Source organism: Nicotiana tabacum, chromosome 19 (genome assembly GCF_000715075.1).
Source record: "Nicotiana tabacum cultivar K326 chromosome 19, ASM71507v2, whole genome shotgun sequence".
In the NCBI taxonomy this organism is placed as follows: domain Eukaryota; kingdom Viridiplantae; phylum Streptophyta; class Magnoliopsida; order Solanales; family Solanaceae; genus Nicotiana; species Nicotiana tabacum.
The window spans coordinates 120,501,466-120,563,599 of NC_134098.1; the positions used below are offsets into that span (position 1 = coordinate 120,501,466).

Sequence of the window (62,134 nt, forward strand, 5' to 3'; positions counted from 1 at the left end):
CCAAAATCGCCCCAACCAAGTGAAAAATGAAAGAAAATGGGCCAAATCCTATTTTTATAAAACCTTACTGCCCAGTATCCTTTCGCTTCTGCGACCACATAAGCCGCTTCTGCGGTACCGCATTTGCGATCCGCCCTTCGCATATGTGGAGGCCACTAAGCCGCCCAACCACTTCTGTGGTCATGTTCCCGCTTATGCAGGCGCGCATCTGCGCGAACGAACCCGCTTCTGCGGACCAGCCTCATCACCCCTGCTTCCACTTCTGCGACCCAACAAGTGCAGGTGTGAGTCCGCACCTGCGGAGTTCCTGTTGCATCTGCGCTCCACAGTCCGCCAGTCCATTCCTCCGCATCTACGCAACACATGCCGCACATGCGATCAAAGCTCTGCAGGTGCAGTTACACCAGCAGAGCCCAGTCTTCAGCAATCTCACAACTTCAACTTGATCAGTTAACCATCCGGAATTCAACCCGAGGCCCAAGGGACCTTAATCAATTATACCAACGCGTCCCAAAATATATTACGAACTTAGTCGAAGCCTTAAACCACGCCAAACAACCTCAAAATCATGAATCATACCCCAATTAAAGCTTAATGAACTTTAAAACTTCAAACTTCTACATTCGACGCCGAAACCTATCAAATCAAGTCAGATTGACCTAGAATTTTGCACACAAATCGTAATTGACATTACGGACCTACTCCCACTTCCGAAATCGGAATATGACTCCGAAATCAAAAAGTCCACTCCCGGTCAAACTTCTCAAAAATCATCCATTTTCCAACTTTTGCCAATTGACGCCGAAATAACCTACGGACCTCCAAATCAACATCCACACATGCTCCTAAGACCAAAATCATCATACGAACCTTTTGAAACCTTCAAATCCCGATTCTGAGGTCGTTTATTCAAAAATCAAACCTTAGTCAATTCTTCCAACTTAAAACTTTCAAAATTAGAATTCTCTTTCCAAATCAATCCCGAACTTTCCGAAATTTATTTCCGGCCATACGTACAAGTCATAATACCTGAAGTGAAGCTACTCAAAACCTCAAACAACTGAACGATGCACTAGAGCTCAAAACGACCGATCGGGTCGTTACAGATGGTACTTTTGTAATCAAGGTATCCGTTGAATCATTGGAAATGGTAAAAGCATTAATTTTTGGCATACCCAATGGTTACCCAATACTCCTAGTCTTAGAGCTACTAGAGAGGGTCCTTTATCTGCTACTGAACATGCTCTCAATATTGCGGACCTTAATGAAAATGTATCTTGGAACCTCAAAAATATCTCTTTTGACCTACCATCCTAGTTACTTAACACTATTAATAGTGTTCAACTACCATTATTCCATGAACATGAAGATAGGCCAATTTGGAAACTAATAAACACCGGTTTTTTCAGCTCAAAAACTGCTATGACACTTATCAAATCTAGCCACCCAAACACTCTTAACTTCTCGTGGATTTGGAAGCTCAAGACACCAAATAAAATAAAATTCTTCATTTGGTTATGTTATACCAACCGAGTCTACTTAAACTCAATAGGCATTAATATTGATAGATAATGCTCCACATGTAGATCTTGTGAAGAAACCCTTAATCATATTTTAATTGACTGCGAGGTTGTTAAATTTACTTGGCAAAGACTTGGTCTTACTAGTATTTACACTCTTGGCAATCACCAACACTAGTTGGACAATATTGCAAACCTCCCTCTTACATTACCAAATGCGATCTACACATGGAAAGAACTGTTTTCCTTTTGTCTTTGGCATATTTGGATCAACGGAAATAGCAACCTATACAATAACCACACAAACTCTGCTTATTTTAATCAGGTACATATGCAAGCTACAGAGTATGTTGCTCTAGCAAGAAATGACAGCAGCACCAAACCACCTCTAGCTCTCCACGTCAAATGACATCCTCCTAAACAAAATCACTTCAAACTCAATATTGATGGAACATTTAAAGATGGAGCAGGAGGTATTGGCGGAGTTTTCCGAAATAGCAAAGGGAATTGGGTGCTAGGATACTACATGCAGATTCCTCAATCTGAGCATACATATGGCGAGCTCATATCACTTCTGCATGGTCTAAAATTAGCGTATGTTCATGGCCTTCATCCTCTGGTAGTCGATATAGACTCAATAGAGATTATTAACATGTTCACAACTAACCCCCCACAATATACATCTATCTTACTTGATTGTAGGATACTAAGGCAACAACTAGGAGATCCGGAATTAAAATACTATTTTCGGGAGCAAAACAAAGTGGATGACTTGCTAGCTAAGGAATGATTGAAAATTGGAAAATTGGTGGTCCTACTATTTTAGTACTACCACCATCTGCTATTTTGCCTAGGCTTATGTTGGATATTTCTGGAGCTACATATCGTAGATCTATCTCTAGTGATGTCTCTAATGTTTTGGCCAACCTTGGAAACTTTGATGCTCAGAGGAGCATGTCTAGTTGTACGAACAATATTTAAATTTATATATTAGCTTCTCTTTTGACCAAAAAAAAAAAAAACTTAGTTAGAGGGATAAATTTGTAATGACTCAACCGGTCATTTTGACTTTAGAACCCCGTTCTCCTAAATAAAACTCCCCGTATATACTTTTATTAATTTATGACTTACGGGGATGGTTGGTTTGGGATTTGGAAGTGTTCACTACTAGAAATAAGGCCTATGGCAACCCTTCTAAAACCGTTGCAGTAAATACACTAACCGACCCTATAGCGCTACTGGGACGGTTTAGCACTCATTTCCGGAGTTGGTGTTACCATAGGTCTATTAGAACGGTTATGTGGAACGGTTACAAAACCGTCCCCATATATAAATATTGTAACGATTATGAAACCGTTACATCAATCTGTGGAACGGTTTTTTATTCTGTTAGGACGGTTATAAACCACAGTATTTTAAAGCTATCGCAACAGGTTTTATAATATATTGTAACGGTTTTTGTGATTTATTGAAACAGTTATCTATAGTCTATTGCAACAGTTATTAGGGGCTGCTATTATTGTTTGATAGGTTTACTGTAACGGTTATATTGTCTATTGCAACGGCTCTTCCTAGTAATTTCATATATATATATATAGCTCCAGAATGAGGAATATTTCCCATGCAACAAAATTTTATACACCATAACTTATATAAACTACAAAATAACATTGAAATATCAAACTAGCATTATCCATATATAAAAACAAAATATGAAATAGATGAGTTTGCATACAAAACGTTCTAAACTAGAATATCCCGGAACATAATGAGAAAGTCTAGCAACGATCAACAACACTCAAGAAAGATCTTCATCACTGCTTTCATCTGCAATCGCTGCACCTACAAATGACGATCAATAAATGATTAAACAAAAAAAAATTTAAGATGTTTGAATCACAAAGTAATTGATTCGTTATCGATGTTTTACCTAACAAAGTTGAACTCTATTTTACTGTCACAGTTCCTTATGTAAGAGCAACAAGAAGCTAAAATACAAGCAACCCATTTGGAGAGTAAAGAGGCTAACAACACATGAATACATCATCTTGGTACATCTTCTTGATAGAAAATCTGTCCATATTCAGTACATCGTCTTGAGTGAAAACAGCTTCCTCATAGTATTCTTGGGCCTTCAATACCTTTCTAATCATATAAGATACTTGGGGTGGATTTACTTCCTACACTGACTTTCATTTTATATTTATATAATAGATGTGGATCTATTGGACCGTAGTTTGCCCTTTTTTATTACAAAGATTTTAGTAGTGCACTAGTGTTTGCTAATTGCAGCTTTATTCTAAATAAGCTTTTCTAACTTCTAATGACATTAGTATTCAAAGCCTGAATGTCAAACAAGAAGCTAAATATTTTCTCACTTCCAATTCAAATCACGCTTCAACGCCAAGTTAATTGGACACCACAACATAGAAGGAATGCCAGTTTAGCTAGTCAAGCAAAGACTAGCCCTTGCATCACTGGAAAACCAACTGTGCTTCGTAAATGGGACCATTCCAAAAGGTATATCAGTCATCAAATAGAACCAATGGATACCCTTACACCAAACTGGGATAGATATTTCAAGATGAAATCATACCGAGTTTTAACAGATTCTTTTTTTAAAATCAAAAGTATACCAAGTTTTAACAGATTCTTACACACACTTGCCGGATTATGGATCGATTTTGAACAACCCTAGTCATACTAATGAATGTATTTTAGATTATTATTACTATGTCTCGTCGTCAATGTTATATTAATTGCAAAGAAGCCCCTAGATTCTTGGTAATCTGTCTTGCAGGTAGTCCAGCATGTTCCTCATGTCTATGATCCAGAAATAAGGCAGAAGAAAGGCTGAAAATTTTCTGGGGAAAAATTGAAAACTCCAAAGTATACTCCACGAGCCATTGCATCAATAGCATTTGTCGATAAAATTTACTCCATGCATACCCACTGTATAATACAGAATAACGATTTTCAGAATAACGAACAAGACAACGAACATCGAACATCGATAGCAAACATCCAACAAGGGGAAATCTCATGGTTTCTAACACAAAATTAAAACCTAACAAATAAATCCCCCAATTTCGCAAACTAAAAATCACAAAATATATCGTATAATACAAACAAAACAGAAGCAAAATAATGGGTTTATCAGAAATATTATCAAAGAAAGAAAATAGAAGGAGCAATGAAATAATTTTTCAGACTAGGGAAGAAGAAAGCGAAAATCGAACAGTAATAGCAAACATCGAACAGGGTAAAAAACCGAAAGCCTACCTCGGAGATTATGGTATGTTAGCCGATAATGGTCGTCCTTCACCGGAAGTTATCGTCCTTCACCGGAGCAGGTCGACAAAGTTCGTCGGTGTGTTCTAGGTTGATGAACAGAGAGAGACGGGTGTTTGAGATTTTGGGGGAGTCGCTAGATGATGAAGTCGATGTGTTCTAGGTTAGTTTTATATTTTAGAGTTATTAAAATATTAGTGGGGTCCTCTATTTTTGTTTTTTAATAAATACCTAGGAGGGAAAGTAAAGAGGGAAAATTAAACCGACCTGATAGCTTTTTATTTCACAAAACCGTTCCCACAAACAACCCTATTGTATCGCATATCAAAATCGTCTCTATATCTGTACTCATGGTGACAGTTACTACACTATTGAGATGGTTATTCTTAGGAAGTGTGCCAGAAGACTTTTGACTCTATTGGGACGGTTAAAACCATTCCAAAATATGATCTACTGTAACAGTTACAGAACCGTTGCCCAAAAATCATTCCAATAAATTCATTTTCTAGTAGTAGTTCGGGTTGAAATCGGAACACTTGGTTCCTTGAGTTGGCCTTAAAATGCTAAGTTTGACTTCGGTCAACATTTTGAGAAAACGACATCAGAATAGAATTTTGATGATTTCAATAGCTCCGCAGGGTGATTTTGGACTTAGGAGCGCTCCGAAAAATTATTTGGAGGCCCGTAATTAAATTAGGCTTGAAATGGCTAAAATAGAAATTTAAGTTTGGAAGTTTGACCGTGGAGTTGACTTTTGTCACGACCCCAAATTCCCTCCATAGGATGTCGTGATGGCACCTAGTCTCTAAGACTAGGTAAGCCTATCAATGCGGAATAATAATAAATATCTAAAATAAATAAACTACAATTCAAAAAATTTCAACTCCCAAAACCCGGTAGAAATAAGTCACAAGCTTCTAAGAATTTATTCTCAATGTCTCTATATGTCAAGGTCTAAATAAAATATAAGAAATCAACATAAAATGATAGAAGGGGACTCCGGAGTCTGCGGACGCTGGCAGATATACCTCGAAGTCTCTGTGCGCAGGTAACTCACTGACGTCTAGGCTGGTAAAATGTACCTGGATCTGCACAAAAAGATATGCAGAAGCGTAGTATGAGTACATCACAGCGGTACCCAGTAAGTGCCAAGTCTAACCTCGGTAGAGTAGTGACGAGGTCAGGTAAGGCCCTACTGGAATATAATAATGGCATGGTAAAATGTTTATCAATGTAGTAAAATAAAATGACATTGGAAATGAATCAAATAGTATGTCACATTTAATGACACCAAATAATTGCAAATAATATCTCGTGGAATCAAAACAAAATTTCCTTCTACTTTATGAAAATCACAACAATTAATCGAAAGCAACTATGGCCATAAATCAATATCAACAAGGGAACTACCGAGGTATCGCCTCGTAGTCCCAAGTTATAAATAATTTCACAATATCTCATTTCCTTATATCACCGCGGGAGCCTTCACAATTTATTTAAAGAAAATATTTTTTCCCGAAATAGCATCCCGCGTTTTAGCCACCCTTATCATACCGCATGACTTCTAGTAGTCACCCCTACTAGCCACGCGTATCAAGCCACCCTTATCTCACCGCATGCGTTTCAATACCCAGACATTATACCACCGCATGCGTATCAATGTCACAATATATCATAATTTGCATCTCAAGTGCTCAAATAATTTAACTTGCCAAAATAATTCAACAACAATATTTTTCCACAATAAAGAGCTCACGGCTCATGCCAAAATAAATCATCAATAATAGTTTGCCACAATAAAGAGCTCATGGCTCATGTCAAAATAATTCATCAATAATATTTTTCCACAATAAAGAGCTCACGGCTCATGTCAAAATAATTCAACAATAATATTTTTCCACAATAAAGAGCTCACGGCTCATGTCAAAATAATTCAACAATAATATTCTTCCAAAATAAAGAGCTCATGGCTCCCTCACAATGAGTATAAAAATATTCAGGAGTAAATAATTTAGAAAAATAATATTTCAAAATCTTTACTACGTTGCTTCAATATCAAGTTTTAAAATGTCAAATACTTCATATTAATAATATTTAATTTAAAGAAAATCAACCTTCAAATAATGCACAGAATAAAAGAAACCAAGTTTCAACTAAACAGGTAAAACAGTTAGTAAGAAAAGATCAAACAAATTTGAAGTATATATCTCAGATCAATGATGAAGAATATAACTAGATAAAATAATTTAATAAATGCGCAACAGTGATCTACACAATTTTAAAATATAATCTTTCGTAATTTAGCCTGTGTACACACTCGTCACCTCGTGCACACGACTTTCAACACATTTCAATAATCACATCAATATCAATCCTAGGGAAAATTTCCCCCACATAAGGTTAGACAAGTCACTTACCTCGACTTGCTCCAATTTAATCAAGTATTGTGTTTTTTTCTCGATTTTCTGACTCCGATCGACTCGTATCTAGTCATAATTAATTCGATACAGTCAACAAAAATTATAGTAATCAATTTCATAATAAAATATTATATTTTCATTAAAATCCGAAATTAGCTTAAAATTTGTCTGTGGGGCCCATATCTCTGAATCCGGCAAAACTTATAAAATCCGACAACCCATTCAATTACGAGTCCACCCATACCAATTTTACCAAAATTCGATAACAACTCGACCTCCAAATCTTAAATTTTCGTTTTTGGAAGATTTTGCAAAAATCTTGATTTTTCTTCCATAAATTTACGGATTCATGATGTAAATGAGTATGGAATCATGAAATATAATCAAAATAGGATAAGGAACACTTACCCTAATATTTTCCCATGAAAATCGCCCAAAAATCGCCCATGAACCGTGCTCCAAAAATCCAAAACGAAATGAATGAAATGACCATTTTTGGTCCTTAAGTTTCTGTCAATCCGTCACTAAAAGTCCATTTTTCGTCACTAAAAGTCCACCAGAAATAGCTCTACCAGTCTTACTACAATTGATCATAACTTTATGTACAAATATCCAAATGATAAATGGTTTAACTTTATGAAAACTAGAATCCACCGACTACAACATTCATGTTTTGCAATTGTTCGGATTCCTTATGAATTGCGAGATATAAGCTTTTAAAGTCGGCTCCACGCATCAGAAATTTCTGGCGAAACTGCTCTACCAGCCTTTATTCAATCCGTCATAACTTTGTGTACAAATGTCCAAATAATGAATGGTTTAACTTTATGGAAACTATAATCAAACAACTACAACTTTCTTGTTTTGAAAATGTTATGATTCCTTATGAATTGCGAGATATAAGCTTCCCAAGTTGGCTCCATGCACGAAATTTCTGCAACAGAAATTTCCAGCACTCTTTGTCCGAAATCCATTCCGTTTACCTTTCGAAATCCACCTGAGACCCTTGAGACCTTAACCAATTATTCCAACATGTCCCAAAATACCATACGAACTTAGTCGAGGCTTCAAACTACATCAAACAACATCAAAACGACGAATCGCACCTCAAATCAAAATCAATGAACTTTGAACTTTCAAATTCTATATCTTGTGTCGAAACACATCAAATCAATTCGGAATGACTTCAAATTTTGCACACAAGTCATAAATGATATAACTGAGCTATGACAAGTTTCAGAATCGAATTTTGACCCCGATATCAAAAAGTCAACCCCTCGGTCAAATTTTCCAAAAATTCAACTTTTCGGCATTTCAAGCCTAATTCCACTACGGACTTCCAAATAAAATTCCGATCATACTCCTAAGTCTAAAATTACCATACGGAGTTGTTGGAATCATCAAAATTCTATTCCGGGGTCGTTTGTACATAATTTGACATATCCGGTCACTATTTGAACTTAAACTTTTAATTTTTCATCAAAATTCCATATCTCGGGCTAGGGACTTCAGAATTTGATTCCGGGCATACGTCTAAGTCCCAAATCACGATATAGACCTACCAAAACTGTCAAAATACTGATCCGAGTCTGTTTGCTCAAAATGTTGACCAAAGTCAACTCAATTGAGTTTTAAAACTCTAATTCACATTTTAATTCATTTTTCACCTGAAAACTTTCCGAAAATATTTTACGGACTGCACACGCAAGTCGAGTAATGGTAAATAGTGCTTAGATCACATAATTAATCATTAAATTTAAAGATGACATTTTGGGTCATCACAACTTTTTGATACCAGAGTCGGAATCCAGCTCCGAAAATTTTCATAGCTCTATTATGTCAATTATGACTTGAATGCAAAATTTGAGGTCAATCGGACTTGATTTAAGAGCCCAAATCACTTCATTAATTTAAAACAAATAACCTTCCAAATAATGAATTTATACCAATTATAAAAGGTAATTCCAGTTCTATTACCACACACAAAATTCCACCGAGGACGTTCGGCCCGATCCAACATAAATATAAATTGTGTACTGTCAAGGATCGAACAACACGAACCATAGATGCATCTATTAACCTGTCGAGACGAACGACCCGCTCCCATGAGAGTAGTAGAAAGAATTACCCCGCTCGCGGAATATACTTGCGACGCGGTCAAATATAAATTATCAATAGATCATAACTCTTTCTTGATTCTTTTCAAAATAAAGACAATCCAACTTGAAGCTTTTAAATCCTTAAAATCCTTGACTTAGTTTCATTTGATACAATTAACAAATATAATCAATTAACGGTGTCCACAAAGCATGATGTAAACCTAAAACTATCCGGACATAAACATGAATAGTAGATATGTACAGACTCTCTTTACTTCGTACGTACGTAGCCCTCCACAAATAACAACACATATTAATTAAGTTCACCTATAGGGTAATTTCCCTCTTACAAGGTTAGAAAAGAGATTTACCTCGTCTTAAAGCCTACTTCCCAATTCAAGAATGCGCTCAAACCTCCAAATTTAATGCCAAACGACTCGAAACTAGTCAAACATTACATAAATCAATCACTTTATGCTCAAAAGTTCATATCTCCACTATTAGAGTGATTACCGAACCCAAATTGCAAGATTCCTAAAATTCACCCCAAGCCCACATACCCGGATTCCGGAATGTTTTGAAGAAAGTTGTTACCCATAACCTTAGGAACATAAATATATGATTTTCACTAAGTTTCATGATCATTTTCATGGTAAAATCTCATTTTTATTAAAGCCTAGGTTTTTCATCTAAAACCATGATTTCTATCAATTTTTATGTTGAAATCTACCCATAATCTATGTATTAAACTTACATTAAAGTAGTAAATACTTACCCTCAATAGCTAGGTTGAAGTCTCCCTTTTTAAAGCTCTAAAATCGCCCAAATGTGTGAAGAATGGGAGAAAAATGCCTAAGTCCCGTATTAAATGAAGTTCACTGCCTTTAGCGATTTCTGCACCTACACTCATAGGGCCACACCTACGCCCTCACTTCTGCGGACAAAAATATGTTTCTGCGAAACTCCCCTGGGCTGGCTAGCGTCGCTTCTACGGACGGGTTTCCGCTTCTGCGGTCCCGCATCTGAGGAGGATGGGCCGCACCTGCGGAACTTGGGTTGCCCTTCCTTGGCCTCTTCTACGAGTCTTGGCTCGCACCTGCGGCTGGCCAAGCGCAGGTGCGATTATGGCAGACTTGGTGCTTCAGCTGTTGTTCCAAATTTTCATCTCGGTCCGAGCCTCGTCCGATTGACACTCGAGGCCCCCAGGGCCCCGCCCGAACATACCAACAAGTTTGGAATCATAAAACAGACTCGCTCGAACTCTTGGAACGCCCTAAATGGCATCAAAACTAAGAATCGCACCCCAAAACCAATTGAACCAAACTTAATAACTTCAAGTTCTTCAATTCACTTCCAATACGCTGAAACGTACTTAAACTACTCGGAATGATACCAAATTTTGCGTACAAGTCTTAAATAACATTACGGAACTATTCCCGATCTTGGAATTCCATTTGGACCTCAATATCACCAAAACCCGCTCCCAACCAAATTTATAGAACTTCTAAAACCTTCAAGAACCAACTCTCACTATTATGCGCCAAAACGCTCCCGGGTCATCCAAAACCCGATCCGAACATATGCCCATGTCTGAAATCATCATACGAACCTATTGGAACCGTCAAATTCCGATTCCGAGGTTGTCTACTCAAAATGTTGACCGAAGTCAAACTTGGTCTTTTAAGCCAACCTTAAGGAACCAAGTGTTGCGATTTCAATCCGAACCCTTCCAAATCCCGAACTAATCATCCCCGCAAGTCATAAAACAGTAAAAGCATGTAGGAGAAATATTATTTAGGGAAACGGGGTTCTAGAAATCAAAACGACAGGTCGGATCGTTACATTCTCCACCTCTTAAACAAACGTTCGTCCTCGAACGGGTTTTGATTCATACTTGAGGTGCTGAATAAGTGTGGATAACTGCTCCGCATGTCCTCCTCGGACTCCCAGGTTGCCTCCTCGACTGGTTGGCCCCTCCACTGAACCTTTACCGCAGAAATCCTCTTGGATCTCAACTGGTGATCCTGTCTAGCAACAATGGCAACTAGCTCCTCCTCATAACCCAAACTCTCATCTAGATAAATAGTACTGAAGTATAACACATGTGAAAAGTCGGCGTGATACCTCCGGAGCATAGATACGTGAAAAACCGGATGAACCCCTGATAGGCTGGGAGGTAAAACAAGCTCATTAGCAACCTCCCCAACCAGCCTCAACACCTCAAATAGGCCTATCAACCTTGGGCTCAACTTGCCCTTCTTCCCGAATCTCATAATGCCCTTCATCGGCGAGACTTTCAAGAGAACCTTCTCGCTTACCTTAAATGATACATCACACACCTTATGATCTGCGTAACTCTTCTGTCTGGACTGTTCTGTGCGATGTCGCTCCTGAATCAACTTTACCTTTTTCAGGGCATCCCTCACCAAATCAGTACCATATAAGTTAGTCTCGCCCGGCTCAAACTACCCGATGCGAGAACGACATCGCCGACCATATAAAGCCTCAAATGGAGCCATCTCGATGCTGGACTGATAATTGTTGTTGTAAGCAAACTTGGCCAAAGGAAAGAACTGATCCCACTGTCCCCCAAAGTCAATTACACATGCTCTGAGCATGTCCTCCAAGATCTGAACTATTTGATCTGACTGCCCGTCGGTTTGTGGATGAAACGCAGTACTGAGCTCTACACGGGTACCCAACTCACTCTGTACCGCTCTTCAGAAATGCGAAGTGAACTGAGGGCCTCTGTCTGATATGATGCTAGCAGGAACACCATGCAACTGAACTATCTTCCTAATATAAATCTGGGCCAACCTCTCTGAAGTATAAGTAGTTGCAACTGGAATAAAGTATGCTGACTTGGTCAACCTGTCAATAATGACCCAAACTGCATCAAACTTCCGCAAGGTCCGCGGCAACCCAACTACGAAGTCCATAGTAATGTGTTCCCATTTCCACTCTGGTATAGTCATCTGTTGGAGTAAGACAACTGGCCTCTAGTGCTCATACTTAACCTGCTTGCAATTTAGGCACCTAGCTAAATACTCAACTATGTCTTTCTTCATTCGCCACCACCAATAATGTTGTCTCGGGACCTGATACATCTTCGTAGCACCTAGATGAATGAAATACCGAGAACTGTGTGCCTCATCTAGAATCCTCTCCCTCAAGCCATCGACATTAGGAACACATAAACGACCCTAGAGTCGTAGGACACCATCCTCGCCAATAGAAACCTCATTGGCAACACCTTGTAGGACCGTTTCTCTTAGAACTACCAAGTACGAATCATCAAATTGTCGAGCCTTGATCTGCTCCAATAGTGAAGACTGGGAAACAACACATGCAAGGACTTGGCTAGGCTCTGAAATGTCCAACCTCACAAGTCTGTTAGCCAAGGACCGAATGTCCAAAGCTAGTGGCGTCTCTTCTGCTGAAATAAATGCCAAGCTACCCATACTCTCTATCTTCCTGCTCAAGGCATCTGCAATCACGTTCGCCTTGCCCGTATGATGAATAATGGTAATGTCATAGTCCTTCAATACTCAAGCCATATGCGCTGCCTCAAATTGAGATCCCTTTGCTTAAACAAGTGTTGCAAATTACGGTGATCAGTGTAAAGCTCACAAGGCACACCATATAGATAATGCCTCCAGATCTTAAGAGCATGAACAATCATGGCCAACTCCAAATTGTGCACAGGATAATTTTTCACATGGGGCTTCAGCTGACGTGAAGCATATGTAATAAATCGCCCATCATGCATCAATACACAAACCAAACCAACGCGTGAAGCGTCGCAATACACCGTATACATCCCCGAACCTAAAGGCAACACTAGAACTGGTTTTGTAGTCAAGTCCATCTTGAGATTCTGAAAGCTCACCTCACAATCATCAGACCAACGGAACGGAGCACCCTTCTGGGTCAATCTAGTTAAAGGTGTTGCAATGGATGAAAAGCCCTCTACAAACCGGCAATAATAACCTGCTAACTCCAGGAAACTCCTGATCTCAGCCTCTGAAGTGGGACGAGGCCAACTCTGAACTGACTCAATCTTCTTGGGGTCCACCTTAATACCCTCGCCTAATATGACATGCCCCAAGAATGTCACAGAATCTAACCAAAACTCACACTTGGAGAACTTAGCATACAACTTTTATTCCCGCAAAGTCTAGAGCACTACTCTCAAATGTTGCTCATGCTCCCCCAGGCTACGTGAGTAGATCAAGATGTCATCAATGAAGACAATGACGAATAAATCAATATAAGGCATGGACACCCTGGTCATCAAATCCATAAACACCGCTGGGGCATTAGTCAAGCCGAAGGACATCACTAGAAACTCATAATGACCATATCTAGTACGGAAAGCAGTCTTCGGAACGTCTGAGTCCCGAATCTTCAACTGATGATACCCTAACCTCAAGTCGATCTTAGAGAACACCCTAGCACCCTGCAACTGGTCAAACAAATCATCGATACGCGGCAACAGGTACTTGTTCTTGATGGCAACTTTGTTCACCTGGCGGTAGTCAATGCACATCCGCATAGTTCCATCTTTCTTCTTCACAAATAATACTGGTGCACCCCAAGGTGATACACTTGGTCTGACAAACCCCTTTGCTAATAACTCTTCAAGCTACTCCTTCAACTCATTCAAATCTTTCGGAGCCATACGGTACAGTGGGATAGATATAGGCTGGGTACCCGGAGCCAAGTTAATACAGAAATCAATATCATGATCTGGTGGCATGCTTGGAAGGTCAGAAGGAAACACATCAGCGAACTCTCGGACTACTGGAACTGAATCAATTGTCGGAGACTCTTCGGTGGTATCCCAAACATAGGGTAGATAAGCCAAACAACCCTTCTCGACCATATGTCAAGCCTTCAGAAAAGAGATAACCCGACTAGATGTACTGACAGATGAACCCTTCCACTCCAATCTAGGCAACTCTGGCATTGCTAAGGTAACAGTCTTGGCATGGCAATCAAGGATGGTGTGATATGGGGACAACCGGTCCATGCCCAAGATGACCTCAAAGTCGGTCATATAAAGTAACAGAAGGTCCGCTCTAGTCTCGTAACCATAGAATGTGACCACACATGACCGATAGATCCAATCCACAACCACAGAATCGACGGCAAAGGATATCAACGGCGCCGCCGGAGGAGGAGTGATGCGAAGGAAATGAGCAAACAGAGATGATACATATGAATAGGTAGATCCTGGATCAAATAACACTGAAGCATCACTATCGCAGACAGAAATAATACCTGTGATCACGGCATCTGAGGCCACTGTATCTGGTCTGGCCAGAAAAGCATAGAATCTATCTAGGGTGTCGGCTGGCTAGCCTTCACCTCTAGTACAGCCCCTACTTTTCTGTCCCCCACCTTTAGGTGCTCGGACGGCTGTTGCTGCAATCATGGGCTAATAGCCCTGCTGTACTGCCTTTCCCCGAAGTCCGAGATAAAATCTCTTCATGTGACCTGGATCTCCACACTTGTAAAAACCTCTCGGTACCATAGACTGCTTCCCCGAAGTCTAACCCTAATGGCTTGAATACCCACTAGAAGGACCCTAGATGGCCGGTGGGTGCTATGAACTCTCTAGCATGGCAATGAAATAGGCACTGGAAAAAACCTGATGAGCTGGTGGGAGATAAGAACTCTCTGGAATATCACTAAAATAAGGTTGTGATGGAGCACCCCGAGGAGGTGGTGGTACTGAATATGTGGGCCTGCTCGGCTGACACCTCCCAAACTGACCTCTGCCCCTAGCCGGGGCACCTCTAAATGCTCCATAGAAACGAGTTCTCTTGTCCTACTGTATCCGCTCTCTACCCCTCTGGCGGTAGCCCTTAATCCTCTGAGCAATCTCCACTACTAGCTGATAATCAGTACCCATCTCAACCTCCCGGGCCATACTAGCCCGAATACCGGGATGCAACCTCGCAACAAATCTCCTCACTCTCTCTGTGTCGGTAGAAAGTATCATAAGTATGTGGCGAGACAACTCGGTGAATCTTACCTCATAATTGGTCACTGACATCTGATCCTGCTCGAGATACTCTAACTGACCTCGCAACTCTTCCCTCTGAGAGGGTGGAATATACTTGTCCAAGAAAAGCTGTGTAAACTGGTCCCAAGTCATGGGAGGATAACTCGCTGGTCTGCCAAGAAGATAAGACTGCCACCATCTACGAGCCCAGCATCCAACTGGAAGGTAGTGAAATCCACCCCATGGGACTCCAATATCCTCATGTTGTGCAGTATGTCCCTCCGCCGATCAATGAAGTCCTAGGGATCCTCATGCGGCTCACCCCCGAAGATAGGAGGTTGTAGCCTAGTCCATCTGTCCAATAGCTTCTGCGGATCACCGTCCGTAACTGGTCTAGGCTCATGTGCAACCGCTGCAACTGGCTAGGCTCCGACTATGGGTAGTGTACCCAGAGTCTGATATACTTCAGCTGCATGCCCCGGAGCCTGGGTAGTAGGGGTTTGTACTCCCCCTCCCACCTGAGATGTGGATGGGTCTGCTAGAAATAAATCAGTATGAGTCATAGTGTCCATGAACCGCAACATAAGACCTATGACCTCCTGAAAACCCGGTGCTGACATGAAATCTATCGAGGTTGGCTCTGCGGTGGGCACCTCGCCCTGCTCCTCAATGATGGGATCCTCCATTGGATCCGCTGGTGGTGATACTGGGGTAGCTCTGGGATGCCCTCGTCCCCTACCTCGGGCCGGTGCCCTCAACCGTCCTCTACCTCGGCCTCTAGCAATGGGGGGAGCAGCTTCTCCCGGGTCTGGAACGCCGGCCGTACGCGTCCTCACCATCTGTGAGAGAGTGAGAGAAAGGATCTTAGTATATCATCAACTGCACGATAGGAGATCTATAAAGAGTAGTTTCCTAACACCCTATAGCCTCTCGAAGATAAGTACGGACGTCTCTGTACTGATCCTCAGGACTCTAATAGGTCTGCCCATAACTTGTGAGACTTACGTGAACCTAGTGCTCTAATACCATATTATCATGACCCAATTCCATCATAGGTCGTGATGGCGCCCAACACCATTGTTAGGCAAGCCAACACTGATCAAACTAATGGTTTCCCATTTAAATAAATTACTAACTGGATAATTTTTCCTCATTTGTTAAAAAGATTTAGAAATTTGAAAATGTAGCATAACTAAACTGAAGCAAACGAGTACAAATCGTAATCATGTAAACAAATCCAAAATCATAAGTCTACTAGTGTGTGTGCCAAGACCTGGTGTCACAAGTATGTGGAAAATCTAGTAGAATATACAAAAGAATACTAGCCTACTGTCTAAAGAAAATAGATAGAAAAATAAAATATAAGGGAGACTCCAGTTGCTGCAGAACGGCTCGGAAGGTAGCTCATCGTAAAGTCTCGAGATGGGGATCAAATCTGCGCACTAGACTGGTAACCAGATGCACCTGCCTCAGATCATATACAATTAAGTACATAAATGTAGCGTGAGTACATAAACAATATGTACACAGTAAGTATCTAGTCTAACCTCGAAGAAGTAGTGACGAGGAGTTAACTCCGACACTTACTAAGGGCCAACAATATGATAATATGAAATTCTAATTAAGCATGATATATATAACAATAAAACTCAAAACAAGAAATAACTAAACAATTCATCACCATATTTAAGAACCCAAATCACTTCTTTCATTTAAAACAAATAACCTTTCAAATAATGAATTTATACCAATTATAAAAGGGACTTCCACTTCTATTATCACGCACAAAATTCCACTGAGGACGTTCGGCCCGATCCAACATAAATGTAAAATGTGCACTGTCGAGGATCGAACATCACGAACCATAGATGCATCTATTAACCTGTCGAGACAAACGGCCAGCTCCCATGAGAGTAGTAGAAAGAATTACCCCGCTTGCGGAATATACTTGCGACGCGGTCAAATATAAATTACCAATAGATCTTAACTCTTTCTTGATTCTTTTCAAAATAAAGACAATTCAACTTAAAGCTTTTAAATCCTTAAAATCCTCGACTTAGTTCTATTTGATACAATTAACAAATATAATCAATTAACGGTGTCCACGAAGCATGGTGTAAATCAATCACTCTATGCTCAAAAGTTCATATCTCAACTATTAGAGTGATTACCCAACCCAAATTGTAAGATTCTTAAAATTCACCCCCAGACCCACATACCCGAATTCTGAAAAGTTTTGAAGAAAGTTGTTACCCATAACCTTAGGAACATAAATATATGATTTTCACTAAGTTTCATGATTATTTTCGTGGTAAAATCTCATTTTTATTAAACCCTAGGTTTTTCATCTAAACCCATAATTTTTACTAATTTTCATGTTAAAATCTACCCATATTATATGTATTAAACTTACATTAAGGTAGGAATTACTATCCCTCAATAGCTAGGTTGAAGTCTCCTTTTTTGAATCTCTAAAATCGCCCCAATGTGTGAAGAATAGGAGAAACATTCCTAAGTCCTGTATTAAATGAAGTTCATTGCCTTTAGAGATTTACGCACCTGCGGTCATAGGTCCGAACCTGCGTCCTAGCTTCTGCGGACAAAAGTACGCTTCTATGGAACTCCCCTAGACCGGCTGGCGTCGCTTCTGCAGACGGGTTTCTGCTTCTGCGATCCCGCTTCTGCGGAGGATGGGCCGCACCTGCGGAACCTGGGCTACCCTTCCTTGGCCGCTTCTGCGAGGCTTGGCTAGCACATGCAGTTCGCACTTGTTACTGGCCAAGCGCAGGTGCGATTATGGTAGACCTGATGCTTCAGCTATTGTTCCAAATTCTCATCTTGGTCCGAGCCTCATCCGATTAATACTCGAGGCCCCCGAGGCCCCGTCCGAACATGCCAACAAGTTTGGAATCATAAAACGGACTCACTCGAACTCTCGGAACGCCCAAAACGACATCAAAACTAAGAATCGCACCCCAAAACCAATCGAACCAAACTTAATAACTACAAGTTCTTCAATTCACTTCCAATGCGCCGAAACGTACTTAAACTACTCGGAATGACACCAAATTTTACGTGCAAGTCTTAAATGACATTTCGGAACTATTTCCGGTCTCGGAATTCTGTTTGGACCTCGATATCATCAGAACCCACTCCCAACCAAATTTAAAGAACTTCTAAAACCTTCAAGAACCAACTCTCATTATTAGGTGCCAAAATGCTCCCGGGCCATCCAATACCCGATCCGAACATACGCCAAGTCCGAAATCATCATACAAACCTATTGGAACCGTCAAATTCCGAATCTGAGGTCGTCTACTCAAAATATTGACCGAAGTCAAACTTGGCATTTTAAGCCAACCTTAAGGAACTAAGTGTTTCGATTTCAACTCGAACCCTTCCAAATCCCGAACTAACCATCTCCGCAAGTCATAAAATAGTAAAAGTATGTACGGAAAATTTTATTTAGGGAAACGGGGTTCTAGAAATTAAAATAATTGATCAGGTCGTTACATATATAGTGGATGTTATAAAATAAAATTTTACTTCTATAGTACAGAACTACAGATGAGTAGAACCCAATAAAGCCTATACTCTGGTTGGTTAAGATTAAAATGTAATGATATTTACTTTTCGAAGTTCGTAATGGCCAATGGTGGTCTTTGGGATAGGTTGACGGTACTGTTTAGAAGAGATAACGAGGAATAGCAAGCATGATTATTAAGTATTTTGATATTATTAATTAAGATTATGAATATATGGTAGTTAACTATGGTTAAGTACTAATAGTTATAGTAAAATAAAATCATATGTGTCATTTGTTTATTGGCCGGGTGTAAACATCCGGTGCGGGTAAGTTTTTACTGTTAGAAATATTCATGCTAACAACATGTGGGACCTAGGAAAAATGTCCTTAAATATCCCTATTGAAATACAAGAAAGGATTACATTCATCATTTTCGATCCAGGAGCTAGGAATGATACCCTAATATGGGATATGAAGAATAAAGGCACCTTCACAACAAATTCATGATATGACCTCATTGACAAAATCCGTTCTACATAAAATAATTATAATTGGATCTGAAAACTTAGTTGCCCCAACAAAATCAAATTCTTCCTTCGACTTTGTCACCATAATAGATTACCATGCGGCACGTATAGGAATGGACATTAACGATTTGTGTACAATTTGTCGTAAGGAGACCGAAGATATTAGCCATATATTTATGGGATGCTTCGTGGCAAAAAAAATGTGGGAACAATGAGGTATAGTGATTAATTGCCCAAATAATAATAACTGGCTAAACTATCTTAGGGAACTAGCTCCAAACATATCCAGTAAGCACATTTCATGGTCTAATGTATTCCCATTCGTCATTTGGAATATTTGGCTAAATAAAAACAACAATAACATAAACAAGACTTCGAAAGAAATTTCTGCAACCTTTATACTAAATCAAGCCACTCAATACAAACTATTAACTGACCGTGAGATTAATCTAGATAGAAAGGTCCACGTAAAATTTAGTTGGTCAGTACCACATAAAGGTTGGTACAAATTAAATATAGACGGGACATTCAAAGAGGAGGGTACACATGGAGGTGTAGGGGGTGTATTTAGGAACTCCAGTGGGAATTGGGTCCTATGATTCCAAATGAAATCTTATGCAAAAATACCCATACAAACCGAACTACAAGCCCTCTACCAAGGGCTACACCTTGCTCATGAAATGAAGCTACAAACTTTAGAAGTGGAAACAGACGCCACACAGGTAGTTATCTACATTAACAATGCATGTATAACTTATGACTCTATCATTAATACATGCAGGTGGTTAATCTCCAGAATGGGCATGGTAGTGTTCCAGCATAACTTCCTTCAAGGCAATGGAGTGTCTCACCTTTTAGCAAAGCACGCATCCATGCTTTCTAGTATCAATAAACTATGTCGTCTAGTTAATCCTCCAACCTATGTCACGACCAGAATGCTGGCGGGCAAAGTGGGAGATGTTCATGTTAAATCTGTTTCTATCCATGGTTGTAGGCACCTAGTAAAACTTGGTAACCAACATGCTATGCATGGGCAGGGGCGGATTTAGGGGGCGGAAGGGGGTTCGCCCGAACCCTCTTCGTCGAAAAATTACACTGTATATGTAAGGCAAAATCTATTTTTACCTCTATATATTAAGTTTTGAATTCCCTTGGCACAACCCAAAAGTGTAGCTTATTGGTCAAGGGGGTTCAAAAGTTCAACTCTGGTTATCCTATCTTTGTAATGATCCACAAGATAAAAACTATTGTAGTGTGTAATCTTCTATGAAACAAAAATTCCCAGTTTATCAAAAAAAAAAAAAGATAAGCCCTTCCCTTTTTATTTTGAGAAAATAAATAATTATGTTGGACCTCTTTAATTCATGTTCCACTTTTAGCCAACGGTCTTCCTATTAGTTACACTGAATTTATGATAACAGTATGGTTTAAATCAATCTCAGAGAAACCAAGAAGAACTGGAGGATTTCTATGTAAATAAAGTTATCTTGTAAGTGCTATCGAGGATAGAAATCTTTTCGTTTTCTCATTTGATGAACAACTTTAGCTCTTTATTGATGTCTCACATCGGTCATTTTGGCTGAATAACCTAGGAGATCATTGTGCTTATTCCTGCTAGTCCTGGTCCTTGTAATCTACAAAATTTTATTGAACACTTATAATTATTAAAATACATTATTTTAAGCCATTCTCAATCACGCCGAGATTGATATCCATATATAAAATATGCCACATAATTTTTATTATTACAAAAAAATTATTTTTTGGACACAAACTATTTTTCTAAAAACATAACATGAAATTCACTCCAGTTTCTCTTTCCTTCTCCCTTTCATCTTTTTCACTTCTTTCTCTTCCACCCAACCCCCATCGCCGCCACTCTCCAGCTTCCACCAATGGTTTCTCTTTCAAGAATTGGTGGGTTTAGCTTGAGGATTACTAAAACTCAAGCAATTTATGATTTAGACACAAGAGGCTCCATTTGGGTAAAATTACAAAAGAAGCATTGCAAGTGACACTTGTCTTTCAAATTTTGAAGAAAAAAATAATGTTTTCTTGTTGTTGTAATAACGGTGAATATTACCATAATAATCAAAAGCTTTACAAACTAATAGCATCTAGATTCCAAACCACCTCCTACGAAGGGTGCCCAGAATTCTAAGATATCATAAAGACAAATCAGTCACCTATGTAAATCTAATTACAGAGCTTATGAATCAAAACTTGATAGTTTCTAGCTCTCCTATAACCTGCACAATTGCTAATTTTCTCTCTAAATTCTTTCTGAATATGTGAAACTATAAACTCTCTATTTACATTTAATTTCCTGAATATTCTCCAATTCCTAACTTGCCATGTATGGTAAATCATGGCTCCATAAACAGCAGCTGCAACTTATTTTCTGAATTGCCTCTAGAAAAAAAATGTTTGAGGCTCAAAGCAATTGATATTTAAGGCTTCATTTTTTACTCAAAGGAGTTGGCCGCTGGGTGAAACTAAGTTTTGAACATTTGATATGGTGTAATTTACAAAAATTGTTGAATATTCATAGATTGTCAAAACGAAGTTCCAGATGCTAAAAGCGTTCAAATTGGAACAGTTTTGCTTTTGCATTTTGGTTTAATTAATGAAAAATGCATGTATATTTGGATATGATTTTGGGAGAAATAGTTGCGAATGAATTATGGTATTTAGTTTTCTGGAAGACCAAATAATTTTTTTCTGAATATCTGTGTTTTTAGATCCAAGTGATTTTAATCCTTTATTTACTTTTGAGAGAAGGAGGCTTACGATGATGAGAACGACAGGGATTCAGTGAACCAGTTTTTCATATTTGGGCTTTGCCTATTTGTCTCGTCTTTTTCTTTTATTTTAAAACATTCTTTCTTAATATTTTAATTATTTTTCATTTTAATATTCATACTTACGCTTCTTATACGCGTGAAATACACATATTTTATCCACCTCAACCATCAAGTTGCTACGTATGTTTAGCAATTATAAGTATTCAGTCAACGCTTAGTATATTTTGATAATTATAAGTGTCTAGATAAAACTATATAGAGTATAGGGACCAGGATAACAAACCAGAACAAGTACAAGAATCTAGTAGGTTATTCGCCCCTATTAAATGTTTATAAGTTTCCATCAATTTAGAATAACTACTTTTGTCTTTAACTAGAACTTTCCTTCTACCCTCTTAATCTCGTAATTGTTATTCCATGATATAATATTATACTATACTTATATTATTATTGTTGTTGATACTAATCTAATAGTATCAGTTAATAATGATCCACTTGAAATTATCTTTTATATTATTATTGTTGTTGATACTAATCTAATAGTATCAGTTAATAATGATCCACTTGAAATTATCTTTTATCACAGTATGATGCAATAATTGTCTGAAAACTGCACAAAACAAATTAAGTCTCTAGTACTGAAATTATTTCTGGTCTTGACTGTGAGTTTACAGCACAAATTTGCAAAACCAATAGAGGATAAAAAGACGACAATTCTCACCTACTGCAGGCTGCAGCTATTGTATAATAATGCATAGAATACTAAAAGAGGTAAAGAAGAAAATCAAGAAAAGTCACAGAAGAGTGGGAAATGAAAAATAGAAGGGTGGACAGTGGAGTGGGGGGGGGGGGGTCCTTCTTCCATTTGGAAACGTCCAAGTTAGCGTTAATGGGTCATATTGTCTCTCCCTTTTGATAAGCTGTTCATTGAATACTTTCTCTCTAGTCTATTTCTTTCTCTTTCATTTTGGTTCTTGCATTCTTGGACACTGTTCCACGTGCTTTATTTTTTCTCATTATTTAAACAGTTGTTTATATAATACCACTTACTAAGGATAATTTTAATAGCCTGTTATGTCACGTTGTTTAAATTAATTTGAAAAGTATTTTTTTTATAAATATTTTTGGTAAGAAACAATTTATGTTTGATTAATAAATTTAAAAAATACTTTTGAACAATAACTAGTCAAATTTTTAAAAGTATTTTTAAGTTTATTTTCTTAAAGGTGATTTTTAGAAGAAGGAAATTTTCGGAAAAAAAGTACTTTCTCTGATTCTGAAAAATAGCTTCTAGTTCTATTCAAAGTACTTTTTCTTCTCCTAAAAGTTTGAGTTTGATCAAACACTTTAAATTTAAAAAACATATATACCGTATTTTTTTAAGAAAGGAAAAAGTATTTTTGGGACCAAACAAATTATAGATGTGAAAACAATAAAGCTGAAAAACCCAAAATAATGTAGAATAGAATCGCAAGGGTTGGCAATCATGCACGTACAAGCCATGCAAAACTTGACAAGTAACTACAGCAGTATTAAATGTTGTAGCCTTTTAGGTGCCAACAATAAATATTTTGGGGAAGAGGCTGTTTGTGATCATACTCATATAACATAAACTTAGCCGCGTGCATTATATATGACCGTCCTCGTCTTGCCTATTAAATTAGAGTATGATCTTCAATCTCTCTAAACATCACCTATCACTATATATTGAGGCTATCCATTGTCATTTACCTCTATTTGACAATTTCATACTATAATATAATTACTCATGAATAGTTTGTATATTCAGACAAATTTTGAGTTCTCTAAAGCTGGGGATTCTTTAATCTCACATGTACATACATTGACCTACAAACTTCTAACACAAAAAACGAATCTAATGTAAGTCTATTAACAACGACTAAGTTAATTTCTCCTTATAAGTTTAGTGTCGCTTGTATAGATAGTTTAATTTGCTTGTGTTGTGTTATGTTCTTTGCTAGCTAAATCTTCATGGATTCTAAAAGATTATAAGCCCTTTTTCTAGATTAATTAATTGCAATTTTACTTCATGTGATTTTAAGTCGACTTCTTTGCTTTTAATGCCTTCAAATTATTATCGCGGCGCATCTTATACAGATGCATTGTATTTGGATGTCTATAGAAGATGTAGCCTAACCATCTTGGACCACATTCTCTCACTTTATCTTTTATGTACTACATAGAGGACAAGATATATACTTTTCTAAAATTTTATCGTATAATCCGTAAATTTAATACCACGATACTTTACAGAATTAAGAATATCGCCTTTGTTCTTATAAATCAGAGTAGAGGAGCTCTTTCTCCACTCGTTGGCATATTTCATCTCCTTAATATAATATTAACTAATAATCTCGGTGAGCCATACTCTCTCAATCTCTCCAAGTTGCTTTTAGACCTCTATAAGGATACTATTTGGAGTAAAACAAATTGCTAAACCCTCATATTTTTTTCCCTTTCATGACCATTTATTTCCCTATATATAGTTCTATGAGTGCATGTAACGCTCCCGTGTTGCACAAATATAAACGTATAAAATTATTCTCATAATTGAAAGTACATGTATTTCTACAAAATAGAATTGTTTCTAGCTATAGTAAAATTCTCCATAGGAGAGTAACTAAATTTAATCAAAATTTAGTCCATAGTTACGTTGGGTAGTGAAACTAGAATGGAGTGAACCATTACTAAGATTGTTATTCTTAAAAATGTCACTAGCAAATAGCAATAGGCTCTATATTCATATCAATAGCACGACACGCATCTTGTGATGAAAATTGTTGATTATTCAATCAAAATTTAATGCTCAACTATACTTATATGGAGATCCATCATTGACATCAATTGAGTTTTATATATAATTTTGTACCATAGGTTGTATATATAAAATAATAAAATAGTATTGATGCATTTGAATAATAAAAAAGAGAAGAGAAAGGATTTTGACAAGAAAGGCAAAAAAATTTCATAGAGGAATTGAACAGAAAAATTAAAATATTAGGATTCAAATCACTCCACTTGTTTGCTTGTGGGGAAGAATTGACCACATAGACAACAAGAGAAAATAAATTTGAAATGCATTTAATTGGCTATGATCAGCTTCCTTACTCATATCCTACAAGAAAAGAGGAAAAGTATTATTGGAAGGGGCTTTTCTTAGTTTGAAAGTTCAGAAGAAGATGGCAAATGACTTTTCCAAGTCAGAGTCGAACATATGACTATTTCCTAAAGCATTTTAATTTTTAATAAACACATATACAGTCAAACCTCTCTATAACATGTTTGTTCCGAAATTTTTTGACTGCTATAGTAAAGTGTTGTTATAGAAAACATATATATTATAACATGCATAATATAATACTCGGTCCTGAGAAAAATTCGGATTTTAAAATAAATGACTATTATATAGGGATATTGTTATAGAGCAATCTGATTGTAGTAGCGTCGTACACTTAATCTAAACGATGCATGTGGGTAAATTTTGATGATAGACAAACTCAACGTCAAAAAAGTAATTAGAAAGGCAATACACGAGTCTTATTAGGGTAAAAAAACATACTATAACTATTGAGGTAATCATCTGATTGAAATTACTATTATAAATTGTAACAATAGAACAACTATACGTAACCAAAGTGTTTTTCTAAGAATGAGGGTTAATTACACGCACGCGGTGTTTATATCAAACAAATGAAGAAGAGCAATGGATAAATGTTCAAAAATGATAATTTTATTTACCATCTACATACAATGTGTAAATACTTTCACATCACTCCTTGCAAGTTGCAACTAATTAACTAGCACAATTTTGTAATATTACAACAATTCTAATCGTTTTGAAATGAGATGCAAACGCATCAAATTACCTCGGCAAAGATGGAATTTCACGGCACAATATAAACAAAGCAAAACTACGGAGTTTGGACGATTTTGAGCGAATCGTTTTTTTTTTTGGGGGAAAAAATATTTTTGAGGAAAAGCTTGTTTATGTTTTACGGATGTTCCAAATATTAAACAACTTATTTTAGTGTAGAAATTAGATAAACATGAATAACAGATAATGAATAAGTATTTTCAGAATCACTCCAACTAAGATTGACGTGTAGATTTTTAGAAAGGTAAAAGAAATTCATTTGGGCCCAAGAATTATCCACGTAAATAAACCTGTGCAGACATTAATTGCTGTAAAATTTTATCCGCATGAGTATTTGTACCAAGTCATATTATATTATTATGGTTAAGTGAATTAATAAGGTAATAATATATATTAATTAACTATGATTAAGTAAATAATTTTATTTACAAACATACGTTATGCATTTATTAATTATTTAATGTAAAAATCCGATACAGATAATTTTTTTGCGAAGGCAAAAAGAAAAGGAAGAAGAAGAATGAAGAATTGGCCAAACTTTTTGAAGGCTTTTGAGAATAGAAGAGGAAAATTGAAAACGTACTTGCTACCCATCATGTGCTATAAATAAATCTTTTTTTAATAAATAAAAGGATAATAAAGACCAATATGGACAGACGATAGCTAGACAGGAAAGTTGGAATATAGAGATGGCTTTTGTATTTTTCTTTTTTTCCCTTTTTTATTGTTTTTCTTTATTCTCAACTAGACAACTACTTGTTCTTGCTATAAATATCAGATTTCCTAGTTAGAAACTTCACAACACAAATTAAATTAAACTCATCTAAATTCTATTTTCTTTCGTTTTCTTGGAAGGTTATTGAGAGAGAAAGTTATCAAACAGTTAATAATGTTTCTGGAGAAGATTGTGGATGCAATCACAGGGAAAGATGATGGAAAAAAGGTAAAAGGAACAGTGGTTTTGATGAAGAAAAATGTTTTGGATTTTACTGATATTAATGCCTCAGTTCTTGATGGAGTTCTTGAGTTCCTTGGTCGGAGGGTCTCTCTCGAGTTGATCAGTTCTGTTAATGCTGATCCTGGTGAGTACTTCTTTTTATTATATGCTTTTTTTATTCCAAAGTTTTAATCAAATAAAGGAGACATATAATATTCATAACTTCACCATGAATGATATGACATGGATGATTGTATCCTCCCATATTAATCAAAGATTTTCGTTCGAGCCTGGTAAAAAAGGATATTTCACAAGAAGGATTAACTCCATTAATGAGTTTATTTAGAGCAAATCAAAATTAATGCAACACTTCAAATATTGGATATTTTAAAGCGAAAAAAAAATCACAAATTCAGCAGCCTTTAAGGTCACTTATAATTATGATCACACGAGACGTGAGAGATTATTCTAAAGGATAACTCAGTGCACTAAACTCTCGCTATATACAAGGTTCGAAAAATGATCAAATGATCTATTATATATAGTATTACCTTACGTTTCTACAAAAGTCTGCTTTCAGATTTGGTTCTCGTGTGATCATAAAGTATTTTCAATGTGTATTAACTTTTGGAGCAGTCCCTACTTGTAGGGCCTATCAAATATCAATAAAGTACTCCAATTAAAGGTATGCGGAACAGAAAGTACCATGTGATATTAAGGATTAATTTATTGAGCTATTTTTTTTATTTCATGAACCTACAGTTTTATTAGGCCTAATGGTTGATTTTAATTACTTCAATAAGTATTTGTGCTCCCAGTCCCACCTTCTAGCTAGTCTTCCAGGGTGATTACTTTGAAGATTTTTTATCGGAAAAATTGGATAACGTTAGATTTTGTGTATGGTTTTAAGAATATGTGATATAATTCGATATAAATCGTGTATAGAAATAGAGATATGTGTACTCTTGACTATAATAATACAAATAGTGGGCAATAAGAATGAATAAGATAAAGTAAAACAAGCATAAAATGATATCTTTCAATATGAGAAGTGATTTTTTTTATTACGGTGTGTTTTTTCTTCTCTGCTTCCATAGCTTACAAGGATTCTCCTTTTATAGAAGAGGGTCATTACAAAAAATAATAAAATAAAGCATACAGTGGAAGGCCCATGATGACTTGTCTCTTCTTTGATTCCCGTCAAGATTCTCTCTCTTGGTGCGGTTGCAATGACTCTTGTCTGTGAGCTCGATACTGGCTCGAACTCGTTACTGGGTCGGGCCCTTTGGCTCGAGTTCGATCTTCGAGATGAGCGTCGCGCATTTCCGACCTCGAAGCAGTGCCTTGCGGATCGATTCGGTCATGGGCTCGATAGGGTTATCGAGCCGACTCCTCGAGCGACCTTCGGGCTCGAGGCTCGTTAGTACCGACTTCGGAGTTCACTCCCAAAATCTCATTCCAATTTTTTAACACTTGAACTCGATCGAACGTAGGAAGGCCGAAATCTATTTCGACCGTATACAAAGATACAATTTATTATTGGTACCAAAGGACGTTGTTTTTTATTTATATGCATTTGACTAATTTGGAGTTTCTTTATTTCAAACAATTATTATACTTTTATGTCATATCTTTTCTCTAAAAATATTGCAAGTATTAATCTATTTTGTACAGGACCCCCATTTTGTGTAATGTCTTATGTCCAGCACTAACCTAGTGCGTGGCTTTCGTTTGTGATACTACGTACATTACTTATACGAAAAAAAAACAATGACAAGTTAACGTAGAATATGCTATGAGCACTTTCGTTGTTAAATGTGGTGCGTGTCTGTCTATGCATACATATGATAGTCTAAAATGAAAGTTTACTTAAGAGTAAAATTAGGGTGAAAGAAAGAGTATAAATTATTATAAAAAGAAATTCCAGAAAGGTTTGCCTGTTGAATTTTGTACGTGCTGAATTTATGTTGTTTCAATTTTAGGCTATACATAATGAAAGTAGTTGAACTCCTTTTTCCATTTCTTTGTCCTTTTTCTATTTGTGGAGGAGGCTGAGTGGGGTTACCAAAACAGAGCTCTCCTGTGTAAAGACGGAGCTAAAATTTGAACTTAATACATTTTGAATTTATCATTGAACAATAGCTCGTCTTAATTATCAGGTTTGCAATTAAATATATATATATATATATATATATATATATATATATTTTATAATTTTCTAATACAAATATAAAATCTAAGCAAAAGCCACTAGATTCTTCCAACCGCATATCCAATACTTTACCTTTACCTCTGCCCCTAATGTTGGTTTAATAGTTATCGAGTTGTTGCTTTTACCTCAACATATCTTCTTAGTTTTTGAAAAATTATCATGGTTGAAAGATCTGAAGTGTTACAAAATATTTTTGCTGTTTAACTTTTCCTTTGATCACGAAAAGTATTTTGTGCAATTTTTAGATATCATAGACTGTTTCTATAAAATAAATTAACTAATGTCTAAAATCAACCTAAAGGACTAAGTCATCAATTCAACCTTTTAAATCGAACCAAATCATTTTTTTCCTTCTGATTTTTCAATTTAAAGAAGCCATTTCAACTCTTTTTTTCATTTGAAATTCTTTTACACACTAAATCAAAACTTAGTGGAGAATCCAAACATATATACATGTGTACAGAAACACTATTAATTGAGGAACATAATTTCTCAACCAGAATTAGAAGCAAGTTATTTAATTTAAGGTGATGAAGACCCCCACCAACCTAGATGAGTTACGAGTCTTAAAGTCTCTGTCTTTTATTTATTGAATTTTCAACTATGGAGAAAGGGACAGTTTAATTTCATTTGTAGTATTCTTTTCCCAGAAATGTGTACAAGAATGAAACAGAAGCATCTGGTAAAGTGTTAACTAGAATTAACGTGGCCTTAACTCAACCATATGGTCTAAAATGAACATATCTTCAAGAAAAACTTTATCACTGGTAAATTACTGATCACACACCTGGAACATTTTCTCTTCTATACCGTCACTCAGGGGCGATGCTAAAGTGCATGTTACGGGTATGACTGAATCAGTAGTTTTGGTTAACCTTTATATTTGTCTTAGGAAATCTATTAAATATGATAAAATATTAATTTAAAATTTAGTAACTTAAGGACTAAAATACAAAACTCATAAGTTTCAAATCCTGACTCCGATGCTGTAAGTTTGAAATGGACATTAATGTTATACATCTACACGTTCTTTAAAATTTCTTGGATTTTTATGTGTGTGTATGTACATATGTATTTGAATCTCATATCAGTATAAATAATTAGGTATATGCTTTAATTTCTGGAAGTAAATTTTACTGATCTGCATGGCCAGAATTACCAATTTAGAGTTCCACGAAACGACTAAATATGAACCACTTAAAGAGTAAAGTTATCTGAAATTGTCTCTAATATTCAAAAAATCTTAGTAATTATTTTTTAAGATATGAAAAAAGGCAGCCTACCAAATCTCAGACTAGGGTGGTAAAGTATTAAATTATTCTAGTTAGGACCATTATTTATTTGTTTTAGCATTTCAGACCTTAGGGATCATTGGATGAGGTATTATATTTTATTTCTTGGTTTTTATATGTTCTATCCAGAAACACATATAGGGTAAAACCGTATACAATATACCTTTGTGGTCCGGTCTTTCTTCGGACCTCGAGCATACCGGGAGCTTAGTGCACCGAACTGTTATTATATGTTCTATCCTTCCCGTTTTCTCGTCGACACTTCGATTAGCATACATTCTTGTTATTAACTTGTAATATCATTTCTTAAGCCTAACCTAGATTGTAAGTTAATTATTACTACTTGATTATAATCTCTTTTTTCCCTATTTACCTTTCTTTATATCACTCCTAAAAGTAGAACTAATCTGTTTCTGAATTCGATTTATTTGCAGCAAATGGTTTACAAGGGAAACGCAGCAAAGCAGCATATTTGGAGAACTGGCTAACAAATAGCACCCCAATAGCAGCAGGTGAATCAGCATTTAGAGTCACATTTGATTGGGATGATGAGGAATTTGGAGTTCCAGGAGCATTCATTATCAAGAACTTGCATTTTAGTGAGTTCTTCCTCAAGTCACTCACCCTTGAAGATGTTCCTAATCATGGCAAAGTTCATTTTGTCTGTAATTCTTGGGTTTATCCTGCTAATAAATATAAGTCAGATCGCATCTTCTTCGCGAATCAGGTACAATTAATTCATTCATTAATAATGTAACAAGTAAATACACCTTTTAAGTGTTTAAACATATACTTTGCATTGTTGTAATGAATGATTCAGGCTTATCTACCAAGTGAAACACCAGACACATTGCGAAAATACAGAGAAAATGAATTAGTAACCTTAAGAGGAGATGGAACTGGAAAGCTTGAGGAATGGGATAGAGTTTATGACTATGCTTACTACAATGACTTGGGTGATCCAGACAAAGGCCAAGATTTGTCAAGGCCTGTCTTAGGAGGATCTTCTGAGTACCCGTATCCTCGTAGAGGCAGGACAGGCCGCAAACCAACCAAAACAGGTTAAGACATTCACAAAATACATTTCATTTGTGTACTTCAACAAGTATAATAGTCTCAACTTTAATTTACTATTATATATACTTGACATTAGCTATTTACTCTCTGCAGATCCTAATTCCGAGAGCAGGATTCCATTGCTTATGAGCTTAGACATATATGTGCCAAGGGACGAGCGATTTGGTCATATAAAGTTGTCAGACTTCTTGACATTTGCTTTGAAATCCATTGTGCAGTTGCTTCTCCCTGAGTTTAAGGCTTTGTTCGATAGCACGCCTAATGAGTTTGATAGTTTTGAGGATGTACTTAAACTCTACGAAGGCGGAATCAAGTTGCCTCAAGGCCCTTTGTTGAAAGCCATTACTGATAGCATTCCTTTAGAGATACTAAAAGAACTCCTTCGAAGTGATGGTGAAGGCCTATTTAAGTACCCAACTCCTCAGGTTATTCAAGGTATTATTTAAATTTCTATATGATCGAAAGCATTTTCTAAGTATTATTTCTCACGCCTCGCCTTTTGGTAATCTAAATACTGTTGGTGTAGAGGATAAAACTGCATGGAGGACGGATGAAGAATTTGGGAGAGAAATGTTGGCGGGAGTCAATCCTGTCATAATCAGTAGACTCCAAGTAAGCTTTAATTCATCTGAATTGCTAGTCTTTCAAGATATCAAGAACTTGCTTAAGTTTATTTCTATTTTTCGTGATTCTTCGTGCATTTTGAAGATGTTGACTTATCTAATATCTGCAGGAATTCCCTCCGAAAAGCAAGTTGGATCCTAAAATATATGGCAACCAAAACAGTACAATTACCAGAGAGCAGATAGAGGATAAGTTGGATGGACTAACAATTGATGAGGTAATTACTACTTTTATTTTGATACTAGCTAGATTCTTCAGTCAAGTTCTCTGAGTAGACTATAGTGACAAGAGTTGGTACTATTATTTATCAGGCAATCAAGACTAACAGACTATTCATATTGAACCATCATGATATCCTTATGCCATACTTGAGGAGAATTAACACGTCGACAGACACAAAAACCTATGCCTCAAGAACTCTGCTCTTCTTGCAAGATAATGGAACTTTGAAGCCATCAGCAATTGAACTAAGCTTGCCACATCCAGACGGAGATCAATTTGGCGCTGTTAGCAAAGTATATACACCAGCTGATCAAGGTGTTGAAGGTTCTATCTGGCAGTTGGCCAAAGCCTATGCAGCAGTGAATGATTCGGGCGTTCATCAACTCATCAGTCACTGGTAAAACCTGTCAGAAAGCTTTATATAAAATACAACTTACCCATAACCAAACTAAATGTATTGTTAAATAATACTAATCAGAATCATTTGTTGTTAACTTCTCAGGTTGAATACACATGCAGCGATAGAGCCATTCGTGATCGCAACAAATAGGCAACTAAGCGCGCTTCACCCTATTTATAAGCTTCTCCACCCTCATTTCCGTGAGACGATGAACATAAATGCTTTAGCAAGACAGATCTTGATCAACGGTGGTGGACTTCTTGAGTTGACAGTTTTTCCGGCCAAATATTCCATGGAAATGTCAGCAGTAGTTTACAAAGACTGGGTTTTCCCTGAACAAGCACTTCCTACTGATCTCATCAAAAGGTAAATAAATAACATAAATTGGTCACTAAAATAACATTTTTGGTGGTGTTGTCTTGCTAACAAGAACATGATGTTACTCAATTTTAGAGGAGTAGCTGTTGAGGACTCGAGCTCCCCACTTGGCATTCGATTACTGATTCAGGACTATCCATATGCTGTTGATGGGTTGAAAATTTGGTCAGCAATTAAAAGTTGGGTAACTGAATACTGCAACTACTATTACAAATCAGATGATGCGGTTCAAAAAGACACTGAACTCCAAGCCTGGTGGAAGGAACTCCGCGAAGAGGGACACGGTGACAAGAAAGATGAGCCTTGGTGGCCTAAAATGCAGACAGTGCAAGAATTGATAGACTCTTGCACCATCACAATATGGATAGCTTCAGCACTTCATGCAGCAGTCAATTTCGGGCAATACCCTTATGCTGGTTATCTCCCTAATCGCCCTACATTAAGCCGAAATTTCATGCCAGAGCCAGGAAGTCCTGAGTATGAAGAGCTCAAGACAAATCCGGATAAGGTATTCCTCAAAACAATCACTCCTCAGCTGCAGACACTGCTTGGCATTTCCCTCATAGAGATCTTGTCAAGGCATTCTTCGGATACACTTTACCTCGGGCAAAGGGAATCACCTGAATGGACAAAGGATCAAGAACCACTTTCAGCTTTTGCGAGGTTTGGAAAGAAGCTGAGTGATATCGAGGATCAGATTATGCAGATGAATGTCGATGAGAAATGGAAGAACAGGTCGGGTCCTGTTAAAGTTCCATACACCTTGCTCTTCCCCACAAGTGAAGGAGGACTTACTGGCAAAGGAATTCCTAACAGTGTGTCAATATAGAACTTTAATTCAATATAAAAGTATTAAATCCATGTGTTGTTATTGTTTCTTTATATTCCTAATAATAATAGAAAATAAAATCTTTTATTTTTATTTCAAGGAAGTTCCAGCTACAGCTAAAGGATGTAATGCTGTAGGCTCTTCTGTTCTGTAAGTAATTCATTTGTATCAACAAGTGCCCAGTTCTAAATTGTGAATAAAGTACTGTATGCTATATATCCAGTTTTTGTTTCTTCTTGTTCAATTAAAATGCAGCTGACTGGTAGTTTTGTTTGAACTAGTATTAAGTTATATTGGATACTGTGGCAAAACTGCAAGAGAAGAATCTTGTTTTTCGAACTAATTCTTTCTTTAGGCATCTTCCCTTATCTAGATAAGCCTACATTAAAAGAACTTACTTTTTTCTTTTGCTTTTAGGTCTACTTAAAAACTTACCTCTCACCTTAACAAGGGATAAATCTGATGTATTGACTTACATAAGATTTTAACAAATCAATAAGCACAAGTGTAAAGGGAGCCTTGACGTAATTGATGAAGTTGCTGTCATGTGACTAGGAGATCACGGGTTCGAGCCGTGAAAACAGTCTTTTGCAAGGTAAGGTTGCATACAATAAACTCTTGTGGTCTGGCCCTTCGCCGAACCTCGCGCATAGGGGGAGCTTAGTACACCGGGTTGCCCAACAAGAACAAGTATGTAATAAGTAGTAGAGATCACATTGTATAGTTGAGTTCCACCCTCCATAGAGTCATTTCGTTTTTATATCGGTAAGACTCACCGAATTAATGCTAGTACGCATTTGCGAAATTTCATGCATATTTTCGTTTTCCTTTTTCTGGTTGTGTGTCTGCAATTTCAAAAAAAAAAAAAACAAATCCACGTAAGTCGCTTTTTGTTATGCGACATATAATTAAAAAATTCTGCAATTCTTTTTGGTTAAAAAGAAGCTGATCAATGTTAAGTATTATGCTTAAAAGAAAGCACTTTAATGTTATATTGACGGGGTCCATCTCATTCAAGAGCCAAAGTAATAGACATGTGCCTAAGAAAATATTTGGTTGAGAATTTATTTGGTTTGGTAGCCAACTTTGTTGAAGAAAAAGAAGGAAAAATGTGTGCAAATTATCAAATATAGTAGGCTTTAGAGAGTGAGACTTCGGCTATAAAAGAAGAGGTTCAACTTTCATTTCTACACACCAACAAAAAGAGAAAGAAAGAGTGAGGTTTCACAAACTAAGGTATAAGAAAATAGTCTGTGAGAAAAATAGAGAGTGAGCGATATTGTAGTGAGGTGGGAATATCAAAAGAGGGTTATTTCTTTTGAGTGTTGTAGTGGTCTTTGGAGTATTTGACTCGGACCTACAAAGTGTAAAATTCCTTGCTATAGTGATATCAGTTGCTCGTCTCGGGACTGCGGTTTTTTCCCTTATTCAAAAGGGTTTTTCACGTAAAAATCTTGGTGTCGTAGTCACTCTTTTATTCTTGTTAATTACCGTATCTCGGTGCTACGTTATTATTCCGCTTTTATTACTGTGAATATTATTTCTATAGGGGGTTTATTCCCAGCAACTGCCATCAGAGCATAGGTTTTGCTCATTCACAGAAATACTATTCACTGTCGGTAGTACTATACTTGGTAAAAAATAAAAATGTCCAGAGTAAAGTACGAGGTAGCAAAATTTAACGGAGATAGCGGTTTCTCAACATGACAAAGAAGGATGAGGGATCTGCTCATCCAACGAGGATTACATAGGGTACTAGATGCTGATGCCAAAAAGCCTGATACCATGAAGGCTGAGGATTGGGCTGACTTGGATGAAAGAGCTGCTAGTGCAATTAGGTTGCACTTATCAAATGATGTGGTAAATAATATCATTGATGAAGACACCGCATGTGGCATTTGGACAAGGTTGGAAATCCTATACATGTCCAAAATACTGACAAATAAATTATACCTTAAGAAGCAGCTATACGCCCCACACATAGGTGAAGATACGAATTTTTTGTCACATTTAAATGTGTTTAATGGACTAATCACACAGCTCACCAATCTCGGAGTGAAAATCGAGGACGAAGATAAAGCCATCTTACTATTAAACTCGTTGCCATCTTCGTACGATAATCTGGCAACAACCATCCTGCACGGTAAGACTGCCATTGAGTTGAAAGATGTCACATCGGCTCTTCTACTCAATGAGAAGATGAGAAAGAAGCCTGCAAATCAAGGACATGTTCTCATCACAGAAGGTAGAAGCAGGAGTTATCAAAGGAGTTCGAGCAACTATGGTAGATCCGGAGCTCGTGGGAAGTCTAAGAACCGATCCAAATCAAGAGCCAGAAATTGCTATAATTATGATCAACCAGGTCACTTCAAAAGAGATTGCCCAAATCCAAGGAAGGGCAAAGGTGAAACCAGTGGCCAGAAGAATGACGACAACACAACCGATATGGTGCAAAGCAATGATAATGTTGTCCTCTTTATAAATGAGGAAGAATAATATATGCACCTGTCAGGTCCAGAGTCGGAATAGGTGGTTGATACAACAACATCTTATCATGCCACACCGGTAAGAGATCTTTTTTGTAGATATGTAACAGGTAATTTCGGCACTGTGAGAATGGGTAATACAAGTTACTCAAAGATTACGGGGATCGGTGACATTTGTATCAAGACAAATGTCAGATGCACATTGGTTCTAAAGGACGTGCGACATGTACCTGATTTGCGGATGAACTTGATCTCGGGAATTACTTTAGACCGAGATGGATACGAGAACTATTTTGCAAATCAAAATTGGAGACTCACCAAAGAATCATTGGTTATTTCAAAGGGAGTTGCTCGTGGCACGTTGTACAGGACAAATGCAGAAATATGCCAAGGTGAATTAAACATGGCACAAGATGAGATTTCTGCAGATTTGTGACACAAAAGAATGGGTCATATGAGCGAGAAAGGATTACAGATTCTTGCCAGGAAATCACTCATTTCTTATGCCAAAGATACAACGGTAAAACCTTATGACTTCTGTTTATTTGGTAAGCAGCATAGAGTCTCATTTCAGACATCGTCTGAAAGAAAATTAAATATACTTGATTTAGTATATTCTGATGTTTGTGGTCCAATAGAAATTAAATCGATGGGTGGTAATAAATATTTTGTTACTTTTATTGATGATGCTTCGCGAAAATTATGGGTTTATATTTTGAAAACCAAAGATCAGGTGTTTCAAGTTTTCCAGAAGTTTCATGCTATGGTGAAAAGGGAGACAGGCCAAAAGCTAAAGCGTCTCCGAAGTGACAATGGAGGTGAGTACACTTCAAGAGAATTTGAAGAGTACTGTTCGAGCATGTGATCAGACACGAAAAGACAATTCCTGAAGCCCTACAACACAATGGCGTAGCCGAAAAGATGAACCGCACCATTGTGGAGAAGGTGAGAAGCATGCTCAGAATGGCTAAACTGCCTAAGTCATTCTGGGGTAAAGCAGTTCAGACAGCCTGTTACCTGATCAATAAGAGTCCATCAGTTCCGTTGGCGTTTGACATCCCAGAGAGAGTTTGGACCAACAAGTAGGTGTCCTACTCGCATCTAAAGGTGTTCGGTTGCAGAGCTTTTGCACATGTACCAAAAGAGCAGAGAACAAAGTTGGATGATAAATATGTTCCCTGCATATTCATCGGATATGGAGATGAAGAGTTCAGATACAGATTATGGGATCCTATAAAGAAGAAGGTCATCAGAAGCAGAGATGTAGTCTTCCGAGAAAGTAAAGTTGGAACTGCTGATGATATGCTAGAGAAGGCCAAGAATGATATAATTCCTAACCTTGTTACTATTCCTTCTACTTCTAACAATCCCACAAGTGCAGAAAGTAGGACCGACGAGGTTGTCGAGCAGGGAGAGAAACCTGGTGAGGTTATTAAGCAGGGGGAACAACTTGATGATGATGTCGAGCAAGTGGAGTACCCCGCTCAGGAAGAAGAACAACCTCAACCTCTGAGGAGATCAGAGAGGCCAAGGGTAGAGTCATGCAAGTACCCTTCAACAGAGTATGTCCTCATCAGTGATGAAGGGGAGCTAGAAAGTCATAAAGAGGTATTGTCTCATCCATAAAAGAATCAGTGGATGAAAGTCATGCAAGAGGAGAAGGAAACTCTACAAAAAAATGGCACGTACAAGCTGGTTGAACTTCCAAAGGGAAAAAGACCACTCAAATATAAATGGGTCTTTAAACTCAAGAAAGATGGAAATGACAAGCTTGTCAGATACAAAGCTCGATTGGTGGTAAAAGGCTTCGAGCAGAAGAAAGGTATTGATTTTGACGAAATTTTCTCACTTGTTGTCAAAATGACTTCTATTCGAACAATCTTGAGCTTAGCAGCTAGCCTGGATCTTGAAGTGGAGCAGTTGGACGTAAAAACTATATTTCTTCACGGAGATTTGGAAGAAGAGATCTATATGAAACAACTAGAAGGATTTGAAGTAGCTGAAAGGAAATACATGGTGTGCAAACTGAATAAGAGTCTTTATGGGTTGAAGCAGGCACCAAGGCAGTGGTACAAGATATTTGACTCATTCATGAAAAGTCAAACTTACATAAAGACATATTCTGATCCATGTGTATACTTCAAAAATATTTTTGAGAATAACTTTATTATATTGTTGTTGTATGTGGATGACATATTAATTGTAGGAAAAGACAAGGGGTTGATCGCAAAGTTGAGGGAGATTTGTCCAAGTCATTTGATATGAAGGACTTGGGTCCAACAAAATAAATTCTGGGCATGAAGATAGTTCGAGAGAGAACAAGCAGAAAGTTGTGGCTGTCTCAGGAGAAGTACATTGAACGTGTACTGGAACGCTTCAACATGAAGAATGCTAAGCCAGTCAGCACACCTCTTGCTAGTCATCTAAAGTTGAGCAAGAAGATGTGTCCTACAACAATGGAGGAGAAAGGGAACATGGCTAGAGTTCCTTATTCTTCAACAGTCGGAAGCTTGATGTATGCAATAGTATGCACCAGACCTGATATTGCTCATGCAGTTGGTGTTGTTAGCAGATTCCTTGAAAATCCTGGAAAAGAATACTGAGAAGCAGTCAAGTGGATACTCAAGTACCTGAGAGGTACCACGGGAGATTGTTTGAGCTTTGGAGGATCTAATCCAATCTTGAAGGGCTATACAGATACTGATATGGCAGGTGACATTGATAATAGAAAATCCACTACTGAATATTTGTTCACATTTTCAGGGGGGGCTATATCATGGTAGTCGAAGTTGCAGAAGTGTGTCACACTCTCTACAATCGAAGTAGAGTATATTGCCGCTACTGAAGCTGGCAAGGAGATGATATGGTTGAAACGATTCCTTCAAGAGTTTGGATTGCATCAGAAGGAGTATGTCGTCTATTGTGACAGTCAAAGTGCAATAGAGCTTAGCAAGAACTCCATGTACCATGCAAGGACCAAACACATCGACATGAGATATCATTGGATTCGAGAAATGGTAGAGAATGAATCTCTAAAAGTCTTGAAGATTTCTATAAGTGAGAATCTCGCAGATATGTTGACCAAGGTGGTACCAAGAGACAAGTTCGAGCTATGCAAAAAACTTATCGGCATGTACTCAAACTAAAAGACAGTGTTACCTCCTCTAGATGAACGAGACTTGGGGGGAGATTGATGGGGTCCATCTCATTCAAGAGCCAAAGTAATAGGCATGTGCCTAAGGAAAATATTTGGCTGAGAATTTCTTTGGTTTGGTAGCCAACTTTGTTGAATTGTCAACGTTGAAGAAAAAGAAGAAAAAATGTGTGCAAATTATCAAATATAGTAGGCTTTAGAGAGTGAGGCTTAGGCTATAAAAGGAGAGTTTCAACTCTCATTTCTACACACCTACAAAGAGAGAAAGAAAGAGTGAGGTTTCACAGACAAGGTATAAGAAAAAAAAAAATCTGTGAGAAAAATAGAGAGTGAGCGATATTGTAGTGAGGTGTGAATATCAAAAGAGAGTTATTTTTTTTTAATATTGTAGTGGTCTTTGGAGTATTTGACTCGGACCTACAAAGTCTAGAGTATTGCACTGCTCCATACACTATGTATCAGAAATTGGACAAGTTGATTAAAAGAAAGTGCATTTTTTTAAGTGCTAGTTTATTTTTATTGTCTTGATTGGTCAGATAAAATTTTATAATCCAATCAATCATAAGGGAAAGTTTATAAAAAGTTGCACTTATTAAACACTTGAAGGATTTATTTTCAAGTTAAAAGTTGGCTATGATATCTTAAGGAGTAAAAAAAGCCAAAAGAGAGACTAAGTTTTCATACTTTTGGGTTCTTGGCAAGTGGTGATGCTAACTCTATTTAGTAGCATAATCTTTTTAATGGAAAAAGGGTGTTTTAAGAAGGAACTCTATGAAATGGTTCTAACTTTCTAAGATTCCTTATACACAATTAAAGTAGAAAATTTCACCTGAAGAATGTAATTACCCATCTAATAGAGCTAGTAGACAAGTTCAGTGAGGAGTTGCAATTACCACAAAGAGTACCTACTTGTTGCAATTTGCAAATGGGATTTTTGCTGTATTTTTTTGGCATTTATATTCCTTGCTTTTATGGGACAAAGCCTTTTACTAACTAGCATGTCTCAGTCTCCCTTTTGAAGAAACAACATTGTCATTGCTACGTCGTACACACAAAAAAAGTACTTTTGGATGACAAAATGCAAAGGCGCTACGCTCAAGAGTGTGGCTTAGCTGTCAATAAAGCGAGTTAAAATCATGAAAAATCAAGGATCAAATTTCAGTAGAAATAAAAAAGTTGGTGATTTTTTCATATTTGCCTAATCCTCGGTAGGCAGGGTTATTTGATTCATGTGGTGTCTGTGCTAGTGGAATATGTATAGGGTAAGCTGTAGAATTGTTGAGGCGCGAACAAACTTACCACGGACACCATCGTCACATGGTTATTACGTATTTACTAAGACGACAACAACAACAAAAAAAAAACAGTGTAATATCATAAGTAGAGTCTGGAGAGGGTAGTGTGTACGCAACTTTACTTGTGATGGTAGAAAGACTGTTTTTGATAACCCTTGCTCAAGAGTACGTATTTACTACTTAATACGTAAATTAATAAGTGATCAGAAAGCTGCAAAGAATCTTTATAATATCAATTGTTCGCCCAATCACTTTAGTTATAAAAGTAAAATTCTATTCAGATGTGCAATATCTTTCACTAACATTTGTCTATAATATAAAAAATAAATGAAGTGTCTTGATCATAACACAACCGTGTCCTTTGCCTATAAATACATAGTTTCTTTCATTTGGCCTAAACACCAGAAAAGATCCTACATCTTTTGCTGATTACTTTGTTATTCACTTCATATTACAAAGACTCAAAGAGTTAATGGCATCAATTAGTAAAGTTGAAAAGAAAAAGATCAATGGTACTGTTGTACTGATTAAAAAGAGACCTTTAGACCTTGTTCCATCTGAAGTAGTTCAACAGCAAGCTGCTTATGAGATTCTTGGTCATAAGGTCACCCTGCAGCTTATCAGTTCTTTTACTGGAGATTCAGGTGATTTCTTTTTTCCCTTTTCTTCAATATTCCGCCATCTTTTATACTTCACTGTGGTTATCCTTTTTCAATAGAAAATATAGTGAACTTCTAGTACTTTTTATTTAATTTTTGTATAATATTTGTCTGAGATGAGCAAATGGAGTAACATGGTCAGTGAGGATTCGCATAGTCGACTATAACTTGCATGGAACCAAGGCATACTTGTTGATATAGTGGTCATCCCTTGTCCTGTTGTAAATTCTATATATACCACTGGTCTAATTTGCTATATGAGTTTTCTTGAATAATGTGATTTATAAGTTGATAATTTTATTCCTGAAGGGAAAGAAATGAAAGGGAAACTTGGGAATCCTACACACTTGAGAGATGAGAATAACTCAGGAAATGAATCAAAGTTTAGTGTCACATTTGATTGGGATGAAGAAGTTGGAGCTCCAGGAGCATTCATTATCAAGAACTTTAATCCTAGTGAGTTCTTTCTCAAGAAACTGACTCTTGAAGTTGATGATCCAAGTCATGGAAGTATGCATTTTGTTTGCAATTCTTGGGTTTATCCAGCTGACAAGTACAAATCAGACCGAGTTTTCTTTGTCAATCAGGTAAAGTATAACATGAAAAACATTGAATTTTCCCAAAAAGAAAAGGAAAAGAGCCACTAGGCTATTGTTAGTGGTCTAAATTATGATGGGGGAACTTTGTTTACTTGATGCAGGCTTGGCTTCCAAGTGAAACTCCAGCACCGTTACGTTGGTACAGAGAAGAAGAGTTGCTGAACTTGAGAGGAAATGGAACCGGAAAGCTTGAGGAGTGGGATAGGATTTATGACTATGCATATTACAATGACCTTGGGGATCCTGAAAAGGGTTCGGATTATGTTAGGCCAATCCTAGGAGGATCTGAAAAGTATCCTTATCCGCGTAGAGGAAGAACAGGAAGACCACCAACAAATACAGGTTCTCTCATTTTCTGCATCAAAATGATCATTACTATGAGCCATATCTGATTGTTTTGTAGTAAAACGGCTAACGTTATTCAGTTTGTATAATTTCCTGAACTTTTGTGCAGATCCTAATTCTGAGAGCCGGCTTCCACTGATAATGAGCTTTGGTATTTATGTTCCAAGGGATGAGAATTTTGCACCCCTAAAGATGACAGATTTTGTCGGTATAGCACTTAAGGTCATCGTTCAGCTCCTTGTTCCTGAGCTCGAGTCTTTAGCAAACATCAGCCTCAATGAGTTCAATAGCTTTGAAGAGATATTAAAAATCTATGAAGAAGGAATCAATCTTCCAAATGATCTTTTGCAGAGAAGTACTACACATATGCTCAAGGAATTTATTCAAAGTGCTGGTCAGCAGTTTCTTAAGTATCCAATGCCACAGGTTATTAAAGGTACTTTTGATTGAAAGAGTAACAGTAAGTCAACCCTCTTTGTGGGAATCTTTCTTTTTTGCTTTGTGCTTTCTCAAAGTCTTACATTGTTGCAACAGAGGATAAGTCAGCTTGGCGGACAGATGAAGAATTTGCAAGGGAGATGTTAGCTGGAATAAACCCTGTCTGCATTTGTGCCCTTAAAGTAATCTAAAACTATCACTTTTCCCTCTAAAATTTCTGTCTTGTCTATGTGCAAAGCAAGAAAAAAGGAATCAAACATAAAGTAACCTTAGGTCCTAACTTCTAAACGAACTTCACATTATCTCCATCTCTCGTCACTATGAAAGGAATCTGAAGTTACTTATTTTTCAGTTGAAAAATTATGAGCTGAAAACGCTTCTGCAGGAATTCCCTCCGACTAGTAAGCTGGACCTGAAAGTCTATGGTGACCAAACGAGCAAACTAACCAGAGAACAAATACAAAATCAGTTACATGGACTCACTATAGAAGAGGTTTTATGAGTTGATTTTATAATAGTTCTGATATACCTGTTTAATTAAATGGGACCTGTATCTGATAAATTTGTACCCTATTAGGCGATCAATGCAAATCAGCTTTTCATATTGGATCATCATGACACAATTATGCCATATCTGAGGCAGGTAAATATGACCAGTACACAAATTTATGCCTCAAGAACTCTCCTCTTTCTACAAAAAGATGGGACTTTGAAGCCGCTAGCCATTGAATTAAGCTTACCTCATCCAGATGGAGATCAACTTGGTGCCATTAGCAAAGTTTTTACACCACATGAAAATGGTGTTGAGGCTTCCATATGGCAATTAGCTAAAGCTTATGTCGCAGTCAATGACTCTGGAGTTCATCAACTAATCAGCCACTGGTGCTTAAACTTGCAAAAAGGCTTTTTTATGGCAATGATCATCAATTTAGTTTGTTTTGTTTATCAACAACCTCTTTGATTAAATATCTGTTTTTCTTCTCAGGTTACACACTCATGCTGCAATTGAGCCATTTGTGATTGCGACGAACAGGCAGCTAAGTGTGCTTCATCCTATCTATAAGCTATTGCATCCTCACTTCCGCGATACAATGCACATAAATGCCTTGGCTAGACAGACTCTACTTAATGCCGGAGGAATTCTTGAGCAGACAGTTTTCCCTACAAAATACGCGATGGAGATGACATCAGTAGCTTACAAGGACTGGTCTTTCCCAGATCAAGCTCTCCCTGCTGATCTTATCAAGAGGTAATTCACTACTTAATCCTGGAATTTACTTATAGAATTCGAAAAGTTCACAATGAAACAAATATCCTGAAAAACTTTTTGAATTTTTTATTGTGTTGTAGAGGTGTAGCAGTTGAGGATCCTGAATCGGAACAAGGTGTCCGCCTACTAATTGAGGACTATCCATATGCTGTGGACGGGCTAGAAATATGGTCAGCAATCAAAAGTTGGGTTCAGGAATATTGCAGCTTCTATTACAAAACAGATGACATGATTCAGAAAGACACTGAACTTCAAGCCTGGTGGAAGGAAGTCCGAGAAGATGGACATGGTGACAAGAAATCTGAGCCATGGTGGCCTAAAATGCAAGCCCTCAAAGAACTGATTGACTCATGCACTACAATTATATGGATTGCTTCTGCTCTTCATGCAGCCATAAATTTTGGGCAGTACCCTTATGGTGGCTACCTACCAAATCGGCCTTCAATGAGCCGAAGGTTCATGCCTGAGCCAGGCAGTCCTGAGTATGAAGAGCTGAAGACGAACCCTGAAAAAGGATATCTGAGAACAATTACACCCCAACTACAGACTCTAATTGGAATTTCTGCTATTGAGATTTTATCAACACATTCTTCAGATGAAATTTACCTTGGCCAGAGAGACACTCCTGAGTGGAATAAGGATAAAGAACCAATACAAGCTTTAGAAAGATTCGGCAAAAAGCTGGCTGAAATTGAGGAAAAAATTATAAAGATGAACAATGACAAGAAACTGAAGAACAGGATGGGGCCTGTTAAGATGCCATATACATTGCTCTATCCTACAAGTGAACCAGGACTTACTGGTAAAGGAATACCCAACAGTGTCTCAATATAAATTAAAGTTGTTATCTTACCATCATTTGGATAAGACAACTTTATTCGCACTAGGCTTCAATAATATGCTTCCTAATTATCTAGTTTGAAATTAAACCAGCACCAGCACCAGCACCAGCTTGTGATAAATATTTTGAATTATCTAATGAAATTTTATAGCTATTTCTACTATAAACGAAAGTTGGTACTTTAATTTTGTCCATCAGGTTGTTTTCTCATTCAAGTCTTTATCGTACGGAAAATTTGTGTTGCGACCAAACACACTCACGCAAGTATACGCGGTCGTCAAGTAATAAAGTGACTAAAAGTCGGATGTCGAACCCACGAGGACTTATGATTAGCTATTAACTAAATTAGCCTATCTTAATTATCTAAACAAGAATTAAATCTAAAAATATTTTATTCTAACTAATTAAATAAGAAAAATATAAATAATAAACTTTGAACAGAGAAAGAGCAGATTTTAATGATATCAATGTAATGAAAACGATCTAGGGTTATGGGCTATCTAACAATCCTATTGTATTCTTCAATTGAATTGACCGACTAATTTATCTAGCTTATTGGTTGACAGGGTTAATATTGCTCATAAGAATCTGTCGAGTTCTTACTCGCCTATTCAAGCTAACCTAACGCCTATATGTCTATGGAGTTAGAATCAACAAGAACGCATTTATAATTCCTGTAAATCAACCAAGCAAGGCAATTAGGTATATGTCTATCCTAACTACGAATCCGTTCCCCGATGCCCGAGTTCAAGAACTTGCCCTACTCAATCCTATATGCAATATAGAATTCCCACTTTCGAGTTCAATTCTAGATTCGTAGATAATATTCAATTGGTGATCAAGCAATTAAATAATTAAGTGCAAGATTGAATAAATAAACTAATATGAGAAATCAAGAAGTCAAAATCAATATCCGAATAACAATAGTCATGAAAGAACCACAACCCTAGAACGTGAAGTTTAGCTCCACATAGACATGGTAGCCAAACAACAAATCATACAAAGAAACATAAAAATTACTAAGTTTGGTGGGAGAAAGATGAAACTTGATGAATTCCGGCCTCCACAGCTTTTTCGTGGCCTTTTCCCTCTTCCCAATATGTTAGATAACCTAAAGGAGGCGTTTTTGGCTTATATATTGCGTACAAAAGTCGTGGGCCAAAGCTCTTCTATTCCTAGTCCAAATCGGCTTCAGGGATTGATGCTAAGGTGGATGCGACGCATCCAGCTTGTCCTCTATTTCAATTTTTGCCTGCGAAGGTGGATGCGACGCATCCACCTTGTCCTCTATTTCTCAGCTTGCATGCGATGGTGGACGCGACGCATCCAGCTTCACTTCTACTTCCCAGTTTCGCACGCGATGGCGGACGCGATGGCCCAACTTCACTGCTAAGGTTGCATGCAGGATGATGTTTTCCTAGGTTGGATGCGACGCATCCAACCCTTCTTCCTCTAGCTAAACCACATTTTCTTCATATTTTGCACTCCGAACACCTTAAATCGTCACACATAACTTAATTAGTCATCAAACCAATAATTACACCATGTTGGCATTTTAAAGATTAAATAACATCAAGAAGTGGTTAAAACATGGGTAAAGTAACATCAACACATATCGAAATATGCCAAACATCACTACCCCACACTTAAACCTTTGTTCGTTCTCGAACAAACCATCACTATAGTAAACAAAATAAAATTAAGCTCTTATCATTCAAAGCACACTACATCTATGACCATGGTTATTTGCAACAATTAGGCTCTAGGCTATGCATCACATACCCTTCCCTTTACTTATGCCCTTCTTTAAACATATTCGAACAAAGACAACATGCTCACAACAATCCTAACCTCAAAAACCGACTCAATGTCACAATGCACTCATGGCTTGAACAACCAACATCATAGAGAAGTCTAATAACGTTACCTATCCCTCGTGAAACCATGTGCCCTCACAACAAAAGCAAAGAGAGTAGAATCAATCCACACATTCGAATCTCATGCTCACAAAGAAAATCGCTCACTCTCACAAAAGAAGTCACATGCATGTAATTGGTACCATAGGCTTGCCCTTAATGTAAATCTCTACTAATGTAAGCTCGCTCGATCTAAAATCAATTAGGACTTTTTCATGGTTGTAATGTGGGCTAAGGGACGGGTAGGATATATTTAAGGAATAGTGATTCACCCTCCTAAGCACTTTAACACATCATCAAATAACTTAAGCGCAAATTCTTCAACACCACTTCAATTTCACAAATAATATCACCCCAACAATATTTCCTCTTTCTTTAAGCACTACTTTACTTCATACCCACTAGCAAGAACAAGACAACAATTTATTCATCTATATTTTTCTTTCTCTTTTTTTTTTTTCAGATTTTTCTCTTTTTTTTTTTCTTTTAATTTCCGCTAGTGGTGTATTATTTTACAAAATAAGTGCACCCTTCTTTCTTTCATTGGTTTCACTCAAAAGTCACCCCACACTTATTCCCTTCTTACTTCTTTTAGCGCTCATCTACAATTAAAGTGCTTTAAGAGGTAAAAGGATCAAAACAATGTCAATTAAGAATAAAAAGGGTATAGGCTTGTAATGTGGGTACCAAATAAAAGGTCTACAGGCTCAAAAGGTTTAACTAGGGATAGATTTTATTTGTGATAAGCAATAAGCTCAAAAAGATCAAAGAAAGCCTAAAATCATTTTTCAAACCGAGCATCACCTAAATTTCGCTTCAACTCACATACCGGGCAAGTTCTAGACACAAGTACACTACATGGACTACACAAAAACCTCACCACACATGGCACATGACTCGCTAAGGACGGTCACATTCCGACTCTCAAACAATGCAAGTATTCACGGAGCAACGAGATATTAAGCATTAAGCGCAAAGTGAACACAAGTCAAGAAAATGAGAAATAGGCTGCAACAAAACATGCTATCCAATTTAACAAGGCATCATCAATAAATTCAAATCATACAGAAGATACTACACATGCGAAAGTATAAATATGTTACTATCAAACAAGTCAAGGGCGCCTAGGTTCATCATTCTTGCCCCTTTTATTCCCTAAATTCCTAATCTACTCGGAAAGAAAAAAACTACCCGGTTCAAACTACATCCCATGGAAAAGAACCGAGGCACAAAGAAAAACCACAGGGGATTATTACTACCTAAAGAAAGCTAACAGACATATTTTGAATTTTTGTTTAGACTTTAATCCCTCAAGAAAACTGTCTAGGAGATCAATCGTCGGGAAAAGTCTAATTTTTCTACTTTTTCGTTTTTTTTCCACAAAAGCTACTACACTTAAGAATGAGTACTACAACTAAGCTAAAATAGCACAGAAACTCATCCAAACGATCTCCTCACCCCACACTTAAAATTTTGCAATGTCCTCAATGCACATTATAAATAATAAGAGGGTAAACGAGACTCCCTGGTAGGCCAAAGGCCGAAGCAATAGCGGCTCACGAGGTACTCAGACTTCCCCAGGCATCGTCCTTTGTGTGGGCACCCCACACTTAGTCCTCACCATCTAGCTCGCTTTTGCACTCTTCTAATGGCTTTGCTTCCTATGCTCATAATCCTACAAAACAAAAATAAATACTACAAAATAATAAAAATAAAATAAAATAAAAAGTAAACAAAAATAAAAGAAAGCAGTAACGCTGGGTTGCCTCCCAACAAGCGCCTGATTTAACGTAGCGGCACGACGTGAATCACTTTTTGCCTCCACCTCGAACTTATGAATTGAGCCCCTAACATGGCATCCAGTTTGCGGCTATGCTCCAGTGGTGGGGCTACAAAGATAACCAGGCCAAGTGATAAATTTTTCACTCTACACTTCTCGGCCTTTAGATGAGGAATGTAATTTTTGCTTTTTGGCACAACAAATTCAAAAATATAGGCATCCTGTTCCTCTTCCATTGACTCCTCCAAAGGCTTAGATGACTCGATTTCCATGTCATCATCCAAATACAATGTCGAAAAATGTTTAGAATGAGGACCAACACGCCCCAACTTTGGAATTGTATTACTATTTATATCCTCATATGTGCACACATTAGAGTCTTCAAATATAACATTATCTGCTACCTCGCATGGCTCTCGTGTACTTTTCTCAACATGGGCATCATCAACAGAAATATGCTCGAATGATTGGCTCTCCACTTTTAGCTCCTCAATTTGGCGTATAAGCTCCTTTTCAGCTTCTGACAACTCATTACTATTTTGTTGGGCGATAGACGCAACAACCTTTGCATTTAATTTATCTTGCAAGTCGTGAATAGTAGTGACAAATTTATAGATCCCTTGTCCCAGTTTAGATCTTCCCTCTATAAAGTGTCTCATCCCATCAGTAAGTTCCTCATGTTGAGCTTCATATATTTCTAACTTTTCAGCCTGTTCTGCCAGCCAAGTTTGGCTCAAAATCTCCTCTTTTTCAAAAATTTTCTCTTGCTGGTACTCACTCTCTTCATTCAATTCTTCCATATTGGCCTTCATTCTTGTGATTGCTGCCCTCATTCTTTTCATATCTTGTTTGAGTTCATCCTGTTGCTCTGCTACTTGCCTCAGAATATCCCTAATATATGCATCAGGCTCCATATCCTGCACTTCATTGCCCCTATCAAACTCAGAAATATCATTAGAAAGATCATAATAAGGGCTCAGAGAAGGATGAACAAAATTAGGACAACCATCCCAATGGCCATCTTGACCACCACACATATTACAAATATTCCACTCAAAGGATTGAGATTGTGCGCACAACTCGCTCCTGGGAACGTTCTGATAATTTTTCCACCAGTGGGGTCCTCCACAATATGGACAAGGATCATCAAAATAAGAATAACCATCATTCGAACAATTTTTATTCCAAGATGCCATGCTAAAATAAATAAAAAATACTAACTAAAATAAAATAATAAAAAAAACATGAATAGATAAAAAAAAATGTCTAATCTAGAAAAATAGCAAATTTCTAAGTCCCCGGCAACGGCGCCAAAAACTTGTTGCGACCAAACACACTCACGCAAGTATACGCGATCGTCAAGTAATAAAGTGACTAAAAGTCGGATGTCGAACCCACGAGGACTTATGATTAGCTATTAACTAAATTAGCCTATCTTAATTATCTAAACAAGAATTAAATCTAAAAATATTTTATTCTAACTAATTAAATAAGAAAAATATAAATAATAAACTTTGAACAGAGAAAGAGCAGATTTTAATGATATCAATGTAATGAAAACGATTTAGGGTTATGGGCTATCTAACAATCCTATTGTATTCTTCAATTGAATTGACCGACTAATTTATCTAGCTTATTGGTTGACAGGGTTAATATTGCTCATAAGAATCTGTCGAGTTCTTACTCGCCTATTCAAGCTAACCTAACGCCTATATGTCTATGGAGTTAGAATCAACAAGAACGCATTTATAATTCCTGTAAATCAACCAAGCAAGGCAATTAGGTATATGTCTATCCTAACTACGAATCCGTTCCCCGATGCCCGAGTTCAAGAACTTGCCCTACTCAATCCTATATGCAATATAGAATTCCCACTTTCGAGTTCAATTCTAGATTCGTAGATAATATTCAATTGGTGATCAAGCAACTAAATAATTAAGTGCAAGATTGAATAAATAAACTAATATGAGAAATCAAGAAGTCAAAATCAATATCCGAATAACAATAGTCATGAAAGAACCACAACCCTAGAACGTGAAGTTTAGCTCCACATAGACATGGTAGCCAAACAACAAATCATACAAAGAAACATAAAAATTACTAAGTTTGGTGGGAGAAAGATGAAACTTGATGAATTCCGGCCTCCACAGCTTTTTCGTGGCCTTTTCCCTCTTCCCAATATGTTAGATAACCTAAAGGAGACGTTTTTGGCTTATATATTGCGTACAAAAGTCGTGGGCCAAAGCTCTTCTATTCCTAGTCCAAATCGGCTTCAGGGATTGATGCTAAGGTGGATGCGACGCATCCAGCTTGTCCTCTATTTCAATTTTTGCCTGCGAAGGTGGATGCGACGCATCCACCTTGTCCTCTATTTCTCAGCTTGCATGCGATGGTGGACGCGACGCATCCAGCTTCACTTCTACTTCCCAGTTTCGCACGCGATGGCGGACGCGATGGCCCAACTTCACTGCTAAGGTTGCATGCAGGATGATGTTTTCCTAGGTTGGATGCGACGCATCCAACCCTTCTTCCTCTAGCTAAACCACCTTTTCTTCATATTTTGCACTCCGAACACCTTAAATCGTCACACATAACTTAATTAGTCATCAAACCAATAATTACACCATGTTGGCATTTTAAAGATTAAATAACATCAAGAAGTGGTTAAAACATGGGTAAAGTAACATCAACACATATCGAAATATGCCAAACATCAATTTGCTAGCCACCAAATTAAAGATCTCATTATGTTAATGTACTAGACCACACGTCTTTCTCTACTATATGCAAAAGTTGGTATTGTAGGGAGGAAATGATCGTCTATAAATTCTTTATTTTTCTACGAGAAGTGTGTGCAGGTTCACATCAAACGGGAAAAAAGATAGTGATGTATACCACTGTTCTAGTGCTAATGGCAACCAGAAACATGAGTTCTTTAAATGTTACTACAAGTTCATTTATATATGTTGAATTGTGTAATGAATTAATTTAAAGCTTAAACTAAGAAAACCCTTGTATTTGGTTATTTATATATTCCACACACCTTTCATGTAACGACCCGACAGGTCGTTTTGCTTTCTAGAACCCCGTTCTCCTAAATAAGACTTCCCGTATGTGCTTTTACTGTTTTATGACTTGCGAGGATGGTTAGCTCGGGATTTGGAAGAGTTCGGATTGAAATCGGAATACTTGGTTCCTAAAGATTGGCAAAAAAGGCCAAGCTTGACTTGTAGTATTCGACCTCGGATCGGAGTTTTGATGATTCCAATAGCTCCGTATGGTGATTTGGACTTAGAAGTGTGTCCTGATTGAACGACACCGAGTTGGGGCTTTAGAGCGAAATTGTGACCGGAGAGTGGGCTTTGAGACGAGATAAATCTCTTTTCTAACCTTGTAAGATAGAATTAACCCCATAGGTGAATTCAATTAATATGTGCTTTTATTTGTGGGGGCTACGTATGTAATGTAGCTACTAATTATGCTTATGTCCAGGTAGTTTTAGGTTTACACCATATTTTGTTGACACTGTTATTTGATTATGCTTACTATATCACTACTAGAAATTCGGCAAAAACCGACCAAGTCGACCGACCAACTTTGATCGGTCAAAAAAAGGGCCAAAAAACCGACCAAAGTTGGTCGGTTTTTCAAAATATTTTATTTTTTAATTTTTTTTTACGAAACCGACCAACATTTGTCGGTTTTCTTAGGAACAAAAATGCGGGAAACTATTTTTGAGTCCCGCGAAATTTATTTTTCAAGAAACAGACCACTTTGGTCGGTTTTTCAATTAAAATAAATAAAAATTAATATTAAAAAAAATGACCAAAATTGGTCGGTTAATTCGGCCAGTCATTTTAAAAAATCGACCAACGTTGGTCGGTTATTTTCGTGCGAAAATACAATTAAAGAGTATAAATCAAATAAAAGACATTCTTAAAACAAAATGCACCAATGGTCTAGTGGTAGAATAGTAACCTGCCACAGTACAGACCCCGGTTCGATTCTCAGATGGTGAATCTTTTGATTACAAAATTAAAAAACCGACCAACTTTGGTCGTTTTTTTTTGCAATTTGTTTTTTTGAATTTAATTGACCGACCAAAGTTGGTCGGTAATTTTCGACCAACTTTGGTTGGTAATTTCCAACCAACTTTGGTCGGTATGCCTTTCCGACCGTCAAAATACCGTTCACACATAAATGGTCGCGTTTTGGTCGGTAATTGGCCATAACCGACCAACTTTGGTCGATTTTTTTGGTCGGTATTTAGCGAATTTCTAGTAGTGAGCTAATTGCCTTGAATAGAGCTGAGATTTGAGGATTTCAAGAATTTTTAAAAGTTTCTAGTTGAATTTCTTGTTGTGGAAAGAATTGAGGGATATTATAATAACTTGAGGAATCTATGTTCAACCGCATCGCAAATATATTTCGCGAGCGGGGTAAATTTTCACTACTTTCATGGGAGCATATCATTCGTCTCGGCAGGTTAATAAATGCATCTATGGTTCGTGACATTCGACCATCGGCAGTGCACACAGTATATGTATATGTATGTTGGATCGGGCCGTACGTCTTCGGCATAATTCGTGCGTAATAATACTGGGAGTCCAACTATAGTTGATATTGTTTCATTGGCCGGAGAGGTTAAACAGTTAAATGAGGGGGGGGGGATGATTTGGTACTTTCTATCGGTGAAAGTATTGTTTATTTATTTCTTTGCTTTTGAGTTCTATTATGAATTATATACCCCATGTTTGATTAGAATGTTATATATTTTATTGCTGGCCCATATTAAGTGTCGAAGTCGACCCTCGTCACTACTTATTCGAGGTTAGACTAGAAACTTACTGGGTACATATTGTTTATGTACTCATGCTACACTTCTGCATTAAATGTGCAGGGCATGAGGCAGGTGTCTGGATATCAGTCCGGCGCGCATCCTTGACTACTACGAAACTTTGCGGTGAGCTGTCTTCCGAGCTTGTTCTGTAGCAGCCGAAGTCTTTCTTTTGCTTTATTTTCTGTCTATTTCATTTCAGACGGCAGTGTAGTACTCTTTTGTGTATTCTACTAGTAGCTCATACACTTGTGACACCAGGTCTTGGAGATTTATGCTAGTAGACACTTGATGGTTTTGGGTTATTTTACTTATCTCACTTGCTTTAAAAATTTGATCTCTCATTTTCATTAAACTCTTACTTTTTATTTATACATAAACTAAAAATTAACTATTTCAAATCTTTAAAAGTGAGGATCACAGAGTTAGTTCACGATCGGCTTGCCTAGCGGTAACGTTGGGTGACATCACGGCCTATAGGAGAAATTGGGTCGTGACACTTAACGTACGGACCTAGTTCTTTTTCATGCACGGGTCAAACATGTGAAAAATCTTTTTTATCAATTCCCTTAAATATCCAACATCTCTTCCTGTTTTGCCGATATGATATTTGCCCACTCATTGCAGGTGTAAAATTAGCTCTACTATGAAGTATGAACTGTTAAGCCCCATTTATACCAAAATTATTCTTTTTCTATGAACTGTTAAAGTTTTTTCACACTTAGTGTTTATATCAAAATTAGTTTTTTCCCGCTGAACTGAAATTACAACTAGAAACCGTAAGTTAAGCAATATTGCATGTTTTAAAAAAGTTACCTTTATGAATTATCGTCTAACTGTTTAACATTCATTTTTATTGGTTATGTTTTAACGTTGATTCTACTTCTTAATTACATTTTTAATTATCATAAATACTTACTATGAATTTTAAAATGTTATATTTTAATATTAAAGTTCTTTTGTATTTTTATCTAAATTAAGCATAGTTTGGTATCACTAAATTCTTTCCACTGTTATCATCCTATTGAGATACAATGTGGTGTCTATGGCCTTGGCCTCTTTCACTTCAATGGCTAGCTTTGGGGGTCAAATCACAAATATACCCTATATTGGGGCTTTTAAATTGATACTCTTCCTTCTTTCTCAAATAAGAGTTTGTGCAAACATTTACTAGAGTTTGCTTATAATTTGAATTTATTTTATGTTTTCCAAAATAAATACCACTATCGAGAATTAAACATTTACTATATCTAATCTATTATTGAGTCTTGATACGTGTAAAAATTAGGCCATTTATGCAATTCTCTATTAGTCAACAGTATATTGTTTGATGACTTTATAAGGGGCAATCGAATTGAGTGACATTTACTGCCATTCTTGGTGATAAAATGGAAGAGTAAACGGTCAAAAACAAAGTATTTCCAATGATTTTAGAAAATTGTGGGAATAAATGATTTCCAATGACTTTATCCAATTTGCCAAAGAAAAATTTATCCAATTAATGCAACAATTCCGAAGCATTAGACTTCGTTAACTTGGTTCCTTGAGTTAGGGTTGTCCTTATCAGAATAGTTATAATTATAAGTTGGCGCACCTATACAAGTTCAAGGTATACTTATCAAAAGCACAAATTCCAACACTTCCTAAAGAGATAAACACTTTACTTACTTTTCGCCTGTTGATCTCCCCATTAATTTAATATAAAATTCCTATCTTGATCAGCCTTTTCTCATGAGTTCAAAATTTAGTTAAGGACCAAAGTGATAATTATGGCATCCACTGTCAAATTCTTATACAGAATGATTAAAAATACTCTTTTGAGCAGTAATTCACCAGAATTGCATGAACATCAAACTCATGAGATTTCTGAGCAATTCACTTTTGTTGATGGAGATCTAGGTAATTAAGAGGTTCCATTTCTACATTTCCTCCATTTCTAGTCACACTTTTTTATATTTCTCCCTTGTAAATTCTACATTTCTACTAAATGCCTTGTCAAGTGTAAGTGTAGTTGTGTTATTCCATGCACGGGCAGTGTAAAGAACTTTGAGATAATAATTATAGTGTAGTTCGTTCTGATCATGTGTAAACTTCAACTATTATGCATGGCATGTCTGCCAAATTAAACAAGTTCTTTGACTCATGTTTTCATTGAACTTTTAACTCAAGTAGGATTGATTCCACAAAAAAACAGGAGAAAATTAGCAGAATACACTATCATGCAAATGCTTATTTTTGCTAATAATTTATTTGTTCCCTTGTCAACTGACATATGGACTCTCTTTTTTTCTCCTCCTTATCCTCACTTTGGGACACTTTTTTGTACAGATCTGTCTCATAAGCTTTCCAATCCAAGTAAAGAGACAACAAAAGTTAAGGGTACAGTTGTTTTAATGAAGAAGAATTTCTTGGATTTAGATGATGTCAAGGCATCTGTTGTCGACCGTGTTGATGAGATTCTTGGACATAAGGTCTCTCTGCAGCTCATCAGTGCTGTCAATGCTGACCCTGGTACGTTATAGTTTCAAGATTTATTAAGAGTAGTAAACTAAAATCAACAATTGGTTAACTCATTTTAAGTTTCTTCTTAGTAATTGTGGTTTGTTTAACTAGTTGTCTATTTTTTAGCTAACAAGTGCAGAGGAAAACCTGGAAAACCAGCATTCCTGGAAAATTGGGAAGCCAAATTCACACCTTTGACAGCTACTGATGCTACGTTTGGAGTCACATTTGAATGGGAGGAAGAGGCTGGAGTTCCAGGGGCTTTCCTTATTAAGAACTTTCACCAAAAGGAATTCTATCTAAAGACACTGACACTTGATGATGTTCCAGGCCACGGCCGAGTATGCTTCATTTGCAATTCATGGATTTACCCTTCCGAATACTATAAAAGAGATCGCATTTTCTTCTCCAATCAGGTATCAATTAGCTTTCCAAATTCCTTTTGATTTTCAAAGTTACAAAGCGGACAGTAAGTGCAACAGAATGATTTGTCTGTTACAATTGCTGTCTTGTTTCTTTCTGCAGACTTACCTACCAAGCCAAACACCAGAACCTCTTCGTTCTTATCGTGAAGAAGAGTTGGAAAACCTGAGAGGAAATGGAATTGGGAAGCTGGAGGAATGGGACAGGATCTATGACTATGATGTCTATAATGATTTAGGTGATCCTGATAAGGGTCCAAAGTACGAGCGCAAGATTCTTGGAGGATCAGCTGACTACCCTTATCCTCGTCGAGGGAGGACAGGCCGTTTGCCTACTGCAACAGGTAATGAAATTCCGATTTTTGTCTAATTGTTATGCAATTCCGCAGCTACATAAGAAATTCTTTCATTGGACTCTCATTACTCTATTGGCCCTGCAGATCCTAAAAGTGAAAGTCGGCTGCCACTACATAAAAGCTTAGAGATTTATGTTCCCAGAGATGAGAAATTCAATCAGTTAAAGATGTCAGATTTTGCAGCATATGCCCTGAAGTTGTTATCTCAGTTCTTACTTGCTGAGCTTGATGCTTCTAACTTTACAGAGTTTGATACATTTGAGGATGAATTAAAAATATATGATGATGGATTTAAGTTTCCTTTTGAATCTCTAGTTCATAAATTAAGGGATCTTGTTCCAATGGAACTGGTGAAAGAGTTGCTGAGATCAGATGGTGAACACCTCTGTAAGTTCCCTATGCCACAAGTAATCAAAGGTAAAGAAAAAGCAAAATCACTGCTTACTTTAGATTGTTACTGAAGCAATATGTTCTGTTCAATTTTATTATGATTATGTATTTTGACCTTGTGTTTATGGACATCAGAAGATAAATCTGCTTGGAGAACTGATGAAGAGTTTGCGAGAGAAATGTTGGCTGGATTAAACCCTATTATCATCTGTTCTCTAAAAGTATGGTCAAGATTGTCTTTATCTTTACTGTGTGATCAGCTGAATACCATTTTAAATAAATGATCATAATATTTTGCTGAATTATCGTACCCACAGGAGTTTCCTCCAACAAGTAATCTGGATCCTAAAGTTTTTGGCGACCAGAAGAGTGCTATTACAGTGGAACATATAAAGAAGAATTTAGATGGATTAGCTGTAGAACAGGTATTCTCTATTAATCTTTTGTGCTTATTCATATGTAAAATGAAAGAAAAGGTTTAACTTCTTGCTCGTGCCATAAACCAGATTGGTTGATGAGTATTAGCTTCTTTTATAGGCAATCAAGGATAACAGATTGTTCATATTGAATCACCATGATACTCTCATGCCTTACCTGAGACGCATAAACACTACTACTACAAAGACTTATGCCACAAGAACTTTACTTTTTCTGAAAGAAGATGGAACGTTGAAGCCAGTTGCAATTGATCTGAGCTTGCCACATCCAGACGGAGATCATCTTGGAGCTGTTAGCAAAGTGTACACACCAGCAATTGATGGGCAGGAAGCTATTGTTTGGCAACTAGCGAAAGCTTATGTTGCAGTAAATGATTCCGGCTTTCATCAGCTTATTTCCCATTGGTATAATCTATAACTAGATAGCCATTATTTCTTCAGTGCCTGGTATAGTTGCTATTTTATTTTTCATTGATGCTGATATTGGATCATAGGTTGAATACTCATGCAGTAGTTGAACCGTTTGTGATTGCCACAAACAGGCAATTAAGTGTTCTCCATCCGATTTACAAACTTCTGCATCCACACTTCCGCGACACCATGTTCATAAATGCATTTGCTAGGCAGACCCTCATTAATGCTTGTGGAATTGTTGAGATGACAGTTTTTCCCTCTAAATTTGCCATGGAAATGTCAGCTGTTATTTACAAGAATTGGATGTTTCTTGATCAAGCTCTTCCAACTGATCTTATTAAGAGGTAAATGTGAAGTTCCCCATAATATTCATTTTTGCACTCGTCATGCTTCTGATACCTTGCTATCATGGTCTTATTGATTATACCATTCAACTTCAGAGGAATGGCGGTTGAGGATTCAAATGCACCACACGGTCTTCGTTTATTAATTCAAGACTATCCATTTGCTGTTGACGGGCTGGAAATTTGGGCAGCAATCAAAATTTGGGTTGAAGAATACTGTCATTTCTATTACAAATCAGACGACATGATTCAAGGAGATACAGAACTCCAAGCCTGGTGGAAGGAGCTGCGTGAAAAGGGACACGGCGACAAAAAGGACGAGCCCTGGTGGCCTAAAATGCAGACGGTCCAAGAACTAATAAACTCTTGCACCATTGTTATATGGATAGCTTCAGCACTGCATGCAGCAGTCAATTTTGGGCAATATCCTTATGCTGGCTACCTCCCTAATCGTCCTACATTAAGTCGAAGATTCATGCCTGAGCCGGGAACTCAAGAATACGAGGAGCTCAACACAAATCCTGAGAATGCATTCTTGAAAACAATAACACCTCAGATGCAGACACTACTTGGGATTTCTCTCATAGAAATGCTGTCAAGGCATACCGCAGATGAGGTTTACTTGGGACAAAGGGACACTCCTGAATGGACAAATGATCAAGAACCACTACAAGCTTTTGAAAGATTTGGTAAGAGGCTGAGAGAGATTGAGAAGAGAATTACACAAATGAATTGTGATGAGAAATGGAAAAATAGGTCCGGTCCTGTTAAGGTGCCTTACACTTCATTCTATGCCTCAAGTGAAATGGGATTAACTGGCAAAGGAATTCCTAACAGTGTGTCCATATAAAGCCTATGATTCTGTTGGTTTACTAAATGACAATATAAAATGTTGGATTAATGGCTCAAGTGTTCTCGATTTGACAAAGGTTCATCTTCTCCAACGCGCAAGTTAATTCACTTAATTATTTAAGAATCACTGTTAGATTTTGCGTTTTTGTTCTAAATTTATGTAAAGAGGGTATTTGTTTCATCTATCTTATGTTATGTTGAGTGAGGTTAAATTAATATGTCCTACTTCACCTTTGTTTCTCAGTATTCTATGTAATAAAATTTTAATATTAAAAAAATGGACTATTAGTCAGTTGATTATGTAATAAAATCATACTCCTTTATCATACTAAACCTAATTAATTACTCTTAGAACACTGGGGACGTTATATGTGTTATAAATATACCTCAAAGTAACAATACAGAACAAGAAAAAATAAGCTAAGAGATATAGAGAGAAAGAGAGGAGAGATTCTTATTTCTTCTTCAATTGTGTTATTTTTCCTATCAGACCTTTAAACAAGCATAGAAAGTGAAGAATCACTATTGTAAAATAGTGAGTGGAATGACCACTATTGAGAGAAATGGCCACTATTGAGTGGAATGGTCACTACATAAATATGCCATTAAGCATTTGAGAGAAAAATCATGGAGGAAGATCATGAGGGAGATTATGGAGATAATGGAGAAGAGTAGTGAGCATTACTCCTTTGGTGGTTATAAACATCCACCATAATTCAAGATTTTATAACACTCCCCCTTCGATGTCCATAGACAGCGACGGACTCAGGATTTTGTGCAAGCGGGTTCAATCTTAGAAGTACATAAATTTAGTAGTAAAATAGTAGTTATCAAGTGAGTTCAAATAAAATATTTATGCAAAATTTACACACCTTTAATCCTAATTTATACATATACACAATATTATTTTTTTGTAAAACGGGTTCAGTTGAACCCGCTATCTACCACTTGGGTCCGCCACTGTCCATAGATAATGTGACTCGTTAAAATCTTGCTAGGAAAAAACTTTATGGAAAAAAATCCTAGTGAAGAAAAAAGAGTACGTATATCATGTAATACGTTAATACCTTATGACTCCTGTAAGCTTACATCTCTACGTTTGAGTTATAGTTTGATTGAATGACAATATAGAGACATTGGATCTCAATAGTATAATTTATGAGTCAGTGTTTGTCATGTCACCTTAAGAGTTTGCTCTGCGAGCGTGAGGTCATCATTTGCCAGTCACAACCACTAATTTGGGTCACGAGAACATGTCATTCTAAGTACATAAATAGGACGACTTTGGATCAAGCCATTAACTAGGACCAAACTTTGGATCAATGAACTCCTAGGTTGATGCAGTGGGCGAAGAATATATTTAGAGAATGTTACTATTTAGGTCATGGTTTTCTTTCCTATATTGACTTATGAGTATGAATAATTTGGCGCACACAAATAATAGGAAAGTACATCACTGTTTAAGTCGTATCTTAAGTTTAATTTTTTTTACAATTTTACTCATTGCGGACACAACTTCAAATGTACTCGATTAAAACAGTACAATCCGCATCTGAAACTATAAATTTTATCCGCAATTAGGGACTTAAGACGAGAACGTCTTAAGTACATGTATAAAATTGGGTGCACTTTAAATGTTTTCGTTAAGAATCACTCAAGATGTATGCATCCATCTAAAGTGCAAATAATTTTAATTTTTGTATGCACTTAAGATGTTATTGTCTCAAGTTCGAATTGCCCAAAAATAAAAACTTATTCTTTAAATTTCAATAATGCAGCACGATTCAACTCTAAATCTGCTCTAATTGAGTTCAAATTTGATTCCAAATATCATAAATAACAAATCATAATCATTAATTTATTGAAACAACAATAAATATAACAAACCTATTTTGAAACTAAGAAGAAGAAAAAGAAACTCTAAGTTGTAGGAAAGAAAGGAGAGTTGTTGTAGCTCACTACAGTAACACACCATAAATCATCTTAAAACATGATCACAAACATCGTGTAAATATGTGGCCGCCTCTATCTTCACAGCAACCAAGAAGAAATAGCTTGTCTAAAGCTACCTATACTTTGGGTACTAATGAACTTTTAAATAAATAAGTACAAGTAAAGTAGTGGTGACCAAATAGGACGCGTGAAATTTTTACAATATATTTTTTAAAATATATTTAGACGTCCGAAGTCGGTCGGTTTTTCAAAATAATTTTTTTATTTTTTTTTTAACGAAACCGACCAACTTGGGTCGGTTTTGTTTGGCGCAAAAATGCGAGAAACTATTTTTGAGTCCCGCAAAATTTATTTTTTAAGAAACCGACCAACTTTGGTCGGTTTTTCATATAAAATAAATTAAAATTAATATTCAAAAAACCGATCGATATCAAACGGTTATTTCAGTCAGTCATTTTTAAAAATCGACCGATTTCGATCGGTAATTTTATATTTTTAATAAAATCGGACCGAAATCAGTCGGTTATTTTCGCACGAAAATACAATTAAAGAGTACAAATAAAATAAAAGATAGTTTTAAACTAAAATGTACCAATGGTTTAGTGGTAGAATAGTATCCTGCCACAGTACAGACCCCTGTTCGATTCCTAGACGATGCATTTTTTAATTGCATACTTAAAATACCGATCGACTTCGGTCGACTTTTTAAGCAGATTTTTTCTTTTTTGGTCGCTTGTGAAATTTTATCGGTCGGAAATTGCGATCGACTTCGATCGCTATT

General features: G+C 36.9%; 3 protein-coding genes and 1 long non-coding RNA gene across 4 annotated transcripts; 3 read left to right on the plus strand and 1 right to left on the minus strand.

Moving 5' to 3' along the window:
- Nucleotides 1–3,190: 3,190 nt before the first annotated feature.
- On the minus strand, nt 3,191–4,972 carry LOC107806318 (uncharacterized). The gene is made up of 3 exons (XR_001652647.2): nt 4,803–4,972; nt 3,451–4,472; nt 3,191–3,362 (listed from the first exon to the last, which is right to left on the minus strand). It is a non-coding gene; the product is annotated as an uncharacterized LOC107806318 (long non-coding RNA).
- A 21,943-nt stretch (nt 4,973–26,915) lies between these two features.
- LOC107806322 (probable linoleate 9S-lipoxygenase 5) lies at nt 26,916–34,279 on the plus strand. The gene is given in 9 exon segments (NM_001325784.1): nt 26,916–27,174; nt 30,968–31,260; nt 31,354–31,594; nt 31,704–32,045; nt 32,137–32,222; nt 32,344–32,451; nt 32,546–32,853; nt 32,959–33,222; nt 33,310–34,279. Coding segments are annotated over 9 exon segments (2,589 nt in total). The 5' UTR covers nt 26,916–26,981; the 3' UTR covers nt 34,064–34,279.
- Nucleotides 34,280–41,397: 7,118 nt separating this feature from the next.
- On the plus strand, nt 41,398–45,317 carry LOC107806327 (putative linoleate 9S-lipoxygenase 5). The gene is made up of 9 exons (XM_016630463.2): nt 41,398–41,642; nt 41,967–42,244; nt 42,358–42,598; nt 42,711–43,037; nt 43,136–43,221; nt 43,425–43,532; nt 43,617–43,921; nt 44,025–44,288; nt 44,390–45,317. Exons 1-9 carry the CDS (start codon nt 41,471–41,473, stop codon nt 45,141–45,143), a joined length of 2,535 nt encoding a protein of 844 aa, XP_016485949.1. The 5' UTR covers nt 41,398–41,470; the 3' UTR covers nt 45,144–45,317.
- Nucleotides 45,318–56,076: 10,759 nt separating this feature from the next.
- LOC107822679 (putative linoleate 9S-lipoxygenase 5) lies at nt 56,077–59,449 on the plus strand. Its single transcript, XM_016649236.2, has 9 exons — nt 56,077–56,194; nt 56,312–56,601; nt 56,711–56,951; nt 57,048–57,380; nt 57,489–57,574; nt 57,671–57,778; nt 57,891–58,195; nt 58,285–58,548; nt 58,645–59,449. The coding sequence occupies exons 1-9, from the start codon at nt 56,077–56,079 to the stop codon at nt 59,396–59,398; spliced, it is 2,499 nt and encodes an 832-aa protein (XP_016504722.1). The 3' UTR covers nt 59,399–59,449.
- The last annotated feature ends 2,685 nt before the right edge of the window (nt 59,450–62,134 follow it).

What these genes read in the sequence shown, in the direction of transcription:
- LOC107806327 (XM_016630463.2), top strand. Translation starts at nt 41,471, where the DNA reads ATGGCATCAATTAGTAAAGTTGAAAAGAAAAAGATCAATGGTACTGTT. An exon ending in TTCTTTTACTGGAGATTCAG is followed by an intron (nt 41,643 to 41,966) that starts GTGATTTCTTTT and finishes TTATTCCTGAAG; the next exon opens with GGAAAGAAATGAAAGGGAAA. An exon ending in AATGCCACAGGTTATTAAAG is followed by an intron (nt 43,038 to 43,135) that starts GTACTTTTGATT and finishes TTGTTGCAACAG; the next exon opens with AGGATAAGTCAGCTTGGCGG.
- LOC107822679 (XM_016649236.2), top strand. Translation starts at nt 56,077, where the DNA reads ATGAAGAAGAATTTCTTGGATTTAGATGATGTCAAGGCATCTGTTGTC. An exon ending in GCATTTTCTTCTCCAATCAG is followed by an intron (nt 56,602 to 56,710) that starts GTATCAATTAGC and finishes TTCTTTCTGCAG; the next exon opens with ACTTACCTACCAAGCCAAAC. An exon ending in TATGCCACAAGTAATCAAAG is followed by an intron (nt 57,381 to 57,488) that starts GTAAAGAAAAAG and finishes TATGGACATCAG; the next exon opens with AAGATAAATCTGCTTGGAGA.